Source organism: Triticum urartu, chromosome 1, assembly GCF_003073215.2.
Source record: "Triticum urartu cultivar G1812 chromosome 1, Tu2.1, whole genome shotgun sequence".
NCBI classification, from domain to species: Eukaryota; Viridiplantae; Streptophyta; class Magnoliopsida; order Poales; family Poaceae; genus Triticum; species Triticum urartu.
This window is the reverse complement of record NC_053022.1, coordinates 224,835,199-224,907,287: the sequence shown is the minus strand read 5'-3', so window position 1 is coordinate 224,907,287 and position 72,089 is coordinate 224,835,199.

Here is a 72,089-nt window from a genome sequence, read left to right as displayed (position 1 = left end):
CGATGAGACGCATCTAAATAGTTGCAGAAGCTTGTTCAATATTTTGCACCTCAAAATCGGATTCTAAATAGGTCTTTTTTCCCTCCAAAGTTCACGAACATAGTTTATTCCAGTTTTTCAAGCCAGTTTTAGATTTTTTTGACTCCTCATATCAACTCGGAATTGAGTGATTCCTTTTGTGTTTTAAAGCTTGAGTAAATAACATTATTGAAAAAAATTATCAAAAAATTGGCACAAACTTTTCCAGAGGAAAGTTGGAGACAAAGTTGTTGATATATCCTGCTTGGCTGTTGTTTCACATCATTATCTTTACCGCCGTTGTGATCTTCACTTATATCTTGCTATCCAGAGCTACTTAGCATCCTTCATTGATGCTAGTTGTGCTACGACATAACCTCATTAGTTTTCTAGGCTCGTGTCTCTAGTCCGGTCTAGCTTAGGACCAGCACAGTACCGTCATTGAGCATTTATTCAACATTGCATCTCTGAATTGATTATTGCTAATCTTTTGCTACCATATATAGCCAACCCAGCTCCACATATTTCTATACCGTGTATACATACGTTCCCTGGCAATCGCTTTACACAATCTTCGGAGTTATTTGACACCGCTGGTTGCCTGTCACCACCAACCGCATGGTAAGAACTTGTAAGATATGAATATTTGCTTTACTGTGAGCACTTTACAACCACATCGTAGTAGTTCATAGGAACATTATTCTTGAATTTTGTTTCTTGTTTCTACTAATCATGACCGGTTCCGGAGATAGAAGTTCTTGGACGACGAACACATCTTCACCATCACGAGAGTTGGGATAACACACACAAGCACATGGTCAGGTTATCTCTTTACCGTCATTTGAGGGTAGATTTAATCCTTCTATTTATCTAGCTTGGGAGCTTGAAGTAGAACAAGTGTTTGGTCACCATGACTTTTCTGAACTTGAGCGAATGCGAGCTGCCACTAGAGCACTTACTGGTTTTGCTTATGTTTGGTGGAGTGTGTATTGTAAGAAAAACATTGATAACCAACCCACGACTTGGGAAGATTTGAAATATGTAATGAGATAACAATTTTTCCTCGTGAATTTCTTTGCAAATTTGAACAATTTAAACAAGGCAACAACACTGTTTATGCTTCCTACCAAGAGTTCAAATCTTATATGCATCATTGTGACATAGAAGAATCTGAGGATGATACAATAAATAGATTTTTTTGGTGGTTTGAACCATGATATTCAGGCACGATTTCAGTATATTCCTCGTTGCATTACTGGTATGTATGTTCGTGCTTGTACCTTTGAGAGACAGATACAGGAGGATGCATTGGGTGACTACAACAACTACTATTCCAGTTCGTGCTCACCACCGCCGATTGGTTTCTCCACGTTGCAGCAACTAGAGCAGCCCCACCTCAGATTATGAGCGTGACATCATCTCAAGAGTATGGTACTTTGTCAATGTCCATACCTACATCAGCTCTGTCTTTATGACAAGGTAACAGTAAAAGTATTAATGATATAACTTCACATGAGAATGATGCATGCCTTGTTAACATGAATGAATCATATGTTGAGTTACCTCTTGATTTGAGCACACCACCTATTTTAGAGAATCTTGTTACTATCATGAATGCGTCATGTGATCAAACAACTGAAATACCAACAATTTTGAGTGCACCCATTGAATTAACTGTTGATGGAAAAGAACCAATGTTTAATCATTTTGATATGACCTCTAAGCTTGGCGATGATTCTGTATCAAATGACTAATTGCATGTTTGCTTATTTAAGCATGTTGTAGCATGTAAATTTGATGCAAGTAAGGTTTATTCACCAATGTTGGGATGGTTTAATGATGAACATTGTCAATCCTTTGATATGAATAAGAGCTTCACTTATATGTGCAAACTGAGTTGCAATATTTTCATGTCTTCTACTTCTTGTGATAATATTTCGGCTTCAGATTTTATGAGCTATGAAAGTTACTCATGTATACATGTGTCATTTGTGCAAAAACTAAGGAAAGTAAAAATGGATGACATATACATATACAACACGTACACCTTGTCTCTTTTGTTAGCCACATTTCAGATTAAGCAACGCCGAGGACGGCTTTGTTTTCAAGAAGGGGAGGATGATGAGGACATGACTACCTTGGATACGACCAAAAATATTGCATACATGCATATTTGTCAGGTGATTTCTAGTGCAAACTATTCAATAATCTATTTATGTTATCCAGAACAAAAATACTTCACACACTTTTGTGTTTTGTCTAATTGCAGGTGTATGGGACATTTGTACAATCCACATATGAAGATAAGGGAAAAGGAGAAGTTTAGGTTCTATTCAAAAAGTCCTCTCACGTCACTTTTCGGCCAAGAGAAGATAGATTCCAAGTCTCTCACGTTTTGGATTCCAATTCGGACTGCACAGACATACCTGACTCAAAATGCCAACAATCTTTTCATACGGACTCTGAATTGGGTGCTCTTTCCAAACCAATTGGATTCACCTTCAAATTCGTCCGGATCATTGAGATATCGACGAAACAATCTGACGCTGCAGCAGAATCCAAGCCAAACAACAAGTCCAAAGGTGTTGCATCACCTCCACTTGGGCCCATGAGCCTTGTACGGCCTAGGGTTAGTTTTAGGCTGCCTTGGGACGTCCTTCCACCTCCTTGGCCGCCACCCCTTGCTCCTATATAAGTAGATCCATCTAGTAGCTTTTTCCTTGGGATTTGTTTAGTTAAAAGTTAGCCATTGCAACTTCGTGTACCTCGTTTGTGTCCAACGACTAGACCAAGACCGCTTTCGGATCCCCACCTTTATCAATACTTCATCTATATTCGCAATATTCAGATTGCGTTATCATATTCTTGCTTGTTCTTTGATTGCGTGCAGGAATAGACCTTCGTGGTTAGGCTGATCGTGCTTTCAGCATCTTCAGTAACCTCGGGATATTGGTTTAGCGATTGCTAAGGCGCAACGTCATGCACGTTTGTAGTCGGATAGTCAAAGTCGTCTCCACCAAATCAATAGTTATCATCTCATCGAAAGATTAGGACCCTCGCCTCTCTGAGAAGGTTCCTCCAACTCAATCCCAAATTAATAATCATCAACTCAACAAATTAATTAATAGAGTGATGACATCAAATCAATAATTCAAATACCAGATACTCAAGATGTCCATAACCGAGGACACGGCTAACCATGATTAGTTTATACACTCTGCAAAGGTTTGCGCACTTTTCCCCACAAGACTCGATCTCCTCCATTGAATTTCTCGCACTACATGGTCTTTGAGAAACAGATGACCGAGACACAGTCTTTGAGAAGCATTAACTCTTTACTCTGGGTAGATAGTACCACCTACATCCCCTACATCTGCTAGCCTACCACTGAAAGAGGTCACACAACTTAGTCAACTATGCCAGAGCCCATAATGGCTTGTGGCTACACACGTAAGTTTCCAACATGAATAATCTTATGATCCCTTTGAGCCTGGGTGGCAAACCGTAGGATGATCAGACGGGTACTCCCAGGATAACACTAGATTGCTCCAGGTGCCCAGACAACCACTGGGTGATCCAAGGTGCCTCAACAAATCCACCCAGATGTGTATTAAAGTATCCACCTTAAGTTTAACCATTAATTAAAACTCTCACATCTGTCATGGATCACTCAAACCAAACCACGTCTACGACCATAGCATAGCAATGTAAGCATAACGTATAAGTAACTCCCAGGGTTTGAAAATAAAGGCAATAGGTACTACCTCGTCACTAATTCCCAAATACCCACATGTTATCACATCCTACTCATGCAATGTTTGATGGTGGAAACTAATGCATAAAAACTGGTTATGAAAAATATGATCAAAGTGTGAACTTGCCTTGCTGACGATCCGCAAACCCTAGAGACTCATAGTAGCATGCTTCGCACTCCGGAAATTCTATTGTAAACAAACAATAGCATACATAAGCACTCAAGCATAGATGCAAGGGTAAAAGATAAGAATGTCCAAACTTAAAGTTCAACTGAAGTGCTTTGATTTGCAGAAAGAATCGATCAAATCGGAGCTATGAAACTCAAACTACGATCAAAAGAGGCTCAAATTCAAATTTGCTTGCAACCAAATTTTAATTTGTCAAAACCATGTTCTAGTTGATTAACTTGAAAGAGGGGTTCGAGATGAAGATTTTGGCATTGGTTTCCCTGGATTTGGACGAACGGTTAAAAAGTAATGAGGGTTTGAAAATCAGGGCTAATCTGTGATAAAAATAATTGCGGATAGGTCCTTGGCCGAAAATAAAATAAAAGAAAAAAACTAACGAACGAACACGTTCACAAACAGATGCGTTCGGGCGAACGTTCGCAAATTAGCGAAACCGAAGAAAACCGGGAAAACCCTAAGCCTAAAAATAAAAGCGATCTAAAAACAAAACCGAAAAAAACGGAGGTGGTTTTTACTGGTTCATGAGAAAAACCGGCCGTGGCGCGGCGACGAGATCCGGCGGTGGCGCGGGAAACGGCAAGGCGTCGGGGTGGCGTTGCGGGCGGCGGCGGAGTTGCGGCGGTGGGCAGTGCGGCAGGCGGAGCAGCGGCGTGCGGATGCGTGCAGCGTGAGCGGCAGCGGCGCCGGCGGCTGTGGTGCGGGCTGCGGCGGTTGGGCGATGTGTGGAGAGGCAGCGGGGTATATAAAGGCCTCAAGGGGGCTCGTGCTTGCGCAAGGGGGCGCAGAAGTCGAGGCCGACCCGTACTCCGGCGGGAGTCCGACGCTCGAACGGCGGCGGGAGGCGCTGGCGCGGCGGCTTGGCCGGCTGGGCTTCGGCCCAGTCGGTCCGAAACTTTTTAAAGAAAATTCCACCGAAGAAAAATCCTAATAAAATATAAAAAATAATTCTAAAAAATGCCAAAACAATTTTCACTGTCTAAATAAAATATTTAGAACAGAGTGAATTTTTTTCTCGCCTAATAATGTAATTTTGAAAAATGCATATTTTTCTAATTCAAATAAAATAACAATAAAATTCCAAATAAAATATTTATTTAATTTTAATATTTTCCTCCAATATTCGCCTCTGATTTTGGAGAAGTCATTTTATCTCCTCTCATTTATTTTTAATATTGGAAATATTTCCGAGAGAAAAATTATTAAAATGAAAATAATCATCTTTACAAATTTGAGAAAATTCAAATATGAAAATAATGAAATTTCCAACTCTCTCCTTGGGTCCTTGAGTTGCTTAAGATCTCTAAGATCACAACCAAAATGCAATTAAAAATATGATATGCATATGATGACCTATGTATAACATCCAAATTGAAAATTGGGATGTTACAATATGTGGGTGGACTGGTGCTTAGGTGTTGTTCTTATTTGAACAAACCTCCTACTTATGATTAACCCTCCCTCAAGCATGCGCAGCTACGAGAAAAGTATTAAGAATAAATTCTAACCAGAGCATTAAACTTTTGGATCCAATCGGTCCCTTACGGAATAGCGCATAAACTGGGGTTTAAGCTTCTGTCACTCTCACAACCCATCATCTAATTGCTACTCCACAATTCATTCACTTAGGCCCAAATATGGTGACGTGTCATGCAGTCGATGTTTACATGACACCACTAAGGGAATCACAACATATATACTATCAAAATATCGAACACATATCAAGTTCACATGATTACTTGCAACACGATTTCTCCCGTGACCTCAAGAACAAAAGTAAGTACTCACAAATCATAATCATTCTCAAGATCAGAGGGGTATTAAATAGCATACTGGATCTGAACATATAATCTTCCACCAAATAAACCATATAGTACAACTACAAGATGTAATCAACACTACTAGTCACCCACAAGCACCAATCTATAGTTTCGGTAATAAGATTGAACACAAGAGATGAACTAGGGTTTGAGATGAGATGGTTCTCTTGAAGATGTTGATGGAGATTGACCTCCCCATGATGGGAGAGTTGTTGGTGATGATGATGACGATGATATCCCCCTCCAGAGGGAAGTCCCCCCCAGCGGAATCGCTCCGCCGGAGGGCAAAAGTTCCACCTTGAGACGGCGATGCTCCATCTCGAAAGTCCTCTCCTTATTTTTCCTAGGTCAAAATGACTTATATACCAGAAGATGGGCACCAGAGTTGAGCCTAGGTGAGCACAACCCACCAGGGCGCGCCTGGGCTCCCTAGCGCGCCCAGGTGGGTTGTGCCCACCTGGTGGGCCCCCTCTGGTACTTATTGGCTCCAATATTCCTCATATATTCCATAAAAATTCTCCGTGAAGTTTCAGCTTGTTTGGAGTTGTGCAAAATAGGTAGCCTGACGTAGCTTTTCCAGGTCCAGATTTCCAACTGTCGGAATTCTCCCTCTTTTGTGTATACCTTGCATATTATGAGAGAAAAGGCATTAGAATTACTCCAAAAGGCATTATTATGGATTAAAACATCATAAATAACAGTAAGAAAACATGTTGCAAAATGGACGTATCAAATCTCTTCAACTGATTTAAGAGGAATGACAGTGAGAATGTCCAACTCACATCGACCGCCTCACTGATATCACGAATGAGCTTCGCACACTTGGCGCCACTGAGATCACCAAGCACAAAGACGTGAAGAAGCTATTGAGATAACTTGATAGCTCATTTGACACCCTATCACTGATGATCCAAGAACATCCCGACTTCAAAGATCTCGATCCTTCTGACATACTTGAGAGGCTCAAACATGAGTTCGAGCTATTTGAGAAGAGAGATATCTATGGTCCCAACTATGGCCGATCTCGTGCCTTGAAGGCAAAGGTTGTATCCTCATATAAAGAATCTGACTGCAGTTCAGATGATCCTGAAGACATAAGCAAAGAGCTAGCAATGCTTGTGAGAAAGTTCCAAAAGTTCTCCAAGAAGAATCACTTCATAAAATCTTCAAGATCCATCTCTAAAAATGATAGGCTTCCACTCGTGACTACAAGAAGAAAACATGCCATAAATGCAAGAAGCCAGGCCACCACATATCTAAATGTCCTCAGTGGGACAAGGAAGCAAAAAAAGAAGAAGAGCAAGGAATATGACTCTGACGACATGAAGAAAAATTAATCCTAAAAGTCTTCTTCAAAGTCTTCATCTTACAAGAAGAGCTCATCTGGCAAGGATCGTGCGTTCATTGGCAAGGAAATGGATTCTAAGGAGGAGTCCATTTATGAGGAGGCAGAGGCGGAGTCTGAGGAGGAGTCTGATTCAGGTGTGGAAAGCCTATCTCTAGCTTCGGCATTCGTCCCCGTGTCCATCTTCAACACTAAAAACAATGGTCATGATGCCAACGCTGAAGCCAATGATGCCGACGATTCTACTCCCACCTACTGCTTGATGGTAACAGGTGCTAAGGTAAACTCACGTGATGCTTACTTTCAGACCTCTAGTGAAGATGACTCTGAATGTGAATCCAAACTCAGTTATAAAACTCTTGCTAAAATTGCAACTAACAACAAATAGTCATGGGAAAGATTTAAAATTACTAGACAAAAGCGATGACCTGTTGGACGAGGAAATGAATCGAACTTAGTCCTTAATTGTTGTGGGATGCCAGCGGTCACCTATGGGACCAGGTGGCCCCTTGTTGGTTCGGCAGGGGGGACGGCGCGTTGCACAAAGAGCAGACAAGTGTACGGTCGTGCGGCAGAGAGCACACAAGCGATTTACCAAGGTTCGGGCCGCCACGAGGTGTAAGACCCTACTCCTGCTTTAGTGGATTGATGGTGGAATGAAGGTGGTGATGCGTAGTACACTTGCCCGGCAAGGTTTGCCTCAGTGCCGCAGCGGCTACGCGCGTCTGGTGGCTTGTGGGTATCAACTTTCCAACCTTCTAACCTCTCCTACGAGTGCCATGTGTTGCCTTTTATAGATTAAGGGGTCACCACAGTGGAAAAGTGGTCATTATCCATGGATATAATAGCAAGTAGTGCTATCATACCTAACTCTGCGGGCTAACAGGGTGCGTTAAATGCGCTGCTGAATGTCACATCACTGGTCGCCCGGCAAGGCCTACCGGGCTATCTTGCCAGCTCCGCACCTGTCTCTTGACACGTCGCAGGACGGTTGTCATTTGTAGGTTTCTTCTGTAGGAGATGGCTGGCATGTGGCGAACGGCTGCTAGATCATCTTGCGGCTTGACACCGCACTGATTGACAACGTGAGTCATGCTTGAGTGGTTGGTGGGGTGGTTGTGCCCCCACGAGCCCCGGCAGGCTCTGCCAGGGAGCCTCGGTTGCTTGCTTCTGGTGGTGGCCTCGCCCCTTTCCGGGCTCACCTGATCGACAAGGGAGGCCCTTCTCTTGCCAATGTCTTGCTCTTTAGGCTCGATCTTGGTCCCTCTGAGCTGCATGTTGGTTCTTCAAACCTTTTGGTTCTACAATCTCTGACTTAAGTTGGTGCTTCAATCTTGATCTTGTGCCTGTGCACAGTTAGTCAACAGACCCAGGGTTTGTTGCACCGACAGAAGCCCCCGGGCCTACCCCGAACGCGCTACTGATCATGGTCGGGGTAGGGCCTAATAAGTGCACAGGTAAGGTTGCTAAAGGGGTTGGCCCCTTAAGTCTTCCGTTGCTGCTTCATCAGCCTTGGTTCTGGGCTAGTTTCCGGTTTTCCTGCATGCGGTATAAAGCCAATGGTGGTGGGGCCGCTCCAGTGATGGCCCCTGAATGACTTTAACGCATGGCGTAGAAACTACCAATTTACTATTCCCACAGCGCGCCCTTATCCTTAGCCACGTATGCAGCATGCATCGCGCGGGGTAGGTAACGGAGGCACGTGGCGCGGGAGAGTACCATGGACAGGGCCCGACCATCTTGAATTGTCGGAGGAGGGCGGTGGTCACCCGTGGATGGAATAGCTGCCCTCCCTTGCCCAGCCAATAAAAGGGAGGGACGAAGGAGGGTGGAGCTATCCATCTTTGCTTTCTCCTTCTTCTTCCCTTGTTCTCTGTTTCCGTCGGCAATGCTGAAGAGAAGAGCCTGGGGTCAGCCCCCGGGCTCCTGTTTGGGATCTCTCTTGGATCTGAAAGGAAGGTTCGGGGCAGCATGATGCCGACGCCGGGAGTGCCAACCCCGGCACGCTTCCCTCCGGGTCGCTCGTGGCCTTGACTTCAGTGGGAGGGGACGTGACCAACACCACGTCGCAGCTCGAGATGGGCACGACGCGTGGTAGTCGACCGCCGATTCTTCTTCCCCTAGCAGCATCGGGGAGGAGCCGTAGAAGAGATTTTCCACTACCGGGGGCGAATCTGGCTCCTCCTGGATGCGGTTTTCTTTGTTGGACAGGAAGGCTAATTGCTCTCTCACACGCCTTCAGGACGTGCAGTGACTTCTAACGTCAGGGCTCCCGGGGACGACCATGCTCTCTATGGGAGGGCTTAAAGAGCATGGTGCCCGGCGTGGTGGTCGCGCCAAGGTCTTCGGGTGGTAGTGATGCGGACGGCAGCGGCAACCCACGATGCATCAAGAACGGGGACGACCGTTCCGACGAGTCGTGTTTCCCGGTGACTCCATGCCACCCATCTGGTCCTCCGGTAGCGTCACCATCCATGCCTGCACTATGGGTTTTTCCTCCCTGTCGGGGAGCGGCACCGTCCTGATCCTTGGGAGGCGCCGAATCCCAGCTGTGCGCGCCTCCGGCCCCTTCGACCTCTTCCTGTAGGCGATGGACAGGGGCAAAGGCGTAATGGGGCACTTATGTTTTTTCAATCTTAAACTTGTAGGGAAATGCCAATATTTAAATCAAATAATGTAATCCCTTTCATCCATGTTTGTGTTCTTTAATGCTTGTACTTGTATCTGCATGTCAATGAAGGAGATAAGCCTTGCCGAGAACCCATGCATGTATATGTCCATGCAGAGGTGGAGTGCCTCTTTACTGTAATTAAACGAGTTTTCCCCAGCAGGATATCCTGCCGGCACCCTTTTCGTCTGCCGAAGAACCATGTCTCCGTGGAACAGACTGAGGCGCCAGCCCCCCACCCACTCCCTTTTCAGCAAGGGCCACTACGACCATCCATGCCGAAGCAGCGTTCGAGCCAAGGATGGGAGCACTCTAGTTCCAAGAGAGCGTTGAGGTTTCTCTATGCGCAAGTTATAGCTTACAGAACACTAATGGAGAAGAGGTAAACTTATCTGTTTGGCTTGCCAGGAATCATTGTGCCGTGCAATCTTCTCATCCCTTGTCGGAGTCAAGTTCACGGCAGGAACCTGCAACTCCATGTAGATGAGAATGAATGTAGGATGCAATCCTATCTATATGCATATGCAAATGCTCATGAAATGCTTATGCAGTTATCTGGGTGTGCTCGTGCATGCATGCGATCTCAATTGGGTGCCCCACAACGCTTCTTTATTTTATCTTGCATGGGGTCATCGCCCCGGCTTTGTACAAGGGGTTACATGCAACTGAGGTAAGGCCTGTACAAAAGGGCGGCTGCCGGGCACTGCCCAGCAGCCTCGCAGCTTACGGGTAGTACTTACGGAGATGCTCAATATTCCATGAGTTTTGCAACTGTGTGACATCTCCGGTCTCCGGACGGACTACACCAGGTCTGGTGACTCGTACCACCCAGTAAGGGCCTTCCCACTTTGGAGACAGCTTGCTTGTACCCTTGGCGGACTGAACTCGCCTAAGGACAAGGTCACCTTCCTCAAAACACCGGGCGTGAACCCTATGACCATGATAGCGAAGCATGGCTTGCTAGTAACATGCAGCAGGCGTAGCAGCCCGAAGACGGTTCTCCTCGAGTAGCACATCATCGTCATGCCGGTGCTAATCTTGCGCTACTTCATCGTAGGCAAGCACTCGAGGGGACCCGTAAATGAGTTCTGTGGGGATAATTGCTTCTCCCCCGTAGACCAGGGAGAAGTGACTCTGCCGCGGTAGCTCGGTTAGGTGTCGTTCTGAGGGCCCAGAGAACTACCGGCAGCTCCTCAATCCACCGCCTGCCATGCTTCAGCAGCATATCGAAAGTTCTTGTCTTGAGTCCATGAAGCACTTCAACGTTCGCCCCCCTTAGCTTGTCCATTGCTCCGGGGTTGTGCCACAGAAGTGAATGAGATTTTGCATCCGAGGGTGTGAACATATTGCATGAAGGCGTGGCTCGTGAATTGGGTGCTGTTGTCAGTGATGATCTTTGCTGGAACTCGGAAACGACACACCAATTCTTTCAAGAACTTGATAGCTGACTGAGCAGTCACCTTTCTCACGACAGTCACTTCCAGCGACTTTGTAAACTTGTCGATGGAAACAAACAAGAATTCAAAGCGCTCGATTTCTCGGGGGAAGGGGTCGAGGATATCAAGCCCCCAGACTGAAAATGGCCATGATAGAGGGATTGTTTGAAGGGCTTGGGCAGACAAGTGTGTTCTCTTGGAATGGAACTAATAGGCTTCACATTTCATGACGAGTTCAACTACATCTTGGAGGGCTGTGGGCCAATATCCTTGCCGGAATGCTTTCCCAACTAATGCCCTTGATCCAATGTGTGATCCGCACATTCCTCTATGAATCTCAGCCAGCTGTTCCTTTCCATCCTCCCAGCAAACAAACTTCAATTTCACACCATTTGGCCTCCTTTTTTATAGTGTGTCATCGACAAACTGATACATACTGGCCCACCGGGTTTCTATTTCACCTTCATCCTGATTGCCAGGGATTTCTCTGGTTTGGAGGAAGCGGACAATGTGCCTTGCCCCAGTTGGAGCATGTGGCTTGGCAATGAGGACTAGCGGCACCTCCTCTGCTGCGGGAGCACCAACCTCGTACGCGGGGTCCATAGGCCCAGCTGGAGGGGGCGGTCCAGCAGACTATGAGGAGTTATTTCCAGTAGGGTCTCTACCAGGAGCTGATGGCTCTGCCAGGAGAGGCTTACCGTACTCCAACTTTCTCCTCTTCCGGGCGATTGTGGCTAGTGATACGGAGGGTTGAGAGAGATGGAGAACAAAAGTTCCGGGTTCCATAGGAAGCTTCTGCGTAGCACACTTTGACAGGTGACCAGCTATGCTGTTTTCCGCACGGTGTACATGCTCTGTTTGCAACCCGTCATAGTGCTCCTCCAATCTCCTTACTTCCTCGATGTATGCTTCCATCAATGGGCTTTGGTAATCCTTGTTGACTTGTCTCACCATGAGATGTGAATCTCCTCAAATGATCAGCCTATTAATTCCCAATTCTGCTGCAATCCTGAGCCCGGCAAGGAGCCCTTCATACTCTGATGTATTGTTGGTGGCTTCTTCCCGAGAAAAGTTCATCTGGACGAAGTACTTCAAGTGCTCCCCGGAGGGGGCAACAAGAAGCACGCCAGCCCCTGCACCTTGTAGGGAAAAAGCACCATCAAAATACGTAATCCATTCTTGGGGTGATTCCTTGCCGGGGAGAGTTGTCTCTGTTCTTTCCTCATCAGGGGTTGGCGTCCATTCTGCAATAAACTCTGCCAATGCCGTGCTTTGAATAGTTGAAGTGCTCTCAAAGTTCAAACCAAAGCTGGATAACTCCAAAGCCCATTCCACTATTCTGCCAGCTGCCTCAGCGTTTTGGAGTATCCTTTGCGATGGGAAACGAGTGACAACCATGATCTCATGGGCTTGGAAGTAGTGGCGCAGTTTCCTTGAGGCCATAATAAGACCAAAGATCAACTTTTGCATGCTAGAGTACCTGATTTAGCCCCCTGTAACAAGGAGATGACGAAGTACACTAGGCACTACACCACTTTCTTCCTTGCGACGTCCTTGGGGTTGCTCTCGTTGCCATGCTCACTGCTATCCTGATTCTTTTCTGACTCTTCTGTGATCTGGCCACTTTTCGCCTCACTCACCTCTCGTTGTGCTACCAAGGCCGCACTGACCACTTGGTTGGTTACCGCCAAGTAAATCAATAAAGGCTCTTGGGGTTTGGGTACAACCAAGGTATGCACAGATGATAGGTAGGCTTTCAATTCCTACAAAGTTGCATCTGCTTCCGGGGTCCACTTCATAGGCCCCGCCTTCTTCAAAACCTGGAAGAATGGCAGGGCACACTCGGCAGACTTGGAGATGAAGCTGCTCAGCGCGACAACGCATCCCGTCAAGCGCAACTGTCCTTGGCGCTTGGATCTGCTCAATGGCCTTGATCTTGTCGTGGTTGGCTTCGATCCCCCGATGGGACATGAAGAACCTAAGTAGCTTGCCGGAGGGAACACCAAATACACACTTCTCCGGATTAAGCTTCAGGTTGATCTTGCGTAGATTGGCAAATGTCTCTTCCAAATCCTGGATAAGGGTGGCCTTATCCTTGGTTTTGACCATGATATCATCCATATAGGCTTCTATATTTCCGTGCAACTGTGGCTCAAACCGATCTGGATTGCCCTTGCAAAAGTGGATCCGGCACTCTTCAATCCGAATGGCATCCGGACAAAGCAGTACGTACCACACGGAGTGATGAATGATGTATTCTCTTCATCTTCCTTAGACATGAAGATCTGATGATATCCTGAGTATGTATCCAGAAAGGAGAGCAAATCACATCCCGAAGTAGAATCCATGATCTGGTCGATGCACGGCAAGGAAAATGGGTCCTTCGGGCAAGCCTTGTTGAGGTCTGTGAAATCAATGCAAAGCCTCCACTTCCCGTTAGCCTTCGGGACCACTAATGTATTTTCCAACCATGTAAGATGCAATACTCCTCTGACCAAACTAGTTGCCTCTAATTTCTTGATCTCCTCGGTAATGAACTGCTGCCTCTCCAAGGCCCGCTTTCGTACTTTCTGCTTGACGGGTCGGGCATGTGGGCAGACAACAAGGTGGTGCTCAATGACCTCCCTGGGAACACCAGGGATATCAGATGGTTGCGAAGCAAACACATCGATATTCACCCGCAGGAAGGCAACAAGCACACTTTCCTATTTGTCATTGAGGGTGGCGGTGATAGTGAAAGTACCATCAACGCCAGCCAGCCCTGCTGGGACCTTCTTCACTTGGGGTGCAGTAACCTTGGATCTCTTGTTGTTGGAAGACTCCGGCACGTCGTCAGCAGGTGCCGTGCACTCAGAGGGGGCACACTTCCCGGACTACTTGCAGAGGTCCTACAATCCCTCTTCTTTCCTTTGCTTTCCTTGGCGGGAACTGCTACTGCCGCAGCCTCTGCTGCTGCTGCATCCCGATACATCTTGTCCACACAGATAATTGCAACCTTCTCATCTGACATGATAGTGAGGACTCTGAATGGCCCAGGCATTTTCAGGGTGTTGTAAGCATAGTGGGATGCTGCCATGAACTTGGCCAGGGTTGGTCGTCCAAGAATCCCATTGTACGGTAGGGGAGGTCAACCACATCAAACACAATCTTCTCAGTTCAAAAGTTCAACTCTCCCCAAACGTCACCGGCAACGTAATCTTCCCCTTATGATGACTCCTGCCGGGATTAACTCCTTGAAACATGCCGGTGGCCCCTAGCTCCTCTTCTCCTATCTGAAGCTTGCTAATAACTGTTGGGGAAATCAGATTCAATCCGGTCCCGCCATCCACTAACATCTTTGTGACCTTGAGGTTGCGAATTGTTTGGGAGACCAACAATGGCAAACACCCTATCGAAGTGATGTGATCAGGGTGATCTTCTTCATCAAAGATGATGGGCATGCGGGACCACTTAGTAGCTTCCGGGCCTCTGGCGCTGGTTCCACAGCATCGACCTCTCGTGCCCATCGCTTGAGTCGGCGATGAGAGGAGTGTAAAGATGCACCCCCATCAATGCATACGGCGTCAGTGGCCTTCTGGAGTTCCTGCTCACTAGTTTCCTCCTCATCCCCTCCATCACTTGCATTGTCGGAGTAAATAACCATGGGTGGCCTAGCCGCCCCCCTGGCCCTTCTGAAAAAATTACGAGCCGATTCGGCCCTCAAGAATCCAAGACGCAGGGCCGCCTTCCCCTTGCCGGCTGTCTCCAGGACGGCTATCGAAAGGCGGCCCGACTTCAGCCCTCATGAAGAGAAGCCGCGGGAGGGCCGGCTCCGAGAAGCCGGCCGCGAAAAGGCCGGCTCCAAGAAGCCGGCTCCCATAAAGCGGTCAAGATCGTACCCTCGAAGTCTGCATCCACATAACGGCGATGTGACGGGGCATGGCTACAGTGAAGCCTGCCACCCCCGAATCCCGGAGCACGCCTGGCACAGTGCGCTGTACGGGTGGCCATGACTCGTCCGGCGCAGCACTGTTGCCACGTTGACCCTGATGTCATCCACGACGGGCTACCAGTACGGCCCATGGGCGGTGGGCCCCTTCAGGCAGAGAGACACCCGAAGGCGGCCAGACCTCCCCCAGTCGGCCCAAGATAGAGCCGGCTCCCCACAGTCGGCTTGCCACCTCCCTCGAAGAAGACACCTCATTAAGGAGACAAGACGCGGTGGGGCTACAGTGATCGCCCACCGGGCAGCGGCACTGTAGCCACGCCCACTTCGGCAAAGCCTTCGCCACCAAGATTGAGCAACAGTAACCAGCCGCCGACAAGGCCCTGACAGTGGGGCCTGCCTGTCGACCAAGGAGCCGGCAGCCGGCGGGACCCACTAGCCGGTAGGCCCCAGCAGCCGGCGCAGAAGCCGGAGAGCGTAGACACAGACAGCTGGGCCCCGCGCCCAGCCGGATTACCATTGTACCCCCGGGGGGTAGGCCTATATAAACCCCCCGGGGCATCCATGCAAAGGGAGATTAATCCCTGCTAGTCTCAGACACCACATAGGGAGGAGAAGAGAGCAAGCCGTGCCCTTCTTCCTCCTCTCGCCAACAGCTCAAGGAGCACCGTGTAGCTACTTGTTCATCTAGTGACCATGCGGAGACCCCGCAGAGCAGCAGTAGGGGTGTTATCTCCACGGAGAGCCCCGAAGTTGGGTAAGATTCGCCGGCGTGCATGTCTTCGCCTCATCCAGTTTCCAGGCACCGGCGATGTCTTACTGGCTCCCACAATGATAAGCCACTCGTTGGCATATGTCGCACCTACCACCCAACATTTCGCACCCACCGTGGGGCTAGGTGCACCGTCGTCCGGAGACCTGTTCTGGACAGGAACCCTCTTCCTCCCCCGCGAGGGTAGCCAGCCCGGCACGCCCGATGGCGCTTGCCACGACGTGCTACAAGGCGTCACCAACATCTGTGCGGCGAGCAGCCTCGCCAATCTCCTTGACAAGACTCTCATTTCTGACGAGCTCGCCCCCGACGCGGGCACCGACCACCTCGTCAACCTCCTCGGCCAGCTCCACGTCTCTGGCGAGCCTGCCGTGGACTTGGAGTCGGTTGGCTCCACCGATCCGATGCCTGTCGACTCCGACATGGCCTCGCTCAACACGTTCCCCACAAACGTCACGATCTACAATGACCCGCTTCCCCGGGCCGATGGCTGCGACGCTGTCACCACCGAGGTGATGGTCATCGGCCACAGCGGCGCTTCTGGCGAGAGAGCCCACGACGCCCCACACGCGGCGGTCCACGACTTGTCCATCCCCCTCCCGGCCGATGCCGATGCTGAAGCACTGAAATCTCGCCGCCTCGCCCTCCTCGTAGAGGGCCGGAAGTTGGTTTCCATGAGACGCCTCGCTGAGGCCCACCGACGCGAGGCCCACCGTGCCGCCTTTGGCACGCCGCCCCCAGGTGGGCCTAGCCGGGCCGGCGTGGTCAGACAGCGCGGCGCTGTCGTCGCCGATATGCTAGGAGTCGACCGCCCAGTCTACGCTACTCCACTCGAGAACCTGCGCGCCGCCTAGGCGGCCGTAGATGAGCTAGATGGACTGGGGGCCGAAGAGCTTCCCCACATGACTCAACACATCCAGCAGCTGATCGATGCAGCCGCGCAGCGGCACGAAGCCGACGCCCGCGCGGAAAGCCCTCCCCCACGCCGAGATCACGGCGCGACGTCCCGGACGCCGACTACGGGTAAAACCCGCGCGCGGCGCGAGAAAGAACCGGCTGCCAGCCGAAGCCGAACCCGAATCTCCATCGAGCGAGAAGCAGAAGGCCACCCCCGGGCCATGGAGTGGTGGGGCAACCTGCCTCCGCCCTGGCCCCGTGGAGAGAGATATCCCACCCCGCCGCCTGTTGCGCATCCGACTCTCAGCGGCCAGCTAGGTCGCCGCGAAGGAGTTGGCGAGAACGACGCCCGATATCGGATCGACCGCCTGGCACGATCCCTGGCGCTAGAAGAAGAAGACGATGTCGGCCCGCCTTGCTTCGGCCCCCGCATCCGCGACGAGCCTTTCCCCAAAGGGTTCTCGCTCCCAAGAGACACGCCCAAGTACAACGACTCCGTGAAGCCGGAAGATTGGTTGATCAACTACTCCACGGCGGTTAGCATAGCCAACGGCAACAAGCGCGTTGCCGTGAAGTACGTGCCCCTCATGCTGCAGGGCACGGCACAGACCTGGCTCAATAGCCTCAAGCCATACAGCATCAACAGCTAGCTAGACTTCACAGAAGCCTTCGTCCGCAACTTCACTAGCACCTACAAGCGGGCTCCCAAGCCCAGACAGCTCTCCTTGTGCGTACATGGACCCGCCGAGTCCACTCGCGACTACCTCACGCGTTGGGCCGAGCTCCGCAACTCTTGCGAAGGGGTGCACGAGGTGCAAGCCATAGAATACTTCACTGCCGGGTGCCGAGAAGGCACCCTCCTCAAGCACAAGCTCCTCTACGACGAGCCGACTACCCTCGACGAGCTTCTGATCATAGCGGACAAGTACGCCACCGCCGACTCCTCGATGAAGACCGAACTCCGGGTAGACGCGTCCGGAAAGGTACTCAACCCGACACCCAAGATGCCGGCTGGGGACTCCGACCGACGCCCACACCGGAACGACCACAAGCGCAAGGGCCCGGTGCCGCCCTCCACCAGTCGGCAGGTGGCCACAGTCGAAGACGAGCAGCCCGAAGCGCGGCCCGCACCCAAGAAGCAGAGGGGCGGCAAGCCGGCTTGGCAGCCGGCCTTCTCCTACAAGCAGACTCTCGACGCCCCATGCAAGTTCCACAGCGGCGCGAAGCCGTCCAACCACACGACCCGGAAGTGCCACTGGCTCACCCGAATCTCTAAAGGTGAAGGGCTCGCGCCGCCTCTGCCTGCCGGTCCGTCGCCTCCGGCTCCGCAGCCGCCGGCCGCTCGGCCCGCAGTCGGAGCCGTGCATGATGAGTTCCCCGACGAGCACGCCGCCTATATCATCTTTACAAGTCAGCCCGAAGACCGTCGCAGCAAACGCCGAGAGCACCAAGAAGTCAGCATGGTTGCTGCCAACCCCGCCGAGCACATGCACTAGTCAGAAAAACCTATCAGCTGGAGCCGAACCGACCACCCAGAGGTGATGCCGTCTCCCGGCTCTTATGCGTTGGTTTTGGATGCCACCCTTGCAACGGATAGACGCTGAAAGCACAAGTGCTCCCTAGGTGGTTTTGATAATTGATGACAACATATCTCTTGTTGGACTAACATTTCGATCTAGCATGTTTCAGATAAGTTCAACAATGGAGTGGCATGGACTAAAGGTTGTGGGAACTCCTTCAAGATGCTGAGGACAAAGGATTGGCTAAAGCTTCAAGCTCAAGACTCTTCATTTTATATTTTAGTGATCCAAGATCACATTGAGTCTTTAGGAAAAGCCAATACTATCAAGGAGGGATGAGGTGTTGCTTAATGAGCCTCTTGCTTCATGTGCTTAGTGATATGCTCCAAAACCCTCAACTACTTTCCCACTTCCACATATGACCTAAACCCTAAGCCAAACTCGGTCCTACCGATTCTTCCTATCCGGCGCCACCGAGTTTCACTTGTCATAAGCCACTGCCAAACCCTAGCAATTCGGTTCTACCGATAGGGATCTCGGTCTCACCGAGATGGGATTGCAAACTCTCTGTTACCTATTGCAATATTCTCGGTCCCACCGAGATATGCAATCGGTCCCACCGAGATTGCAATGTAAACTCAGTGTTTCCCCTTTGTAACTTTTCGGTCTCACCGAGTTCCACTCGGTCTCACCGAAAGAGCAAATCGGTCCCACCGAGTTTGCCTGACCAACTCTCTGGTTAGCTAATTACCAAATTCGGTCTCACCAAGTTTGTGTAATCGGTCTCACCGAGATTACGTTATGCCCAAACCCTAACCATATCGGTCCTACCGAGTTGCATGTCAGTCCCACCGAAAATCTCTAACGGTCACTAGGTTTACATTTTCGGTCCGACCGAGTTTATTGATTCGGTCCCACCGAGATTGGAAAACTGTGTAACGGTTGGATTTTGTGTGGAGGCTATATATACCCCTCCACCTCCTTCTCATTCGATGAGAGAGCCATCAGAACACACACACCATTCCAACTCATATGTTCTGAGAGAGAACCACCTACTCATGTGTTGAGACCAAGACATTCCATTCCTACCATATGAATCTTGATCTCTAGCCTTCCCAAGTTGCTTTCCACTCAAACCTTCTTTCCACCAAATCCAAATCCTATGAGAGAGAGTTGAGTGTTGGGGAGACTATCATTTGAAGCACAAGAGCAAGGAGTTCATTACCTACACACCATTTGTTACTTCTTGGAGAGTGGTGTCTCCTAGATTGGCTAGGTGTCACTTGGGAGCCTTCGACAAGATTGTGGAGTTGAACCAAGGAGTTTGTAAGGGCAAGGAGATCGCCTACTTCGTGAAGATCTACCGCTAGTGAGGCAAGTCCTGTGTGGGCGATGGCCATGGTGGGATAGACAAGGTTTCTTCTTCGTGGACCCTTTGTGGGTGGTTGCTTCTTCGTGGACCCTTCGTGGGTGGAGCCCTGTGTGGACTCGTGCACCCGTTACCGTTCGTGGGTTGAAGTCTCCATCAACGTGGATGTAGGATAGCACCACCTATGCAAACCACGGGAAAAACATCCGTGTCTCCACTTGCGTTTGATTTCTCCAAACCCTTCCCTTTACATTCTTGCAAGTTGCATGCTTTACATTCCGCTGCCCATATACTCTTTGCATGCTTGCTTGATATGTATTGTGTGTGTTGAAATTGTGCCTAAACTCCACTTAAACCGAAAAAAGCTTAAAAATTGCAACTCTTGCATTAAGTGTCTAATCACCCCCCTCTAGACACATCTACTTCTAGATCCTTCAAGTGGTATCAGAGCTTTGGTCTCCATTGCCTTGGTTTAATCACCATTGGAGGAAGATGGACGTGTCTACATTAGGGAGTCTTAGACATAGAGAGCCTATTCTTGAGGGAGAGTATTTTCATGAGTGGAAAAATGAGATGCTTGTAATCTTCAATCAATATCATTTGAACAAGTATATTGCTAGCCCTTGTGCACCCCATATTGATCCCTTGCATCCTACCCTAGATGAAGATATTGACATGATTCGCAATCTTAGAACTATTGAGCTCATCATTAGAGGATTGCCCAAAAATTTGATTGCTAGTTTGCCTACTCACAATTGTGCCTATACCATATGGAAATTTCTTGAGGAACGATTTCCCGATCATTCCTTGAAAACTTTGGATGAAATTCTCCATAAATCTATTGCCTTGAGTAAGATGAACTCTAGTGATCCTAGTTTTGGTAAATGTCTTTTTGAACTTGCCAATCTTAAGCATGCTAAAGGAGATGTTGGAATCATTAATGATATCATACTCAAAGCTATAAGAATTAATTGTAGCGACCAGACCTCAAACAGTCTGATCTCTGTGCTCCGGTGTCATCCCTGGATCAGTAATGCTGACACCACACAGTACTCGGAGGATTTATAGCAGAGTAGCAATCACACACTTATTACATCGAGTGTCTCAAAAGAGAACTTATTACAATAAGTATGGCTTAAGGCCATCTAATAACGATAACAACGGAAGGCTTGGAAGATAAGTGAGTCCATCAACTCCAACGACATCACTGAGTATAGAACCACGACCTAAAAACTCCTTAATCGTCGTCTGAAAAGTCTGCAACATTAACGTTGCAGCCCGAAACGGGTCAGCACATGGAATATGCTGGCAAGATAACACATAGAGAGTAATGGAATGCAACAACTATACTATATGCATATTTGGCTGGTGGAAAGCTCTATGGTTACTGTTTTTGCGTAAAGCCAATTTTTCCCTACTTCAAAGGAATAAAATTAATTACTATCATGGTGGTTGTGAAACATTGTGAATGGTTGACAGCATTCTCAATCCCAATTAAGTAACATCATTAAAACCCATCAATATTAACTTAGAGTAACATGTTGAGATTCACATGATAATCCAGGTACTAGATACTCAAGATGTCCATAACCGGGGACACGGCTAACCATGATTAGTTTGTTACACTCTGCAGAGGTTTGCGCACTTTTCCCCACAAGACTCGATCGCCTCCGTTTGGTTTCTCGCACTGCAGGGTGTTTGAAGACGGATGACCGAGACACAGTCTTTCAGAAGCGCTAGCACCTTACGACGGGTAGACCGGTACACCTACTTTCCCCTACATCTGCTAGTCTACCACGGTAAGAGTTCGCACAACTTAGTCAACTATGCCAGAGCCCATATTGGCTTGTGGCTGCACACGGAAGTTGCACACGGAAGTTTCTAGTATGAATAATCTCATGATCCCTTTGAGCCTGGGTGGCGGTCCAAAGAAAAACAGGCAAGTCCTGGTAACCCCAGGTGCCTCAATCCACCCAGATGTGTGTTAGGTTGCCACCTTAGATAAACCCTTAATTATCAATCTCACATCTGTCATGGATATCACTCACCCAATCCACGTCTACTAGCATAGCATGGCATAATAAGCAAACGTAGAAGTAACTCCCAAAGGTTTGATAATAAACAGGTAATAGGTACTACCTCATCTACTTCCCATCCCACAGTTTAATTAGATCCTAATCATGCAATGTGTGAGGATTGATCTAATGCAATAAAACTGGGTTGTAGAAAAGGTATGATCAAAGTGTTACTTGCCTTGCTGATGATCCGCGAAACCTAGAGATTCGAAGTAACAGGCAGGCGCACTCCGGGTATTCTATCGCAGACAAACAACAAGCATACAATAAGTACTCATCTAATGCACAGGTAAAACTCAAATAGAAGATCTAACCAGAAAGTTCAACTTAAGAACCCTGGTTGGCAAAAAGAATCAAATCGAACGAAGCAAAAGAAATCAAACGGTGAAAGAAAACAACTTCGTTCTAGTAATCTGGATCTAGGGCAAATTTTACAGTAGCAAAAACTTGTTTAAGTTGATTATTCGGAAAGAGGGTTTCGAGACGAAACTCCAGGCGCTTGAATCGCCTGATTCCGATAAACGAGCGAAAAGTTATACTAAAACGAAAATCGGATCAGAAATCGCGATCAGAAAATAACCGCGGAAAATCCGACGAAAAAGAAAAACGACGAACAGAATTTTTTATTTTTTAAAAAAAACAGCACGGAAAACGAGGCGGCGGCGAACCTCGAAAGGCGCGCGCTCCGGCCGGCGGCGCGGCGGCTAGCTAGGGTTAGGTCGGGCGCTGGCTCTCTCTCCCGCGGGCCTCGGGCGCCTTATAAAGGCCTCGGCCAGGCGGTTTCCTGGCCGGTTACGGCCCGTAGTCGGTTCGGCGCGTTTTTTTATAATTCCGCTCGGAAGAAAAATAAAAAGAAATACTAAACGGACTCCAAAAATCCGAAATAAATTTTGCCGGGTTTCTAAAATCAAGCCCGATAAAGTGAACATTTATCTGGGCCCAAACTACAACTTTGAAAAACGCGCATTTTTCCTAAATTCAAATAAAAATACCGAAAAACTCCGAAATAAAACTTATTTGATTTTTTTATTAAATCCTCAATATTTCTATATTTTGGGAAAGTCATTTTATTCCCTCTCATATTTTTGTAATAGAAATAATTGATGATAAAATAAATAAAATCAAATGATCCTGTTTACATAATTTGAGAAAACTCAAATATGTAAATAACGAAATCCCCAACTCTCTCCGTGGGTCCTTGAGTTGCTTAGGATTTTCTAGGATCAAAACCAAAAGCAAAATAAAATATGATATGCATGATGACCTAATGTATAACATTCCAAATTGAAAATTTGGGATGTTACATGTTACAAACCTACCCCCCTTAAGATGAATCTCGCCCTCGATATTCGGGTTGGCTAGAAAATAGGTGAGGGTGGTCTTTGAGCAAATCTTCCTCTCGCTCCCAGGTGGCTTCATCCTCCGTGTGGTGGCTCCACTGCACTTTGCAAAACTTGATAACCTTGCTGCGGGTAACTCGACTGGCAAACTCGAGGATCTTGACTGGTTTCTCCTCATAGGTCAAATTGTTATCCAACTGAATTGCTTCTAATGGCACTATGTCTCTCATGGGTATGTCAACCATCTCCGCGTGACACTTCTTCAACTGAGAAACGTGAAACACATCATGCACTCCTGCCAATCCTTCTGGCAATTCCAACTTGTAGGCCACTTCTCCCATACGCTCCAAAACTCGATATGGTCCTACAAATCGTGGCGCTAACTTCCCCTTAACTCCGAAGCGCTTAATCCCTCGAAGTGGGGATACTCGAAGATAAGCTCTGTCTCCAACTTCGTAAACTGTCTCCTTGCGTTTAGAATCTGCGTAGCTCTTCTGCCTGGACTGGGCTACCTTGAGCCTATCGCGAATCAACTTCACTTTCTGTTCAGACTCCTTAATCAAATCTGGTCCAAACAACTGGCGGTCTCCAACTTCGTCCCATGACAATGGTGTTCTGCACCTCCTTCCGTACAAACCCTCGAAAGGGGCCATCTTCAAACTGGTCTGATAGCTATTATTGTAAGAAAACTCTACATACGGCAAATTATCGTCCCAACTAGATCCATAATCTAGCGCACAAGCTCTCAGCATATCTTCCAAAATCTGATTGACTCTCTCAGTCTGTCCATCTGTCTGCGGGTGAAAAGCTGTACTAAATTCTAACCTGGTACCTAAAGTCTCATGCAACTGCTTCCAGAACTTTGAGGTAAACTGGGTTCCTCTATCCGATACGATACTCCTCGGAACTCCATGCAAACATACGATCCTGGTCATGTATATCTTTGCCAACTTAGCACTGGTGTAAGTGGTCATTACTGGGATGAAATGTGCTACCTTCGTCAATCGATCAACTACAACCCAAATCGAGTCATAGCATGAATGAGTCCTTGGTAATCCCGTGATAAAATCCATGCCTAGCTTATCCCACTTCCATTCGGGTATCGGCAATGGTTGCAACAATCCTGCTGGCTTCTGATGCTCTGCCTTTACTCTCTGACATACATCACAAACTGCTACATACTCCGCAATATCCTTTTTCATTCCGGTCCACCAGAAAATATCCTTCAAATCCAAATACATCTTGGTATTTCCTGGGTGAATCGAATACGGTGAGTCATGTGCCTCTTGCAGAATCAACTTTCTGATCTCCGGGTCATTGGGCACGTAAACACGGTCTTCAAACCATAGGGTGTCATGCTCATCCTCACGAAATCCTTTAGCTTTTCCTTTGCTCAGTTTCTCCTTTATAGCGGCAATCTCTTCATCAGTTTTCTGAGCTTCTCTGATTCTATCCATCAAAGTTGACTGAATCTCTAGTGCTGCTACATAGCCTCTCGGAACTATTTCCACACATAGTTCACGAAGATTTTCTGCTAACTCCTTGGGTATTTCTCCCGTCATTAACGTATTGACATGGCTCTTGCGGCTTAATGCATCAGCTACTACATTAGCCTTTCCGGGATGATAATGCAATTTCATATCATAATCCTTGATAAGCTCCAACCATCTCCTTTGTCTGAGGTTCAACTCCTTCTGCATGAAAATGTACTTCAAACTCTTATGATCCGTGTACACCTCACAATGATTTCCAATGAGGAAATGTCTCCATGTCTTCAGTGCATGCACTACGGCTGCTAACTCCAAATCATGCGTAGCATAATTCAATTCGTGGGGCTTCAGTTGTCGTGAAGCATACGAAACAACTCTCCCTTCCTGCATAAGCACTGCTCCAAGCCCTCAACGTGAAGCGTCGCAATACACCTCATAATCCTTGGTTTGATCAGGCAAAATCAACACTGGTGAGGTAACCAAACGTTTCTTCAACTCCTGGAAACTAGCCTCACACGGCTTAGTATCCTTCTTCAGCAACTCCGTCATAGGCTTTGCAATCTTTGAGAAATTCTCAATAAATCTCTGGTAGTATCCTGCGAGTCCAAGAAAACTCCGGATCTCTCCAACTGTTGTTGGTGCTTCCCACTTGGTCACGGTTTCAACTTTAGCGGGATCTACTGCTATACCTTCTCCGGATATAACGTGTCCGAGGAATCCTACTTCCTTCAACCAAAACTCACATTTGCTGAATTTGGCATATAACTGATGTTCTCTGAGCTTTCCAAGTACCAAACGCAAATGCTCCTTATGCTCCTCTTCATTCTTCGAATATACCAGGATATCATCAATGAACACTACGACAAACTTATCCAAAAACTCCATAAACACTTTGTTCATCATGCTCATAAAATAGGCAGGCGCGTTAGTCAGTCCAAATGACATAACGGTATACTCATACAGTCCATATCTTGTGGTGAATGTTGTCTTAGGTATATCCTGTTCTCGAATCTTCAACTGGTGGTATCCTGATCGCAAATCGATCTTGGAAAACACTTTAGCTCCTTGCAATCGATCAAACAGATCATTGATCATTGGTAGTGGGTACTTGTTCTTGATCGTTACTTCGTTCAATCCTCGATAGTCAACAACCATCCTTAACGATCCATCCTTCTTCTCCACTAGAAGTACTGGTGATCCCCAAGGCGAAGTACTTGGGCGAATATATCCCTTATCCAGTAACTCCTTAATCTGCTTCTTAATTTCCACCAAATCTTTTGTGGGCATCCTATATGGTCTCTTCGATATTGGCCCAGTGCCTGGCAAAAGCTCAATCAAAAACTCAATGTCTCTATCCGGTGGCATGCCTGGCAACTCTTCGGGAAATACATCAGGAAAATCCTTTACCACTGGTACTTCCTCCTGCACAACTCCTGATAAGGAATTTACTTGTGTCCTTTTTGGCGCATGTCGGGATACATACTTGATCCTTCTTCCTTCTGGCGTTGTGAGCAAAATTGTGTTACTGGCGCAATCGATGTTTCCTCCGTACATCGACAGCCAATCCATACCAAGAATCACATCCAGACCTTGGGATTCCAAAATAATTAAATCTGTTGGGAAAACATGCCTTCCTATACTTAATGACACTTGAAAACATCCTTGTCTGGCCATGTACTTCGCTCCTGGTGAGCTTACTAGCATAGGTGTTTTAAGAATCCTAGTGGGCAGGCTATACTTTTCCACAAATCCCCTTGATATGTATGAATGCGATGCATCAGTATCAAAAAGAACGAGTGCAGTAAATGACTTAACCAAAAACTTACCTATTACTGCATCAGGCTGAGCTTCAACCTCCTCCACATTAATGTGGTTCACCTGTCCCCTGTTGAAAGGGTTTGGCTTCTTTCCAGAACTTCCATTTCCGTTTTGTCCTTCAGGACAGTCATTTGCATAATGTCCTGACTTCGAACACTTACAGCAAGTGACGTGGCTCAAATCCTTCTTGGCTGGGGTTGATGGGGTGCTGCGGTTCTGTCCATTGCTTCCTCCATTCCCATTACCATTCTTGGTGCCATTGTGATTGTGCGAGCTACCTACTCCATGGGTATGCTGAAAATGTCCTCCTGGTCTAGGGGTAAAACGAGGCTTCTGCTGAGCTCCTGAATTATACTTTCCTTATCCATACTTCCTCTTGCGGTTCTCAATTTGCTGCTGCTTCCCTTCAATCAGAAGAGCACGATCTACCAACTCCTGGTAGTTGTTGAAGGTGGCTACCATCAACTGCATACTCAACTCATCATTCAGTCCTTCCAGGAATTTCTCCTGCTTAGCTGCATCCGTAGCAACGTCATCTGGGGCATAACGTGCTAGCTTACTAAACTCCTCCACATACTGGCCAACTGTCCGTCCTCCTTGGCGCAAGTTACGAAACTCACGCTTCTTCATGGCCATTGCTCCTACTGAAACATGGGCAGTACGAAAAGCTTGCTGAAACTGGTCCCATGTGACAGTGTCGACTGGGAAGGTGGCTGTGAAATTCTCCCACCAAGATTTTGCGGGTCCTTCTAACTGATATGCAGCAAACTTCATCTTCTCCACATCTGTGCATCCTGCGGTGGTCAACTCCCTAGCTATCTTGCTGATCCAATCATCTGCTACTATCGGCTCGGTGCTACTGGAAAACACCGGCGGATTCAGCCTAAGAAAACGGGCTAAGTGGTCAACAGGTGGTGGTGGTGGTGGGTTGTTGTTGTTGTTCCCCTGATTCTGATTCTGAACTAGCAACTGCATCAAGGTGTTCTGCTGCTGGATCAACTGGGTGAGCTCCGGCGGAAAGACAAATCCGGGGTCACGTCTCGGAGGCATCTGAGGGTTTAGAAAAGATGAGATATAAGAATAGAGGGGGTCTAAAGAGAAAACACTACCCATATGCACATGAGGCAAAAGCACACAATTCACTTCAATCAATCAAACAAAGGCATACAATCGGTCTAGCTATCGCAAAAGTGCTCGGACTACTATATTTACATGGTGGACTACTACTGATGAGGTGGTCTACTAGAAATATTCTACGGTTGTAGACTCCATGATATCTGCTCCTGCTTCATCCACATAGTCATCATCGCTACTATCTTGTTCTGAGTCGGTGCCGTCGATGATGATGTAGTCTTCCGGGCTAATCTCCTTGGGTCCTTCGTCTTCATCTATTGGTGTCGGGCCTCCCATAAATATTCCAATCTTCTTAATCAGATCGTCATTCTTCTCCACCAATACTTCAATTTCTTCTTCATAATCTTCGCGTGTAGCCTTGAGTTCTTCCTCCAGTTCCTTGATTCTAGTCTTAGCCTTCTTCAGATCTATCCTGTCGGCGCACATCTGGTTCTCCTGTCGTCGAATGTGCTGGTTTAACTCCTGGATAAAAGCTGCAATTGATCTATCCTTCCTGGTGCTGATCATCTCCCAATGTTCATCTCGGCGCCCAAAAATCTGGTAGATAGTATCCTTGAGATCCTTGTGGTAGACTTCTCCAATGCGTCCCATGGCGATGTGAGCTGCCATACTCTTTCCTAGACTCCAAGTTGGTGCATCAAAAGAAAACTCTATGGGTTCAGTGACTGGCATGAACGTCCTTCCTGGAACTTGAACTTGAATCATCCAGCGCTCTTCTTCAGGTAAGGTGGCATTGTAGGTTCCCGTGAAGCTTGGTATTCCTATGTTTAGGTATCTAGTGACTTCCCTCAAGTGGCGTCCAAAGGGTGTATCTTCATCCGGTTGGGTGAACTTGTTCCTTGCATCCGCCATCCTAAAGAGTAGAAAAGATGAGGAGTCAGAAGAGAAGAGAGTGAGTAGTGATCTAGGTCTTTAGCTTAGTGGTCGTGTCCTACAGTCAGCGTGTGCTCTGATACCATCTCTGTAGCAACCAGACCTCAAATAGTCTGATCTCTGTGCTCCGGTGTCATCCCTGGATCAGTAATGCTGACACCACACAGTACTCGGAGGATTTATAGCAGAGTAGCAATCACACACTTATTACATCGAGTGTCTAAAAAGAGAACTTATTACAATAAGTATGGCTTAAGGCCATCTAATAACGATAACAGCGGAAGGCTTGGAAGATAAGTGAGTCCATCAACTCCAACGGCATCACTGAGTATAGAACCACGACCTAAAAACTCCTTAATCGTCATCTGAAAAGTCTGCAACATTAACATTGCAGCCCGAAACGGGTCAGCACATGGAATATGCTGGCAAGATAACACATAGAGAGTAATGGAATGCAACAACTATACTATATGCATATTTGGCTGGTGGAAAGCTCTATGGTTACTGTTTTTGCGTAAAGCCAATTTTTCCCTACTTCAAAGGAATAAAATTAATTACTATCATGGTGGTTGTGAAACATTGAGAATGGTTGACAGCATTCTCAATCCCAATTAAGTAACATCATTAAAACCCATCAATATTAACTTAGAGTAACATGTTGAGATTCACATGATAATCCAGGTACTAGATACTCAAGATGTCCATAACCGGGGACACGGCTAACCATGATTAGTTTGTTACACTCTGCAGAGGTTTGCGCACTTTTCCCCACAAGACTCGATCGCCTCCGTTTGGTTTCTCGCACTGCAGGGTGTTTGAAGACGGATGACCGAGACACAGTCTTTCAGAAGCGCTAGCACCTTACGACGGGTAGACCGGTACACCTACTTTCCCCTACATCTGCTAGTCTACCACGGTAAGAGTTCGCACAACTTAGTCAACTATGCCAGAGCCCATATTGGCTTGTGGCTGCACACGGAAGTTTCTAGTATGAATAATCTCATGATCCCTTTGAGCCTGGGTGGCGGTCCAAAGAAAAACAGGCAAGTCCTGGTAACCCCAGGTGCCTCAATCCACCCAGATGGGTGTTAGGTTGCCACCTTAAATAAACCCTTAATTATCAATCTCACATCTGTCATGGATATCACTCACCCAATCCACGTCTACTAGCATAGCATGGCCTAATAAGCAAACGTAGAAGTAACTCCCAAAGGTTTGATAAGAAAATAGGTAATAGGTACTACCTCATCTACTTCCCATCCCACAGTTTAATTAGATCCTAACCATGCAATGTGTGAGGATTGATATAATGCAATAAAACTGGGTTGTAGAAAAGGTATGATTAAAGTGTTACTTGCCTTGCTGATGATCCGTGAAACCTAGAGATTCGAAGTAACAGGCGGCGCACTCCGGGTATTTTATCGCAGACAAACAACAAGCATACAATAAGTACTCATCTAATTCACAGGTAAAACTCAAATAGAAGATCTAACCAGAAAGTTCAACTTAAGAACCCTGGTTGGCAAAAAGAATCAAATCGAACGAAGCAAAAGAAATCAAATGGCGAAAGAAAACAACTTCGTTCTAGTAATCTGGATCTAGGGAAAATTTTACAGTAGCAAAAACTTGTTTAAGTTGATTATTCGGAAATAGGGTTTCGAGACGAAACTCCAGGCGCTTGAATCGCCTGATTCCGATAAACGAGCGAAAAGTTATACTAAAACGAAAATCGGATCAGAAATCGCGATCAGAAAATAACCGCGGAAAATCCGAGGAAAAAGAAAAACGACGAACAGAATTTTTTATTTTTTTCAAAAAGAAACAGCACGGAAAACGAGGCGGCGGCGAACCTCGAAAGGCGCGCGCTCCGGCGGCGGCGGCGGCTAGCTAGGGTTAGGTCGGGCGCTGGCTCTCTCTCCCGCGGGCCTCGGGCGCCTTATAAAGGCCTCGGCCAGGCGGTTTCCTGGCCGGTTACGGCCCGTAGTCGGTTCGGCGCGTTTTTTTGTTTTTTTATAATTCCGCTCGGAAGAAAAATAAAAAGAAATACTAAACGGACTCCAAAAATCCTGAAATAAATTTTGCCGGGTTTCTAAAATCAAGCCCGATAAAGTGAACATTTATCTGGGCCCAAACTACAACTTTGAAAAACGCGCATTTTTCCTAAATTCAAATAAAAATACCGAAAAACTCCGAAATAAAACTTATTTGATTTTTTTTATTAAATCTTCAATATTTCTATATTTTGGGAAAGTCATTTTATTCCCGCTCTCATATTTTTGTAATAGAAATAATTGAGGATAAAATAAATAAAAATCAAATGATCCTGTTTACATAATTTGAGAAAACTCAAATATGTAAATAGCGAAATCCCCAACTCTCTCCGTGGGTCCTTGAGTTGCTTAGGATTTTCTAGGATCAAGACCAAAAGCAAAATAAAATATGATATGCATGATGACCTAATGTATAACATTCCAAATTGAAAATTTGGGATGTTACATTCATAAAAGTGACCACTTTGATGATTATTTATCTGATGAATTACCCTCTCTAGGAAATGATGAATCACAAGATCATGATGAACATGAATATTATGATGATGATGATGATAGTGACTTCGATCTTGATGATGCAATGAGACATTTTGATCTTATGGCAAATCTTCGGGGATATGAATCAGGAGGAAAGGAATGGGTTCTTGATTGTGGATGTACTGATCATATGACCGGAGATGAAGAGATGTTTCGTGAGCTTGCTGAAAATGAAGGCCCTCGAAAATATGTCTCCTTTGGTGATAATTCAAAGGGTAAAGTAGTTGGCCTTGGTAAGGTGGCCATCTCACATGATAGTTCCATTCAAAATGTCATGCTCGTTGAATCTCTTGGCTACAACTTACTTTCAGTATCTAGACTTGCCGATTTCGGTTTGAATGTCCTATTTACTGAGGTAGATTGCCAAGTATTTCGTCGAGACAATCATAAAATGGTCTTTACGGGTATGCGTAGAGGTGATCTTTACATTGTCGATTTCTCTAAAAAGGCATAACCTAAAACTTGCTTTGTTGCTAAATCCTCAAAAGGTTGGTTGTGGCATAGACGACTAGGTCACGTTGGGATGAGAAACCTTGACAAGCTTATTAAAGGAAATCGTATCCTTGGAGTTAACGATGTCATATTTGATAAGGATAGACTTTGCAGTGCTTGTCAAGCAGGTAAACAGGTTGGAGGAAGACATCCCGTGAAGAACATCATGACCACAAGGAGGCCACTCGAGCTGCTTCACATGGATCTTTTTGGTCCCAATGCCTACAAGAGTCTCGGTGGAAATTCTTTTGGTCTAGTTATAGTTGATGATTTTTCAAGATTTACGTGGGTGTTCTTTCTTAATGACAAGTCGCAGGTACAGAAGATCTTCAGAAACTTCGCTAGGAAGGCCCAAAATCAGTTTGATGTGAAGATCAAGAAGGTTCGGAGTGACAAAGGAACGGAGTTCAACAACGCAAATGTGGACACCTTTCTTGACGAAGAAGGGATTTCACACGAGTTCTCGGCTACGTACACACCTCAACAAAATGGAGTTGTTGAGAGGAAGAACCGGACGCTCATCGAAATGGCAAGAACGATGCTTGATGAATACAAGACGCCAAAGCACTTTTGGGCAGAAGCGGTTGAGACAGCTTGTCACGCAACAAATCGCTTATATCTTCACAAGCTACTCGGCAAGACGGCATACGAGCTCCTCACCGGTAACAAGCCTCAAGTTGGATACTTTCGAGTATTCGGCTCAAAGTGCTACATTCTTGATAAGCATCGTCGTTCAAAGTTTGCTCCTAAATCTCATGAAGGTTTTCTACTTGGTTATGGCTCAAACTCTCACACTTACCGTGTCTACAACAATTTCACCCGAAAGGTTGAAGAGATGGTAGATGTGAAGTTTGATGAATCTAATGGCTCGCAAGTAGAGCAATTGCCAATTGATGTAGGAGACAAAGATTCTTCAGAAGCAATCCAAGACTTTTCCATTGGCAAAATTCGTCCAACGGAGGTGAAGGAGAGTACTTCATCCGTCCAAGTGGAAGCTTCTACTTCACGACAAGGTGAACCAAGAATCGACACGGAAGCATCCACAAGTGGGACACACCAAGATGAAGAAAACAAGGAAATACGTCAAGACGAACATCAACAACCTCCTTCTCCACCACGAAAAGAGAACGACGACGTCAACAATGAAGAAAGCCAAGAAGAAGAACAAGATGAAGAAGATGTTCAACAAAGACCCAAGCAAAAGCTCTCACGAGTTCGAGCAAGAATTGCCGAAGATCATCCCGTCGAGCAAATCCTCAATGATATACAAACCGGGAGAATCACTCGCTCAAAAACTCGTTTAGCTAACTTTTGTGAAAACTATTCATTCATCTCTAGCATTGAACCTATGAAGGTTGAAGAAGCATTGGAAGATCCAGATTGGATAAACGCTATGCATGAAGAGCTACATAATTTTGAGAGAAACCAAGTTTGGACATTGGTCGAGAAGCCCGACAACAACCACAACATCATTGGTACCAAATGGGTGTTTCGTAACAAGCAAGATGAAGATGGACAAGTGGTTCGCAACAAAGCACGTCTCGTCGCCCAAGGTTACACACAAGTCGAAGGTATGGACTATGGTGAGACATATGCTCCCGTTGCTAGACTTGAGTCCATTCGCATCCTACTTGCCTATGCTAATCACCATAATATCACCTTGTACCAAATGGACATTAAAAGTGCTTTTCTAAATGGTGAAATAGAGGAGGAAGTTTATGTCAAACAACCTCCCGGCTTTGTTAATCCTAAGAAACCAAATCATGTTTACAAACTTCACAAAGCTCTTTATGGTCTTAAACAAGCTCCTAGAGCATGGTATAAATGCTTGACCAAGTTCCTTACTACAAGTGGTTTTGAAATTGGTAAAATTGATTCTACTCTTTTCACTAAAAGGGTTAATGGAGAACTATTTGTATGCCAAATTTACGTTGATGATATCATATTTGGTTCAACTAACCCTCTCTTTAGTGAAAAGTTTGGAAAGCTAATGTCAGAGAAGTTTGAGATGTCTATGATGAGTGAACTCAAATTCTTTCTTGGGTTGCAAATCAAGCAAACTAAGGAAGGTACATTTGTCTCTCAAACAAAGTACACCAAGGACTTATTCAAGAAGTTCAATATGCAAGAATGCAAAGGTATGTCTACACCCATGCCTACTAGTGGACATAATGATTTGACCAAAGATGGTGAACCGGTTGATCAAAAGGTTTATCGCTCTATGATTGGTTCATTGTTATACCTATGTGCTTCACGTCCCGATATATGCTAAGTGTGTGCATGTGTGCACGATATCAAGCTACTCCAGAAGATTGTCATCTTAAGGCTGTGAAAAGGATAGTGAGATACTTAATCCATACACCAAATTTTGGCATTTGGTATCCTAAGAGGTCTTCTTTCGATCTTGTTGGCTATTCCGACTCGGATTATGCCGGAGACAAGGTTGATAGAAAGTCCACTTCGGGTACTTGTCAATTTCTTGGTAGATCTCTTGTGTCTTGGTCTTCCAAGAAACAAAACTCGGTATCCTTATCCACCGCCGAAGCGGAATACATTGCCGCTGGTTCATGTTGCGCTCAATTACTTTGGATGACCCAAACTCTTAAAGATTATGGGATTTATGTGAAACATGTTCCACTGCTTTGTGACAATGAAAGTGCTATCAAAATTGGTCATAATCCTGTACAACATTCTCGAACTAAGCATATTGAAGTTCGTCATCATTTCATTCGAGATCATGTTGCTAAGGGTGACATCAATCTTAAGCATGTTCGCACCGATAAGCAATTAGCGGATATATTCACTAAACCGCTTGATGAGAAAGTGTTTTGCAGGTTGAGAGGAGAATTGAACATCATTGATGCCTCGAACTTGGAGTAGAAAACTCCATTGGATACATGCAAGACATGAGCTTATGACTAATCCATGATGTATCTCTTATGATAACTATCTTATGTCTTGGATATATTTGCACCTTGCATGTTGTCTAACCCATGTAGGTGCTTGGTTGAATCTAATTCCATGAGATTGCGACTCACTCATATCTTGAGCAATCTCTACATCACCAAGACTCTACACAATAGTGGTTGAAGACAAGGAAGCACAAAACCACTCAAACATATCCTTTGACAAATTCTATGTTAAGCTTCATGATTGTCATTTTTGGATACACAAGTGCTCTTCCTTGCAAGAACTAACCCATGTAGGTAGATGAACTCAAACTCCAAGTGGTGCTCCCAACTCTTGATGAACTACATCAACCTTGAGCACCCACACAAGTTCAACTACATGAGCAAGAACCACATCACCACCCAAGGTATGTCATTCCATCTTAGAGAAGCTTTACTCCAAGACATGAGTCAAAGCAACTCAACAAGATGTGAATACATCAAGATGCTTAAACGAAAAATGGTAACCCCATTTTGAGCTTAAACGATGAGTATGACCTATGATCAAGTTTTCTCACTTGACTCCTAAGTCAATATACTCTAACATAGGTGACTATGTCACCGCCCAATTCTAGATGAAGTTCTCTTCTGTTCTTTTCTGAGTTATTGCATTTGTCCCTTGCATATTTGTTTCCTTCTCTTTCAAACAAAAAAAAACTTCATCTAGAAACTTTCACTCTTTTCCTTTTTGTTCTTGTTCTGCATATTTCTGCATCAAATTCATTGCAAATCTTTGTGAGATCCTACATGTCTAGTGAGCTGAGGTGACAAGTGTTTTTCTCTGTGTAAACTTGGTTTCACCGACTTGCAATTTTCGGTCCAACCGAATCTTTTCAGTACCACCGAAATATGCCACTCGGTGCCACCGACTTTGCAATCAGAAAAACAGTTTGCCACTTGTTCTACATTTCTTCTGATCCAGCTCCACTCAATGAATCTTGTCCTCTACAAGCATCACAATTTTGTCCTCTGCCTTGTGCTGAATCTCAAGGACCAAACCTATTCGACGGATTCCAGGAGAACCCTTCTTGGAAATTGATGTCAAAGGGGGAGAGAGAGATCACATCAAAGCTTGTAGGAGAGAGAGATCACATCAAGGGAGAGAAACAGTCTCAAGGACCAAACCTACAAGAGAGAAAATATTAAGGGGGAGAGAGAGACCTCAAGGGGGGGGGAGAGAAACAGTCTCAAGGATCCCAGATGTTGTTAAGGGGAAGAGAGAGAAAATACTCAAGGATCCCAGATGCTTGACGTTCAAGAGGAGAGATGTCACATGTCTTTTTGGGGGAAAGACATGTATTTGCATTAATCTCTATCCATTTGTATCCTTCAGCTCTGATTTTCCCTCTCCTATCTTCTCCCAATATCCCATGTAAGATTCAGGGGGAGCAAGACACCTAAGGGAAAGAAATCAGTCAAATTCATTGCATATCTTTATTCTTGGGGACATGTTGAATCCAATGTGGTACCTAGTACTCACTCTCTACATGTCATCCCAGTCTTGGTATTCTTGTGGTTTCTTTTGTTTGCTCTGGCTAGTGGATGTACCTGTGTTATCTAACTTTGTTTGTGCAGGTTCATTCCATCCTAAGACAACTCAAGACCACAAGGTAAGTATATGCATCAAAATCATGAGTATGAGGAGTTCTTGCTTATGTACATACTGTTTGCAAGAAGGACTCATGAGCATGAAGGTATTTTCCTTGATAATCTTTTGCTCTGATGCATATGGCCAAGATGCATGTAACACATTGCCTACTCTGTCATGATTATGCTCTCACATGTCTCTATATTTCATATTTACATGAGTGCATACATGTAGGGGGAGCCTATGCTTGTTACATGTCCTTCCAAAGCTTTACTTGCTGTTCTTTATATCTTTATCTAAAGCTTTGATGTATGTTGCCATCAATTACCAAAAAGGGGGAGATTGAAAGAACAAGTGCTCCCTAGGTGGTTTTGATAATTGATGACAAGATATCTCTTGTTGGACTAACATTTCGATCTAGCATGTTTCAGATAAGTTCAACAATGGAGTGGCATGGACTAAAGGTTGTGGGAACTCCTTCAAGATGCTGAGGACAAAGGATTGGCTAAAGCTTCAAGCTCAAGACTCTTCATTTTATATTTTAGTGATCCAAGATCACATTGAGTCTTTAGGAAAAGCCAATACTATCAAGGAGGGATGAGGTGTTGCTTAATGAGCCTCTTGCTTCATGTGCTTAGTGATATGCTCCAAAACCCTCAACTACTTTCCCACTTCCACATATAACCTAAACCCTAAGCCAAACTCGGTCCTACCGATTCTTCCTATCCGGCGCCACCGAGTTTCACTTGTCATAAGCCACTGCCAAACCCTAGCAATTCGGTTCTACCGATAGGGATCTCGGTCTCACCGAGATGGGATTGCAAACTCTCTGTTACCTATTGCAATATTCTCGGTCCCACCGAGATATGCAATCGGTCCCACCAAGATTGCAATGTAAACTCAGTGTTTCCCCTTTGTAACTTTTCGGTCTCACCGAGTTCCACTCGGTCTCACCGAAAGAGCAAATCGGTCCCACCGAGTTTGCCTGACCAACTCTCTGGTTAGCTAATTACCAAATTCGGTCTCACCAAGTTTGTGTAATCAATCTCACCGAGATTACGTTATGCCCAAACCCTAACCATATCGGTCCTACCGAGTTGCATGTCAGTCCCACCGAAAATCTCTAACGGTCACTAGGTTTACATTTTCGGTCCGACCGAGTTTATTGATTCGGTCCCACCGAGATTGGAAAACTGTGTAACGGTTGGATTTTGTGTGGAGGCTATATATACCCCTCCACCTCCTTCTCATTCGATGAGAGAGCCATCAGAACACACACACCATTCCAACTCATATGTTCTGAGAGAGAACCACCTACTCATGTATTGAGACCAAGACATTCCATTCCTACCATATGAATCTTGATCTCTAGCCTTCCCAAGTTGCTTTCCACTCAAACCTTCTTTCCACCAAATCCAAATCCTATGAGAGAGAGTTGAGTGTTGGGGAGACTATCATTTGAAGCACAAGAGCAAGGAGTTCATTACCTACACACCATTTGTTACTTCTTGGAGAGTGGTGTCTCCTAGATTGGCTAGGTGTCACTTGGGAGCCTCCGACAAGATTGTGGAGTTGAACCAAGGAGTTTGTAAGGGCAAGGAGATCGCCTACTTCGTGAAGATCTAGCGCTAGTGAGGCAAGTCCTGTGTGGGCGATGGCCATGGTGGGATAGACAAGGTTGCTTCTTCGTGGACCCTTTGTGGGTGGTTGCTTCTTCGTGGACCCTTCGTGGGTGGAGCCCTGTGTGGACTCGCGCAACCGTTACCCTTGGGTGGAGCCCTGTGTGGACTCGCGCAACCGTTACCCTTCGTGGGTTGAAGTCTCCATCAACGTGGATGTAGGATAGTACCACCTATCCGAACCACGGGAAAAACATCCGTGTCTCCAATTGCGTCTGATTTCTCCAAACCCTTCCCTTTACATTCTTGCAAGTTGCATGCTTTACATTCCGCTGCCCATATACTCTTTGCATGCTTGCTTGATATGTATTGTGTGTGTTGAAATTGTGCCTAAACTCCACTTAAACCGAAAAAAGCTTAAAAATTGCAACTCTAGCATTAAGTGTCTAATCACCCCCCTCTAGACACATCTACTTCTAGATCCTTCAGACGCGCTGCCTGATTCTCCCGCGTGCTGATAGACGGCGGGAGCAGCATCAACATCCTATACCATGACACAATGGAGAAGCTGAATGTCAAGACGAAGGAACTCATGCCTACTCGGACTGTGTTCCATGGCATCGTACCCGGCCTGTCCTGCGCCCCCATTGGCAAGATCAAGATTGATGTACTTTTTGGGGACAAGGATCATTTCCGCCGGGAAGCGATCTGGTTTGAAGTGGTGGACCTGGAGAGCCCTTACCATCTATTGCTTGGCCGACCTGCCTTGGCCAAGTTCATGGCAGTTCCCCACTATGCATACCTCAAGATGAAGATACCGAGAACCAAAGGCGTCACCACCATAGCCGGCGATTACAAGAAGTCCTCTGAGTGCGCAGCAGCCAGTAGTCGGCTGGCCGAGTCCCTTGTGATTGCTGAAGAAAAGAAGATGTTGGACCGAGTCATGGCCATGGCCGGCAAGCAGTCGGCCTTGTCCCCTGATCCCAAGGAGCATGATGCTCAAGGATCTTTCCAGCCGGCCAAGGAGACGAAGAAGATACCTCTTGACCCCGAGCACCCAGAGAGGTTTGCCGTCATCGGGGCAAACCTAAATAGCAAATAGGAAGGCGAGCTCGCCGATTTCCTCCGTGAGAATTGGGACATCTTTGCATGGTCCCCCAAGGACATGCCGGGCGTCCCGAAGGAATTCGCCGAGCACAAACTACACGTCCGAGAAGACGCAAAGCTAGTCAAACAACCCCTCCGCCGACTGTCGGAGGAGAAACGCAGGATTGTGGGAGAGGAGATAGCCCGGCTTCTGGCAGCCGGCTTCATTATGGAAGTTTTCTTTCCAGAGTGGCTCGCCAACCCGGTCCTCGTGCTAAAGAAAAACAACAAGTGGCGCATGTGTATAGACTACACGAGCCTCAACAAGGCTTGCCCCAAAGATCCCTTTGCCCTTCCAAGGATTGACCAAGTGATAGACTCCACGGCCGGATGCGAGCTGTTGAGTTTCTTGGATGCTTACTCAGGGTATCACCAGATAAAGTTAAATCTGACAGACCGCCTGAAGACCGCCTTCATCACGCCATTCGGAGCCTTCTGCTACCTGACTATGACATTCGGCTTGAGAAATTCCGGTGCCACTTTTCAGCATTGCATGCAGAAGTGCCTCCTCAAGCAACTCGGCAGAAATGCCCACGTCTACGTAGACGACATTGTAGTGAAGACGGAGAAGCGCGACACCTTGCTGGAAGACCTCAAGGAAACATTTGAGAACCTACGCCGGTTCCAAATCAAGCTTAACCCCGAGAAATGCGTGTTCGGAGTGCCAGCCGGCCAGCTCCTAGGCTTCCTGGTCTCCGAACGCGGCATCGAATGCAACCCAGTAAAGATCAAGGCCATTGAGAGAATGGCGATTCCCACCAAACTTCGAGACGTCCAGAAGTTTACCGGATGCTTAGCCTCCCTGAACCGCTTCATCAGCCGGCTCAGAGAGAAAGCTCTTCCCCTCTACCGCCTCATGAAGAAGATCAACCACTTCGAGTGGAATGACCAAGCTGATCAAGCTTTTCACGAGCTGAAGAAGATGCTGGCCACGCCGCCTGTCCTGGCGGCGTCGACTGAGAAAGAGCCCATGCTCCTCTACATTGCCGCAACCAGCCGGGTGGTCAGCACCGTCATCGTAGTCCAACGCCCAGAAGAAGGCCGAGCCCAGCCGGTCCAGAGGCCGGTGTACTATTTGAGCGAGGTGCTGTCTACCTCGAAGCAGAACTACCCGCACTACCAGAAGATGTGCTACGGCGTGTACTTCGCCGCAAGAAGCTGATGCCCTACTTCCAAGAGCATCCCATCACGGTTGTATGCACCGCCCCGCTGGCCGAGATCATAGGCAGCCGGGATGCATCCGGCCGGGTGGTGAAATGGGCCATCGAGCTGGCCCCCTATACGATCTTCTACCAGCCTCGCAGCGCCATCAAGTCCCAAGCATTGGCCGACTTCCTCGTTGACTGGGCCGAGACCCAGTACCTACCCCCGGCTCCCGACTCCACTCATTGGCGCATGCACTTCGATGGGTCCAAGATGCGCACCGGCTTGGGAGTCGGCGTCATCCTCACCTCTCCCAAAGGCGACAAGCTCAGATACACGCTGCAAATTCACTTTGACGCCTCCAACAACGTGGCCGAGTACGAGGCGCTCATACACGGGCTCCGGCTTGCCAAAGAACTCGGCATTCGCCGGATCCTATGTTATGGCGACTCGGACTTGGTGGTCCAGCAATCATCCGGCGACTAGGATGCCAAGGACGCAAATATGGCAAGCTACCGCTTCCTCGTTCAGCAGATCAGTGGGTATTTTGAAGGATGCGAGTTCCTCCACGTACCACGAGCCAACAACGAGCCAGCTGATGCCCTGGCTCGAATAGGCTCCACTCGGCAAGCAATACCAACCGGTGTCTCTCTACAACGCCTCCTCAAGCCGTCTACTCTTGCTTTAGTGGATTGATGGCGGAATGAATGTGGTGGTGCGTAGTACACTTGCCCAGCAAGGTTTGCCTGAGGGCCGCAACGGCTACGCGCGTCTGGTGGCTGGGGTGTGTCAACTTTCCAACCATCTAACCTCTCCTACCAGTGCCATGGACCACCTTTTAGAGATTAAGGGGTCACCACAGTGGCAAAGTGTTCATTATCCACTTATATAATAGCAAATAGTGCTATCATACCTAACCCTACGGGCTGCCAGGGTGCATTAAATGCGCCGCTGAGTGTCACATCACTGGTCGCCCGGCAGGGCCAGCTCCGTACCTGTTCTCTTGACACGTCACAGGACGGGTGTCATCTGTAGGTTTCTTCTGTAGGATATGGCTTCCATGTGGCGAATGGCTACCACTTAATCGTCTTACGACTTAACACTGCACTGATTGACAATGTGAGACGTGCTTGAGTGGTTGGTGGGGTGGTTCTGCCCCCGCGAGCCCCGACAGGCTCTGCCGGGGAGCGTCGGATGCTTGCTTTTGGTGGTTGCCTCGCCCCTTCCCGGCCTCGCCTGCCCCGCAAGGGAGGCCCTTCTCTTGTCGTTGTCTTGCTCCTTAGGCTTGATCTTGGTCCCTCTGAGTCGCATGTTGGTTCTTCAATCTCTGACTTAAGTTGGTGCTTCAATCTTGATCTTGTGCCTGTGCATAGTTGGTCAACAGACCCAAGGTTTGTTGCACAGACATTAATCAAAGACATCAAAAATCTTCGTGTACAAAGAACTTGAAAATCGTCATGAAGCCCTCTCATCCAGTCATGAGAAGCTTTCCAATGATTATCTTCAAAGGAAGCAAGATCTAGAGAAACTGAGAGTGTCTCATCAAGATCTTCAAAAGGAAAATGATTCACTACTCGCTCAACAGATCAGTTCCGCTCAGGAAGATGTTTTGCCACCTTTCCTAGAATGCCTTTAGCGTGACAATGCTACCTCTATTGCTGAATGTTCTACTACTTCTGAAGTTGAAATATCTAATGTTGATGTGGTAACTAACCCCTCTTCTGAGGATGCCACTACTATTGCTGATCAGAATGCCAGGTTGAAGACATTGCTTGAAACAGGCATGTACAAGAGCCTCAAAGTGCATCAGAAACTATGTGATGTCCTCAAGAAACAGAATCTAAACCAAAACCCTAGGAAAGAGGGTGTTGGTTTCGAGAAAAAAAATGAATGTTGATGGCTCATACTAGAAGCCTGAGCAGTACCCCAAAACCACATAGGTTGCTGCAAAGGGCCCTTCAGTGGATCCATCCACCTTATCTGGTTTCACTTGAGCTAATCCTATTATCATCAATGAGTCATTTGACTCCAACTATAAACTGTTCAAGAATCAGAATGGTGAAGTGTTTGCTAGGTTTCTTGGAACTAACTGCAGGAACAGGTCACCTAGGAAGAAGATATAGGTTCCTAAAAGTAGTCTTGAGAAGCTTCCCGTGAATGTCATCATGACACCACCAAGGAAGAAGACAAACCCCAGATCTGAAGCTTCATACAGATAGAGGACCACAGAAGGTCGCCCTAACATCAATGTTTTGCAGGAAAACTATCATCAGAATCATGAATATGAGTGTGTTTCTTCAAACCGCTATGTTCACAAATTAAAGAACTTTCCTGCAAATTCTTTTGAGTACTACTCACCTACTGCAAAACTATTTGCTAGAGCTTCAAAGCCGAAATTCTCAAATGCTACTCTTAGACTCATTGCTTCTAAGCAACCCCTTCAGATGTGGGTGGTTAAGAAGAATTAACTTCTGTTGCAGGGTCGGGTCTCCAGCTGAAAATCATTGACTTTTGAAGACAATTCTGGGGACCGAAAACATCTTGTTGGATGCAAGATAAAATGCCAAAATGGTCTTACCATTAATTTCGTCCATGGTTTTCTTGATGAGCATCCTATCTTACCATCCAAGAATCTTACATTTCATAATATCATTGTTCATCAAATTTTTCTCCCTCACAATACTATTTGTGAAGCCTATCCTACTAACTGCATTGTAGGGTACCACTCCAAAAGCTACTGAATGGATCATGGACAATGGATGCACTAACCACATGACTGGTGATCGAAGTCTTCTCATGGATTCTACTCTTTGATCATCGACTAAAAGCCCTATTGTCAGATTTCGGGTTCAAGCAGACCCTTGAGGTTCGAACACTGGGGTGCGCGTGGAGATTTCGCCCCCTACCTACCTGCACCCCTCTGCCATGCTAGGATCTAAACTAAGGAAAGAACAACACAAGAGACACAGGGTTTATACTGGTTCGGGCCACCGTTGTGGTGTAATACCCTACTCCAGTGTGTGGTGTGGTGGATTGCCTCTTGGGCTAATGATGATGAACAATACAAGGGAGAACAGCCTCGCGAGGGTCTGTTCTTGGCTGGGGCGATGAACTGCTCGGAGGAGTTCAGTCACCTTTCTCTCTCTCTCTCTCTCTCTCTCTCTCTCTCTGCTTTCCTCTAACTGACAGACCCTGATTTCGACCCCAGCTTGTTTCTAGGTTGGCTGATTCTCGATCCTCCCTACCCTGGGGGTGGCTAGTCCTATTTATAGAGGCCCTGGTCCTCTCCCCAAATATTGAGCGGGAAGGGAGCCAACAATGGCTGGATAATTTGAAGGGGAACAGCAAGTATCAGCTATCCTGACAAAAGCAGTCTTCGCCTGTGCAAAGCTCTGGTGATGACGCCGTCTTGGGCTCCACGGTGACCTCCTTCTCGTAGTCCTCCTGGTCTTGGTCTCGTTGCACCGAAATGGCAACCTTTGCCTGATGCCTCGGTACTCCGCGGCTGCGCTTGCCCCCTTTGCACCAAAGAGGGAAGGAGGACGCTGCGCGAGCTGGGACCCGCCTGGCGCCCTGAGTCGTCATGGCTTGCGTCACGGGCACCTCGTGAGGTACCCCGCCTCGATCTCTCTGCCTCCTTGTGAGCCAGCTTGACGAGGCCGTGCCTGAGGAAGCTCCGCATCGTCCGCCCCGCGAGGCTTGGCCCCTCGCGAGGGTCTTGGGTTTGTGTTGGTGAAGACAGGTCGTGCTGGGCCCTCCTTTGAGCCACGCCGCAGGCCGCAGGCAGGCAAGTCTGGGGACCCCCGTTCCCAGAACACCGACAGTAGCCCCCGGGCCCAAGGCGCGCCCGGACTTGGCCGTGCAGGGAGGCGGAAGGGCAAGAGCGAAGCGCCGCGGGCCGTAACAGCCTGCGGCCTTGGGCGCCGCGTGGCGGTTGACTGGACGTGGGCGCCTCCACTTCCCCATGATGCCTCGGCAACTGCACGGATGGGACAAGTCCCTGCATGCAAAAACGGGTCATGATTACCTGCGATCATGGAGGCCGGCGGTTTGCCTTCGCCGTCCATAAGTACGGAACAGCGCGCGCCCTTCCAGTCCACCCCTCCTTGCTTCTCCTTCTTCCCGATCCTTGCTCCATCTTGTCGCGATGGCTCCGATCCGCCGGTTCTCGATGGCAGAGAAGGGAAAGGCTCCCCGAGAGGGGCCAGACCCTCTCCTGCCGAAGAAACGGCTCATCCCCCGTGGCCCGGACGAAGGGGCCCTTCAAGTGTTGTCGAGGCCTTGGGGTGAGCGAGCACCGCCGGGGTTCCTGCTTCCTTTGTACGCCCACATCGAGGGCCCCGAAGGAGTTGATGCTGACCGCCACGGGCGGCGTCGGCGTCGGCGCCGCCGGGTCACTAAGGTGTGGGTCGTCCCCCCTGGGGTCCACACCGAGGGCTCCTTCCAAGAGTTCGTGCTCCATGTCGCCATTCCTCTTCAGTCTTGGATCTGCCTTCCTCCCTTCTTCGCCTCCATCATCCCGCAGAGGGAGCCCCTGGAGCTCTGGCTGTAGCACGCCGGCTGCAGCACCCTCGCGACCGAGGCAGAGGTCGCGGTTGTCGCCCCGAGCGAGGTCTACATGACCCAGGGCTGGAGGGAGATCGCCCGGGTTTGCAGGACAAGGGGAGTCTTCGCAATCCACTTGGACTACGACGGTGCTTCGGTGATGCTCTTCAAGGTCTTTGATGCGAGCCGGCGCCGGCTGGAGTGCTGCCCCGGGGAAGGTGGCCAGGGCCCTACTGTGACGAGGACTGGGCACGCCACCCACTCCCTTGGAGGCTCCTCAGGCGGTGGAGGCGTCGGAGGTTCCAGCGACTCCGGCGAGCTCTTCGCGACTCCGGAGACGAGCGACGACAGCTACAAGCCCCCGAGCCGGCGCCGCTCCTAGAGCAGGGCGGGCTCGTCAGGCCGCCGCCGACTCTGATCTGGATGGGGTTGGCGTCGGTGCTTGACGGCCCACTATTGATGATGGCGTTTTTTGCAGGGACCCGCGTAGTTTGTGTCCCTTTAGGATCCGTTCCCTGCGAGGAATCAAAAACGCGTCCCGTAGGGGCTTGTAAGGTGCCTGTGATCCTGTCTTGTATATATAACCCTTGTCGTAGAATTGCGTGAGTTGCTCATTCCATCTTAGCTCAGTCCTCCCTTTCGAACCTCACGAGGGCTTGGTGCTCTGCGCCGATAGGTCCCAGTCCCAAGGCTGCTTCAGCCGTCGCTGGTATGCCAGGTCGCGATGCCATGGTCAAGGCCAGGAGGTGAGCTACCCGGAGTCCGGTAAGAGCCCCTGAGTCGCGATGCTCAGAAGGTCCCCTTTGGCATCCAAGCAGCTGTCGTTCGGTGAGAAAGGAGAGCGGCGTCGCTAACATGGGATAGCATTAGGTGCGGGGATGGTGCCACGGTAGCTGGCGCTTCCGGGCGATGACTTATCTCGAGGATTAGGGGCCGCTCCCTGGTGTGTCGCCGGGTCCGTGCATCGGCAGGCGCGAGGTGGCTTGGCAAGGTCCTCATGTATCTCTCCCCTCTCGCTTTTTCTCCCCTTTATGCTCTACATCCTCGGGTCCCGGCCCTCGAGCGAGTCTCAGCCGTCGCTGGTATGCCAGGTCGCGATGCCGTGGTCAAGGCCAGAGGGTGAGGGCTGGAGAGCCAGTAGGAGCCCTGAGTCGCGATGCTCAGGCACCCCCCCCTTTAATGTGCAAGCGGTTCGCGCGGACGAGAGCGAAGGAGACACCGCAAGGGCCTCGCCTGACGCAGCTCCTTCAGAAGGTCCTGCAGGTCCATCATAGAAAAATCAAAGGGTTGCCATGACAATTGACGGTCAGCCGTGGGTTGCTTCCGAAGGGTAGTGAGGCGCTGAAGGCTTGACGAGGTGACACTATGCGGGGCTGCCGCGGCCAGAGCTCAGCCATCTAGGTTTGTCGGTGTTGCAGGGACGGACCCATGCGCAAGCGTCGTGCTGTTTGGGAGCAGCTTCGTTAGTTGGCGTCAGCTGAGCAGGCAACTGGGTAAAACACATTAGCCGCGAAGGAGTGGATTCGTTCAAAGAGATGTTGGGAATGCGGACATCACTGGGTCAGGCCCGAGCGACTTGGGGGGGTTATGCAGCCCGAGGGGCGCCCCCAACAAGGTAAGCTAACAACATGGAATAAAGGGATACACGCCGCAGGGACGGACCCACGCGGCCTGGGAATAATGCAGCCCTGGGGGCGCTCCCAGCTGGAAGTAAAACTCGGAAGATGTCACCTGATGATGTTGAGGACGAAGGGGTGTTGGTGTAGCAGGCTCGGTGGGCTGCGGGAGCCGATCCTCACAAGCCCCCAGGCCCAGGGGCCTCGGGAGGCTCCGGAGGCGCTGGCGGCTCCTCGCGGGCCATCTCCATCTCTGCCAGGGCTGCGGAATGCCTGGCCTCTCGTGCCTCCGTGATGCCCCTCATGAGGCGCTGGTACGTGTCAGCCGCGTTCGGCAAGCCATAAGGCATGCGAACGTAGCTGTGGGGTGGACCTCCGCAGCGCCCCACTCGCGAGGGCCAGAGGTGCTCCAGAGAGGCGACTCGGTTGAGCCCTGGTATGTTGATGCAGACGCGCAGCCCACCATCCTCGCCTGGATGGGGGGCCACTGCTGGCAAGCGGCGGCCGCCTTTCATGACTCTTGACTCCTGTAGCTCCTGAATGGCCTTGCTGACGAACTCCTGAGGATCTGGATCTCCTTGCCTTGCTCCTTCTCGAGGGAAACGTGCTTCAAAACACGCCTCCATGTGGTGCCCAGGCACCTCCCTTGCGACCCTAGCTAGGTCGGTGGCCCTCCAGGGGAGAGCCCCCGAGCCCTGCTTGAGGAGGGCGTCGGGCGCGCTTTCCTATGCGATGGAGGGAGGCTCCCCCTGGGAAGGCGCGGGCACAGAGGGGCCTGCCTCCTGAGTGGTCGGGCCGGACGATGTGTTCTTCTTCTTGGGGGTGGTCTCAGGAGGCCTCCTGCTTCCACGATCCGGGTCTTCCAGTGACGCGGCCTGAAAGGCTCGTTCCAGGGAACACATCGCGTCCTTCTCTTCATAGGGCACCGTGATGACTCTGCCGCTTCCTGGCATCTTGAGGACGTTGTAGCCGTGGTGAGTTACGGCCATGAACTTGGCCAGCGCTGGGTACCCAAGGATGGCGTTGTACGACAGGCGAATGTGAGCGACGTCGAAGTCGATGAGCTCGGTGCGGTAGTTGTCGCGTGCCCCGAAGGTGACAGGGAGGCGGACCTGCCCAATCGGGACCGTGGAGCCGTCGGTGATACCGGAGAAGGGCTTGGTTGGCTGAAGCTAGCTGTAGGGCACTTGGAGGTTGTTGAACGTCTCCACGGGCAGGACGTTGAGCCCTGCCCCTCCATCGATGAGGGTCTTGGTGACCACCACGTTGCTGATGGTTGGGGAACAAAGCATCGGGAGGACTCCGGCTGTAGCCACACACTTGAGCTGATCTGCTGAGCTGAACGTGATGGCGCACGCCGACCACCTGAGGGGGCGCGTGGCTTCGAGCCTGGGGAGGACTGCATTCACCTCGCGGGCGAACTGCTTGAAGATGCGCTGAGAGGCTGGGGCTTGTGCTCCGCCCAAGATGCAGGCGATCGCGCGCGGCTCCTGGAAGCCCCCAACCTCCTCATCCTGGTGGCGGTCCTCGTTTCTCCTTGGTTGCGGCGGCAGCGGTGGGAGGCCTGCGTTGCCTTGCGGGCGATCCTCGCGTGGCTGATCCCTCCAGTCTCCCTCGCGAGGCTGATCCCTCCATCCTCTCTCGCGAGGCGGGTCTTGCCAGCGATCCTTACGAGGTTGGTCGCGCCACCCTTGGCGTGGCCCACGGTCTTCCCAGCGTCCTGCGTTTCTTCCTCCTCCTCGTCCGTAGCCCCGGTCACTGCGGTCGGGGCGACGGTCGATCCTTCCTTCTCGCACGGCTCGGAGTTCTTGTCATTCGTTGGTGTTGTGCGTGTGGAGGTCGTGGTACACACAGTACTGGCTGCCCTTGGAGGGTTCGGGCTGATCTCTGCCCCGCTTGGTGTCTGGTTCTGCCGCGAGCACGGCAGCCCCCTTGCGCTTCACGTCCTTGGCCTTGGGCTTCTTCTCTTCTGGGTCCGCGGCAGGCAGCTCGAGGAGGGAGAGACGCCCTTCCTCAGCCCTGGCGCACTTGTTTGCCAAGTTGAACAGCTCCAAGGAAGTGCACAGGTCTTCATGCATCGCCAGATCCTCCTTCATCTTGACATCGCGCACGCCGTCGGAGAAGGATGAGATGATGGCCTCCTCGGTCACCTTGGGAATCTTGAGGCGTGCGTTGTTGAAGCGCTGGATGTACTTTTGCAGGGTCTCTCCGGGTTGTTGCTTGATGCGGCGCATGTCGCTCGCGGCGGGTGGCCAGTCGCGAGTACCTTGGAAGTTGGCGATGAAGCGGGTGCGCATCTCGTCCCAGGAGGAGATCGTGCCTGTAGCCAGGTTCAGGAGCCAGGTGCGGGCCCCATCCTTGAGCGCCATGGGAAACCAGTTTGCCATGACCTTCTCGTGTCCGTTGGTAGCTTCGATGCCCGGCTCATAGAGCTGGAGGAACTCCGCAGGGTCGGCCGTGCCGTCGTAACGAGGAGGCAGGTCTGGCTTGAACTTGCCGGGCCACGCGACGCTGCGTAGCTTGGTGGTGAAGGCACGGCAGCCTGCTGTGGCCACCGGAGGCCTTGGGTGATGGAGAGCTTGGTCTTGCATGTCCCCACGCGCTGTAGCTGGGAGCAGCGCGGGGTCTTGACGTGCGGGAGCAGGAACATGGTCACGACGTGCTGGAGCAGGGAGCGCCCGGGCAGCTTCTCGCGGGCGAGGGACTTCTTGGCAGCTCTGCTCTTGCCGCGCTGGCGCCTGACGGAGCGGGTTCCGCCCAGGGGCCACGCGCCTTGGGGCCATGGTGTCTTCTTGAGGAGGAGGCGGCCGGGGCGCCGCCGGAGCCTCATCGCCCGCGCGGGGCGGGGTGCGGTGCAGTGGAACGGACGGCGCAGGAGAGCCCCCTGCGGCGCGGACGAGCTCGGCGACGCGGTCGAGCCATTCTTCGTAGACGTCGTCGATGGGACGGTAGCGCAGGAGCTCGTTTGCCGCGATGAGTGCAGCTCGAGCCTCCATGGGCGCGCGGAGCGCGCGGGACGAAGAACCGGCTGGGGTGAGCGAGGGAGTTGCGGTGCGGCCGTCTTGCCGCACGGACGGATGCTGGGACGATGCTTGCTGCCCATCCCACGCCGGGCCGGTGGCGGCGTTGACGGCACGTGACGGGGAACGGTGTGGATGCCCGCCGATAGGGGCCGTCTGGGAGACGCGGGAAGCGAGTGCGGCCCGGCGCTCGGCGCGGGCCCGACAAGCGTCAGACATGGGCGTGACGGTCGGAGGAGAACGGGGCGGTGGAAGACGAATTCCGGCGCACCCCTACCTGGCGCGCCAAATATCAGATTTCAGGTTCCGGCAGACCCTTGAGGTTCGAACACTGGGGTGCGCGCGGAGATTTTGCCCCCTACCTACCTGCACCCCTCCGCCATGCTAGGATCTAAACTAAGGAAAGAACAACACAAGAGACACAGGGTTTATACTGGTTTGGGCCACCATTGTGGTGTAATACCCTACTCCAGTTTGTGGTGTGGTGGATTGCCTCTTGGGCTGATGATGATGAACAATACAAGGGAGAACAGCCTCGCGAGGGTCTATTCTTGGCTGGGGCGATGAACTGCTCGGAGGAGTTCAGTCACCTTTTTCTCTCTCTCTCTGTGCTTTCCTCCAACTGACCGACCCTGATTTCGACCCCAGCTTGTTTCTGGGTTGGCTGATTCTCGATCCTCCCTACCCTGGGGTGGCTAGTCCTATTTATAGAGGCCCTGGTCCTCTCCCCAAATATTGAGCGGGAAGGGAGCCAACAATGGCGGGCTAATTTGAAGGGGGACAGCAAGTATCAGCTATCCTGACAAAAGCAGTCTTCGCCTGTGCAAAGCTCTGGTGATGATGCCGTCTTGGGCTCCACAGTGACCTCCGTCTCGTAGTCCTCCTTGTCTTGGTCTCGTTGCACCGAAATGGCAACCTTTGCCTAATGCCTCGGTACTCCGCGGCTGCGCTTGTCCCCTTTGCACCAAAGAGGGAAGGAGGACGCTGCGCGAGCTGGCACCCGCCTGGCGCCCTGAGTCGTCATGGCTTGCGTCACGGGCACCTCATGAGGTACCCCGCCTCGATCTCTCCGCCTCCTCGTTAGCCAGCTTGATGAGGCCGTGCCTGAGGAAGCTCCGCGTCGTCCACCCCGCGAGGCTTGGCCCCTCGCAAGGGTCTTGGGTTTGTCTTGGTGAAGACGGGCCATGCTGGGCCCTCCTTTGAGCCACGCCGCAGGCCGCAGGCAGGCAAGTCTGGGGACCCTCGTTCCCAGAACGCCGGCACCTATCACATTTGCTGACACTAGTAAAAGCAAGGTATTGGGCCTAGGTAGAGTTGTTATCTCAAAGGAGCAACACATGGATAAAGTGATGCTTGTTGAATCCCTACACTACAAAAAAAAACACATCCATGACATTTTGGGCCAAATGATTTTTTCTGTCATGCTTTTGACACTTCTAGGATGATAATTGTGACAAAACCCAGTATCATCATCGATGTGGTGGGCTCCTACTTCTATGACAAAAAATCATGACAGAAAATGGGTTTTTCATCCGGGGCAGGCTGGAGACGCACCTGCATGACATTCTTTGGGCCGTCCATGACGGAAAAAATCTTGGTAGAAGCGAGGGCGAGAAAAATAGCAGAGTTCCTGGTTACGGTGGGTGGTCGGTGCAGAGCGAAGCATGGAGGTTTTTGCGTTTCTCTCGTACACATACATGCGTGTGTGTGTGAGGCTTTGGGCTCTAACTGAACCCGAGTGAGGCGTTCACTTACTGAACCCGAGCGATTGCACTCGCTACATTACTGAACCTGAGCGATTGATCCATTGGCTCTTAATTGAACTCAAGCGATTCCTTCGCTACAACTGCTAACTGAACCCGAGCGATCGATCGCTGCTACTACTGCTTACTGAAGCCGATCGGACCATCTGCCTCTTGATGAATGGTGAACATGGGGGTTGGTTGAAAGAGTCGAGACGTACGTGGTTGGGGTTGGATGAACAGTTCCTGGTGGGGGTTGGATGAATAGGACCCCGTGGAAGTACATAGGTCGTTCCTATGGATGAACAAGACCCCAAGAGGAGGCCGCCACAGCCGAGCTAGTTGGGGGTGGATGAACAGGACCCCGTGGAGGGCTGTTTCAGATTTCGGGTTCCGTAGACCCTTGAGAGGTTCGAACTCTGGAGTGCACGCAAAGAACTTGTCCTCCCCAGTATGCCTGCTCGCTAATCTCATAGCCTAGCTCGACAAACCGAATGGACAAGAGACACAACAGTTTACCCAGGTCTGGGACACCATGCGGTATAAAACCCTACTCCTGCTTTGTGGTCGATTGGCCTCGAGGGGCTGAGGATGAACTATTACAGTGGAGAACGACCTCAGGAGGAGAGCTATTCTTGTGCTCGATGAGCTGGTGGATGTGAGGATGATCTGAGTGACCCGTCCCCTCTATGGTGGTGGCTAGGCCCTATTTATAGTGTCATCGGTCCTCTTCCCAAATGAACGCAAGAATGGATCCCACAATGGCCAAATTTGAAGGGAGCCAACTAGTACACGCTATCCTGACAAAAGTAGTCTTCGCCTGCAAAAGTCTCTGGTGGTCATGCCGCGGTGCGCTCGGTGATGACATCCATCCTGCCGTCCTAGCGGTCTTGGTCTTGTTGCACCAGAATGGAAACCTTTTCTTGATTCCTCGGGACTCCGCGCCTACGCTTGCCTCCTTAGCACCAAAGAGGAAACTAGTACACTGCGCCCGTTGGCGCCCGCCTGGCCTTGGTCATGATGGCTTACGCCATCCGAACTTCGCGAGGTGAACCTTGCATAGATATCTCCACTCCTCGGGAGCCAGCCTAGGGAGGCCGCCCCATGTGGAGGTCTTGGTGTCGTCCGCCTCGTGAGGCTTGGCCCCTTGCGAGGGTCTTGAATTGTTGATGTTGAAGCTGAGCTATACCAGGCCATCAATGGAGCCACGCCGTGGGCTGCAGGCAGGCAAGTCTTGGTACCCCCGTTCCTAGAACGCCGATAGTAGCCTGTAGACCTAAGGCACGCTTGAACTTGGCTTCGAGGCGAAGCCAAAGGGCAAGTGCGGAGCGCCACAGGTCCTATCCGCCTGGGGTCTTGGTGGGCGCATGGCGATTGATGGGACGTGGGCGTCTCCGCTTCCCCATGCTGCCTCCATAATTGTTTGACTTGACGAGACTCCGCTGCATGCAGAGAAAAACCATCATTGTGTGGGATCGTGGAGGCCGATGGTTGGCCTCCCCGGGGCTATAAATGAGGAGAGGGGTGGAGCCCACCTTGCTCATCTCCATCTTCTCGCCACCCATACCTTCTTCTTCCTCACTGCCTTGCCATCTTGTTGTAGTTCTCATGGCACCAACAAGGAACTTCTCCGCCGCCGAGAAGGGGAAGGCCCCCAAGGAGGGACCCGGCTTGCCGCCGCCTAAGAGAGGGCGAGGCTGCCCCCGCAAGCACGCTGCGACCGCTGTGGTGGGTCCACGGGGGCGCGGGCGCACTCCTTCTGGGGCCGGCGTTGCCTTGGGTGGCCGTGGCGGTGCTTCTTCTCACGGTGCAAGCTGCCAAGGACGAGGCAGCCCCTGTGTCGAGGGGAGGCGCGCCATGGTTGCTCGGCCTCCTCGGCCGCGTTTCCACTCGGCGGAGGTGTTCCCGGAGTTCGTCATGTGGTCGGACAGGCCGACCGGCACCTGGCTCCCGCTCCCTCGCTTCTTCGCGGGTGAGCTGCCGGCTGCGGGGCTTGACAGCCTCTGGCTGCAGGCCGACGGCTGCTGCAGCAATGCTTCGTGGATTGGGGTCGAAGTTACCGCCCCCAGTAACGTATCCTTGGCCCGTGGCAGGCAGGCATTTGCACGCACGCGCGACCTGAGCGGGAGGTGCACCCTCCACTTAAAGTACGATGGCCTCGCGACCCTCTATGTGAGGGTGTTCAGGGTGGACGACCATCGCGCGAGGTGCTGCCCCGGGGATGACAGCAGCGACGATGAGCTTGGCCTTGACGACAGCCGCGACGTTGACGAGGGAGAGTTCGCCCTTGGTGACGGCGACACCTCTCCTAGTGGTGGCGGCTCCTCCTCTGACGAGAGCATGAGCAGCGGCGGCTACGACCAGCCACCATGTCGCCGGGCTCGCATTTGGGAAGGTGGCCTGTCGTCTCGTTGCAACACTCCAGTGAAGCGGGAGGAAGGCTCGGGCTGATCCCAGGGGCCACTAGGGCCAGGCCTCGGGAGCCGCTGCAGTCGTGCGGGCCGCTTTTATTTAACCTCTCCGTTCTCCTGCATTTTGAAAAAAGTAGAGGGCCCTGCTGGGGCATGTAATGAACCATGGTACTTATGCCACTATGCTATGCTTATTGTTCTGATGTTATGCTGTGATATCCTTGTTCCGAGTAGGTGCGGTAGGATAACTTAGCTTGATACACTCGTGGTAGTTTAGTTTCCCATCTCGTGAGGATGCACCCTTTGGCATCTGGTGTAGCTCCCTTCCCGACGACTCAGGAGCCATCGGCCTCAGGACACGTTGTATAGCTGCAGAGATGTTAGAAAATCTGATGGGGTGCCTTGTTCTTCCTTGCGCGAGCCCCCAGGCGTGAGTTTGTTGCGGCTTAGTGCACCATGTCGCGCTGCCTGAGGGGCACAGACTAGTGTGCGCATGCCCACGAGCTCATTCGAGAGCGCCTCGCGAGGCTCAAGGAACACGAAGCTCTGGAAGACGAGGCTCTAGGGCAACAGGGCATCGGCGAAGTGTATTTGCAACGTGGGCGAACCCAATGCGTGCACACACCAGCCCAGCCCAGCCTCCGCGCGCGAGACACACGAAAAGGAGCGACCGACAACTGCCACTCCCCTGAGCCAAGACTAAAGGGTGCAAGAAATAAAAGGGGAGAATTCAACTTGTCAATCGAGAAAAACGCGAGAACTCCAAATTCCATTAAGAAGTTGCAAACCAGTTACAGAAAGCAAGCAAATGAACAATCGCGTCCGGCACCTAGTCTAGTCTTCTCACCAGTGTGGAGCTAAGTGCTGCCACTAGGACGTGGGAGCGAGCCCCCGAGGCCTGAGGGTGGCACTCCGGAGACTCTGGGGCGTGTACAACCCCACTCATTATTACGTGAGAGTGTCATGAGCGGAGACCTTCAGAGGCATGGGGCCTTGCTTCATGGGTAGAACTTCCGGAGGTGCTGCATATTCCAGCCCTTCTAGATGGGGATCCCGTCCTGCGTCTCCAGGCGCGCAGCGCTAGGCCTGGAGACACGAGCAATCCTGAATGGGCCCTCCCACATGGGTGAAGCTTATGCAGCCCCTCCCTGGAGAGCACCTGCCTCAGGATGAGATCATCCACCTCGAGTGTCCTGGAGCAGATGATGTGGCAGTGGTACCATCACACTGCCTGCTGGTACCTTGCTCCTCGAAGCGCGGCTTGACGGCAACATTCCTGCCCCAGCACGAGGTCCATCCCCCACGAGGCGTCCTAGCGTGCCTCGTCAAACGGCAAGACCCATGCGGAGCGATGCCTGACCATGTGAGGGATAACCACTTCGGCTCTGTAGACGAGGAAGAATGGGGTCTCGCCTGTTGGCTTGGTCGCGATGGTGCGGATGGACCATAGCACGGACTGGAGCTCGTTCAGGCAGCACCTGCTGCAGGCCTCGACCTTCTTCTGGAAGGTTCTTGCCTTGAGGCCTCTTAGGACCTCTGCATTGGCGCGTTCGGCCTGGCCATTGCTCCTGGGGTGTGCCACTAAGATGTAGCATATCTGCGTTCCAAGGTTGGCACAATATGTTTTGAAAAGGTTGCTAGTGAACTGCGAGCCGTTGTTGGTGATGATGCGATTAGGGACCCCGAACCGGCTCACGAGGCCCTTGATGAACTTGACTGCCGAGCCGGCTGGGATAGTGCGGACAGCCTCCACCTCCGACCACTTGGCGAATTTATCGATGGCGACGTAGAGGTAGCGGTAGCCCCCAGGCGCCCGAGGGAACGGCCCCAAGATGTCCATCCCCCAGACCGTGAACGGCCATGAGAGCGGGATGGTCTGGAGACTCTGTGCGTTCTAGTGGATCTGCTTCACATGAAATTGGCATGCTTCACAAGATCTCACCAGCTCAGTGGCATCATTGAGCGCCATGGGCCAGTAGAACCCACTGCGGAATGCTTTGCCCACTAGGGTGCGCGATGAGGAGTGATGCCCACAGTCCCCGCCGTGTATGTCAGCCAACAGCTCATGTCCCTGCTCCCTAAAGATGCATCGCAGAGAAACATCATTTGGTCATTTCCTATAGAGCTCATCGTCTTGGATTCAGAAGGGAGTAGCCTGTCGAGCCACATGCTCCGCGTCCTCCTTCTCCGGCAGGGTCCCGTGAAGCAGGTACGCCTTAAACTCTTTGGTCCAGCACCCCTCCTAAGGCTCGAGCGCGAGAAGTATACGCGCTCCCAAGAGGGGTGCGAGTGGGATCTCCTCCTGAGGCGACGTTGGTTCCGCAGCAGGAGGGGCTGCTGAAGGTTTGAAGAGCCGCTCCTCGAAGATGCCAAGCTCCTGGGGCAAGTGCCGGGAAGCCCTCTTGGTGATGTCGTCAGCTTCCTTGTTCATTCTGCACAGCACATGCTGCAGTTCCAAGCCCAAGAATTATTTCTCAATTTTTCATACCTCCGCAAGGTATGCCTCCGTGTGCTTGTCCTTCGTCTCGTATACTTTGTTGGAGAAGTTGACAAGGAGCTGGGAGTCGCCCTTGATGGTGAGGCATTTCACTCCCAAGGCTGCTCTAGCCTTGAGGCTGATGATCAGGCCTTCGTACTCCACGATGTTGTTGGAGACCTTCTCGCCTTGCTGGAAGCAGAGCTGCATGGCGTAGTAGAGCTTGTCATGAGTGGGCGAGATGAGTACGGCGCCAGCCCCCGCGCCCTGACGCGTGAAGGCACCGTTGAAGTACTTGACCCAGCCGTCTGGTGCCTCGCTCCATGGTGAGAGGGATCGGTCCTCTCCTGCTTTGGGGCTAGGGACGTCGGTCCATTCCGCCATGAAGTCAGCGAGTGCGGCGCCCTTGATGACTCTGGTGTTGCTGAACTCCAACTGGAATGCCTACAATCCGATGTTCCATTTTGCCACCCATCCTGCCGCATTGGGGCTCCTGAGCACCCTCTCCAGCGGGTAGGCTGAGACAACCTTGATGGGGTGGCCTTGAAAGTAGTGGCACAACTTGCATGAGGCGACGAGAAGCGCGAGCAAGAGCTTTTGCGGCATGGGGTAGCGTGCTGCTACCTCTTGAGCACTGCATTGGTTTTCCCTTGAAGAGGAAAGGGTGATGCAGTAAAGTAGCGTAAGTATTCCCCTCAGTTTTTGAGAACCAAGGTATCAATCCAGTGGGAGATCACGCTCAAGTCCCACGCACCTACACAAACAAATAAGAACCACGCGACCAACGTGATAAAGGGGTTGTCAATCCCTTCACGGTCACTTACGAGAGTGAGATCTGATAGATATGATAAAATAAGATTTTTGGTATTTTTATGGTAAAGATAAATAAAGATGCAAAGTAAAATAAATGGCAATATAAATAACTAAGTATTGCAAGATTAGTATGATAGAAGATAGACCCAGGGGCCATAGGTTTCACTAGTGGCTTCTCTCAAGAGCATAAGTATTACGGTTGGTAAACGAATTACTGTTGAGCAATTATTAGAATTGTGCATAGTTATGAGAATATATAGGTATGATCATTTATATAGGCATCACGTCCGAGACAAGTAGACCAAAACGATTCTGCATCTACTACTATTACTCCACACATCGACCGCTATCCAGCATGCATCTAGAGTATTAAGTTCATAAGAACAGAGTAATGCTTTAAGTAAGATGACATGATGTAGAGGGATAAACTCATGCAATATGATATAAACCCCATCTTTTTGTCACTAGGATCGAGCACCGCAAGATTGAACTCAAAGCTAAGAATTTCTCCCATTGCAAGAAAGATCAATCTAGTAGGCCAAACCAAACTAATAATTCGAAGAGACTTGAAAAGATAAACCAATCATACATAAAAGAATTCAGAGGAGAATCAAATATTGTTCATAGATAATCTGGTCATAAACCCACAATTCATTGAATCTCGACAAACACACCGCAAAAGAAGATTACATCGAATAGATCTCCAAGAAGATCAAGGAGAACTTTGTATTGAGATCCAAAGAGAGAGAAGAAGCCATCTAGCTAATAACTATGGACCCGAAGGTCTGAAGTAAACTAATCACACATCACCGGAGAGGCCATGGACTTGATGTAGAGGCCCTCTGTGATAGATGCCCCCTCCGGCGGAGCTCCAGAAAAGGCCCCAAGATGGGATCTCTCGGGAACATGTGGTTGCGTCGGTGGAATTAGGTTTTTGTCGTGCTCCTAGATGTTTGGGGGGTACGTGGATATATATAGGTGGAATAAGTACGTCGGTGGAGCAAAGGGCCCACGAGGGTGGAGCGCGCGCCTAGGAGGTAGGCGCGCCCCCTGCCTCGTGGCTTCCTCCGTTGTTTCTTAACGCCCACACCAAGTCTCCTGGATCACGTTCGTTGAGAGAATCACGTTCCTGAAGGTTTCATTCCGTTTGGACTCTGTTTGATATTCCTTTTCTTCGAAACCCTAAAATAGGCAAAAAAACAGCAATTTGGGCTGGGCCCCCGATTAGTAGGTTAGTCCCAAAAATGATATAAAAGTGTAAAATAGAGCCCATTGACATCCAAAATAGATAATATAATAGCATGGAGCAATCAAAAATTATAGATACATTGGAGATGTATCAAGCATCCCCAAGCTTAATTCCTGCTCATCCTAGAGTAGGTGAATGATAAAAGAAGAATTTTTCATGTGGAATGCTTTCTAACATATTTCTCAATGTAATTTTTCTTTATTGTGGCATGAATGTTCAGATCCATAAGATTCAAGACAAAAGTTTAATATTGACATAAAAATAATAATACTTCAAGCATACTAACTAAGCAATCATGTCTTCTCAAAATAACATGGTCAAAGAAAGTTATCCCTACAAAATCATATAGTCTGGCTATGCTCTATCTTCACCACAAAAAATATTTAAATCATGCACAACCCCGATGACAACCCCGATGACAAGTCTGGCTATGCTCAATCTTCACGCAATATATGAGCGTGAGCCATGGATATAGCACTATATGGTGGAATAGAATGGTGGTTGTGGAGAAGACAAAAAAGGAGAAGATAGTCTCACATCAACTAGGCGTATCAACGGGCTATGGAGATGCCCATCAATAGATATCGATGTGAGTGATTAGGGATTGCCATGCAACGGATGCACTAGAGCTATAAGTATATGAAAGCTCAACAAAAGAAACTAAGTGGGTGTGCATCCAACTTGCTTGCTCATGAAGACCTAGGGCAATTTGAGCAAGCCCATCATTGGAATATACAAGCCAAGTTCTATAATGAAAAATTCCCACTAGTATATGAGAGTGATATCATAGGAGACTCTCTATCATGAAGATCATGGTGCTACTTTGAAGCACAAGTGTGGAAAAAGGATAGTAGCATTTCACCTTCTCTCTTTTTCTCTCTTTTCTTTCTTTCTTTGGGACTTCTTTTTTTTGCCTCTTTCTTTTGTCTGGAGTCTCATACCGACTTGTGGGGGAATCATAGTCTCCATCATCCTTTCCTCACTGGGACAATGCTCTAGTAATGATGATCATCACACTTTATTTACTTACAACTCAAAAATTACAACTCGATACTTAGAATAAGATATGACTCTACGTGAATGCCTCCAGCGGTGTACCGGGATGTGCAATGATGCATGAGTGACATGTATGAAAATTATGAACGGTGGCTTTGCCACAAATATGATGTCAACTACATGATTATGCAAGCAATATGACGATGATGAAGCATGTCATAATAACGGAATGATGGAAAGTTGCATGGCAATATATCTCGGAATGGCTATGGAAATGCCATAATAGGTAGGTATGGTGGCTGTTTTGAGGAAGGTATATGGTGGGTTTATGGTACCGGTGAAAGTTTCTCGATACTAGACAGGCTAGTAATGGTGGAAGGGTGAGAGTGCGTATAATCCATGGACTCAACATTAGTCATAAAGAACTCACATACTTATTGCAAAAATCTATTAGTTATCGAAACAATGCATTACGCTCATGCTCCTAGGGGGATAGATTGGTAGGAAAAGACCATCGCTCGACCCCAACCGCCACTCATAAGGAAGACAATCAATAAATATATCATGCTCTGACTTCATCACATAATGGTTCACCATACATGCATGCTACGGGACTCACAAACATTAACACAAGTATTTCTCAAATTCATAACTACTCAACTAGCATGACTCTAATATCACCATCTCCATATCTCAAAACAATTATCAAGTATCAAACTTCTCATAGTATTCAATGCACATGTATGAAAGTTTTTATTATTGCCATGTTGTTCTAAAGGACTCTCAAGATAATATAAGTGAAGCATGAGAGATCATTTATTTCTATAAAATAAAACCACCATCGTGCTCTAAAAGATAAAAGTGAAGCACTAGTGCAAAAACTATATAGCTCAAAAGATATAAGTGAAGCACATAGAGTATTCTAATAAATTCCCAATCATGTGAGTCTCTCTCAAAAGGTGTGTACAGAAAGAATGGTTTTGGTAAACTAAAAATAAAAGACTCAAATCATAAAAGACGCTCCAAGCAAAAAACATATCATGTGGTGAATAAAAATATAGCTCCAAGTAAAGTTACCGATAGACGAAGACGAAAGAGGGGATGCCTTCCGGGGCATCCCCAAGCTTAGGCTTTTTGGTTTCCTTGAATTTTACCTTGGGCGCCATGGGCATCCCCAAGCTTAGGATCTTGCCACTCCTTGTTCCATAATCTATCAAATCTTTACCCAAAACTTGAAAACTTCACAACACAAAACTTAAATAGAAAATCTCGTGAGCTCCGTTAGCGAAAGAAAACAGAACACCACTTCTAGGTACTGTAATGAACTCATTCTTGATTTATATTGGTGTTAAACCTACTGTATTCCAACTTCTCTATGGTTTATAAACTCTTTTACTAGCCATAGATTCATCAAAATAAGCAAATAACACACGAAAAACAGAATCTGTCAAAAACAGAACAGTCTGTAGTAATCTGTAGCTAACACAAACTTCTGGAACCCCAAAAATTCTAAAATAAATTGCTGGACGTGAGGAATTTATCTATTAATCATCTGCAAAATGAATTAACTAAATATCAGTTTCCAAATAAAAATGGCAGCAATTCTCGTGAGCGCTAAAGTTTCTGTTTCTTGCAGCAAGATCAAAAAGACTTTCCCCAAGTCTTCCCAATGGTTCTACTTGGCACAAACACTAATTAAACACAAAAAACAAAACCAAAACAGAGGCTTGATAAATTATTTATTGAATAACAGCAAGGAAAAATATGGGGTTGTCTCCCAACAAGCGCTTTTCTTTAAAGCCTTATAGCTAGGCATAAGATTTCAACGATGCTCACATGAAAGAGAAGAATTCAAGCACAAAGAGAGCATCATAAAACACGTGACAAACACATCTAAGTCTAACATACTTCCTATGCATATTTTTCCAAAGTAGTGGGATTAACATTAACTAAAATCCTTCTTCCTACCTCTTGAGCACTGCGTTGGTTTCCCTTGAAGAGGAAAGGGTGATGCAGTAAAGTAGCGTAAGTATTTCCCTCAGTTTTTGAGAACCAAGGTATTAATCCAGTAGGAGATCAGGCTCATGTCCCACGCACCTACACAAACAAATAAGAACCTCGCAACCAATGCGATAAAGGGGTTGTCAATCCCTTCACGGTCACTTACGAGAGTGAGATCTGATAGATATGATAAGATAATATTTTTGGTATTTTTCTGATAAAGATAAATAAAGATGCAAAGTAAAATAAACGACAATAGAAATAACTATGTATTGGAAGACTAATATGATAGAAGATAGACCCGGGGGCCATAGGTTTCACTAGTGGCTTCTCCCAAGAGCATAAGTATTACGGTCGGTAAACGAGTTATGGTCGAGCAGTTGATAGAATTGAGCATAGTTATGAGAATATCTAGGTATGATCATGTATATATGAATCACGTCTGAGACAAGTAGACCGAAACGATTCTGCATCTACTACTATTACACCACACATCGACTGCTATCCAACATGCATCTAGAGTATTAAGTTCATAAGAACAGAGTAATGCTTTAAGTAAGATGACATGATGTAGAGGGATAAACTCATGCAATATTATACAAACCCCATCTTTTTATCCTCGATGACAACAATACAATACGTGTCGAATCCCTTTCTGTCACTGGGATCGATCACCGCAAGATTGAACCCAAAGCTAAGCGCTTCTCCCATTGCAAGAAAGATCAATATAGTAGGCCAAACCAAGCTAATAATTTTAAGAGACTTGCAAAGATAAACAAATCATACATAAAAGAATTAAGAGGAGAATCAAATATTGTTCATACATAATCTGGATCATAGACCCACAATTCATCATATCTCGACAAACACACCGCAAAAGAAGATTACATCGAATCGATCTCCAAGAAGATCGAGGAGAACTTTGTATTGAGATCCAGAGAGAGAGAAGAAGCCATCTATCTAATAACTATGGACCCAAAGGTCTGAAGTAAACTACTCACACATCACCGGAGAGCCCATGGAGTTGATGTAGAGGCCCTCCGTGATCGATGCCCCCTCCGGCGGAGCTCCGGAAATGGCCCCAAGATGGGATCTCTCGGGTACCGAAGGTTGCGGTGGTGGAATTAAGTTTCCATTGTGCTCCTGGATGTTTGGGGGTACGTGGATATATATAGCAGGAAGAAGTAAGTCGGTGGAGCAACAGAGGGCCCACGAGGGTGGAGGGCGTGCCCAGGGGGGTAGGCACGCCCCCTGCCTCGTGGCTTCCTCCGTTGTTTCTTGACGCCCACTCCAAGTCTCCTGGAACATGTTCATTGAGAAAATCACATTCCTGAAGGTTTCATTCTGTTTGGACTCCCTTTGATATTCCTTTTCTTCGAAACCCTAAAATAGGCAAAAAAACAACAATTTGGGCTGGTTCTCCGATTAGTAGGTTAGTCCCAAAAATGATATAAAAGTGTAAAATAAATCCCATTGACATCCAAAATAGATAATATAATAGCATGGAGCAATAAAAAATTATAGATACATTGAAGATGTATCACGTTCCTGCACATCGCGCAGCACCATGCAGACGAAGTACACCGGGTGCTCGACGAGGGCGGAAGTGTGGGTAACACCTTGAGCATCCTGAGGCCCGACGGCCTCGGGAGGCTGAAAGTGCTAGTGATCGACTAGAGGGAGGGTGAATAGGCAATTTTTATGAAAGTCTTCAAAACATGGAAGTTTCAAAGACAAACGATAGAAATAAACCTATTACCATGCAGCGGAAGGTAGACTACACTAAGAAAGCCATAGTCAAGTATTCAATGAAGTGAAAGCACAATGACTAATAGCAGCTAGGCAGTATAGATTAGGTAGGAAGATAGTGTGAAGCCAATCAGAACAATCAGTTACTCAGTGAAGACAAAAGATAATGCAATGACTTCACCAGGGCCAACGGTAAGTAAAGGAATGGGAAGGATGAAACCAGTGACTCGTTGAAGACAATGATTTATTGGACCAATTCCAGTTGCTATGACAACTGTACGTCTGGTTAGGGAGGCTGAGATTCAACTCAGAAGACCGCATCTTCACCTTATTCCCCTTGAGCTAAGGACACCCAGTCCTCGCCCAATCACTCTGGTAAGTCTTCAAGGTAGACTCCCAAACCTTCACAGACTTCATTCACCGGCGATCCACAATGACTCTTGGATGCTCAGAACGCGACGCCTAACCGGCTGGAGGATTCACAGTCCTCAAGTGTAATAAGTCTTCAGATCACAAAGACAGGAAGACTTCAGTGATGCCTAGCACTCTTTGGCTCTGGGTGGTTAGGGCTTTATCCTCGCAAGGAATTCTCTCTCAAAGGCTTCGAGGTGGGTTGCTCTCAAACGACAAAAGCCATACACCAACTCTGAGCAGCCAACCGTTTATGGTTGTAGGGGGTGGGCTATTTATAGCCACTAGGCAACCCGACCTGATTTTTCCGAAATGGCCCTGGGTCACTAAGGAACTGACACGTGTTCCAACGGTCAGATTTCAAACACACTCGGCAACTTTACTTGGGCTACAAGAAAAGCTGACTCATCCAGCTCTGGATAAGATTTGCTCTCATTGTCTTCCCTCGAAGACATAGGATTTTGGTTGAGCATCACTTCAGTCACTCTGACTTTGTTCACTTGGACCCCACTTAACAGTACGGTGGTTCCTATGACTCAACAAAGAAGAAAAGGAGACAATGAAACAACTAAGTCTTCGCGCCCCATAGTCTTCACGCAATGTCTTCTCTTGTCATAGTCTTCAATCACATACCACCATTGTCTTCAATGTCTTCATACATTTTTAGGGGTCATCTCCGGTAGATAAAACGAATCAATGAGGGACTACTACCTGTATTATCCTGCAATTCTCACAAACACATTAGTCCCTCAACCAGGTTTGTCGTCAATACTCCAAAACCAACTAGGGGTGGCACTAGATGCACTTACAATCTCCCCCTTTATGGTGATTGATGACAAACTGGTTGAAGTTTTCAACGAGGATAAAAGTATGTGAAATGTAAAGGATTTAGGTATTGTCTTCATAAGTGGCAAAGGCTCCCCCTGAAGATGTGCATATAAGTAATTTGCTTTTGGAATGCAAATGCACATGGCAGGTTGTACTTGTGGAGATCCTCTTCAACTTATGACAACAATTCATCATGCATGAAAAGTATGTGAAGATAATGACATGCATAATGAAAAATGGACGTCTGCAGAATGACCTAAGTGCAGAAGTTATCATCGCACATGGGGAATTTATCATCGCATCACAGAATAGCAAATAAGTAGCAGCCGACCATCGAGTTTAAGTGTTACAACTCAAAGAACCAAATGTATCAAAAAGCAATAGTTGTAAACACTAGGCAAAATATAAAACCACCGCCCATATCGACCCGCTTGAGGACTATCAAACTCATATGCTTCTCCCCCTTTTGTCAGTAAGGACCAAAAAGGTTTGAAGACATAGAGCACCTACTCGTTCCCATGAGGAGTTGGTGAAGCAGCAGGGTCGTCGGTGTTAGTTGGTGGTGCAGACGAACTTGGTACAGTGTTGATTCGCGCTGAAGGTGGTGAAGTAGCATCGTCTTCATCATCGATGACATGTGCATTCACTGTTGCAGCAGAGGAGGAGAACTCAGAGTATTCAAGAGACGGAGTACGCCGCAGCACAGTCCTTCTCGGAGGTGTTGAGTCAAACTTGAAGCATTCAGAGAAGCCATCATCTTGAAGATCATCTTCAGAACACATAAGCGTCAGCCCTTTCCATGTACACCGACAAGTTTCATGGGCGACAAAGGCATTCTTGGTGGCAAGGTTGCGAATCCTGTTTACGTCAACCAAGAGGCTTTTCATTTGGAGCTTCAGCCAGTCATGATGCTTATCATGTTTCTGATGAAGGGCAACCAGAAGCTCTCGGTCATTGAGAACACGAGATCACTTCTTAGGACGTTGTGCAATGGTGCTTTCAGTGGCTTCAGTGAGGGCACGATGAGGTGCACGGGTAGTACCAGCCAGAGGATAAACACGAGTGACTGCTTGGACTCCTTCAATGTGTTGTGAGAAGCTTTGATTATCAGCATTTTGAATACTAAGGGGCTCCTTGGCAGGCTCTGGATAGATGGCTTCAACTGACATATCGACGTCAGGCAGAAAAATTAGATGATTGCGAGCAGAGGGCTGATAGATGACAGCTGAGTGTAGTTTGATCTGACGCATAATCCATGGAGCGTAAAACTTCAAGCCAAAGAGATCAGATCCTGATGCAGCAAGTTGGCGGATGAAGAAGTCTTGTGCATTAAAGCTTTTGCCGTGAAGAATATGGAAGACCAAAGTCTTCATTGCACCTTCAAGCTTTGCATGTGGAGAATGTCCTTTGATGGGCCAGAGAGTTCGCCTTATAATGTGATAGATAGTACGTGGAAGATACTCAAGGTCTTCAACAAAGAACTCCTTAGGATATTTAGCATCGGGAGGCAAAGGCTTCATCATGCTAAGCATCTGACTCATGTTGGGTTCAGGCTTGTGAAAAATGCTTTCCATAGCAGCACCGTGAAGCTGACAACTAGGTTCATAAAGATCACCTGGAGTGGGTAGGCCAGTGAGCTTAATGACATCAAAGGCTTTGGCTTCATGATGAACATTGCCTGTCATACACTCAAGGACCCAAGTCTTCGGATCCCTGTTGTAGCCACGAATATGAAGAGTGGCATAGAATTGGAGCAGCAATTCTTCGTTCCAGTGCTCCTTGTCAGTGACGAACTGCAACAAGCCAGACTCTCTGAAGCAATCCAATGCTTCTTCCAAACAGGGCAGACCAGTTATGGCTTCAGTGTCAAGACGCATATGTGGGAAAATGCGACCTTGATTGTATAAGATGCATGAGTAATAACTGCGCTGCTGATAGCTCCAGAACCGATCAGAAGATATTCTTGCCTTAGAGTAGGGGTTCTTGGCGCTATCAAAGAAGGTGTTGTGTGCTTTGAAGCCATTGATATTGAATGATCCGGGTGCAGATGCAGTGCCTGGAAACCTAGGCAGCCTTGGCATTGGCTTCTGAACCTGAGGCCTGCGCTCGACGTGATAGTCAAATTGGGGACCAGCAGCAGGTGGAGGAACAGGAAGAGGCCATTTTGACAGTGATAAGCTGGCCATAGTTGTATGCTTGCTCGATAGTATGTGGCCTTGGTGGCGGAACAGGAGCAGTGGTACCAACAAAGGCGTCAGGCTGCACATCTGTTGCAGGTGCATCATTGGCTTCATTGGCTTCTGGCACAGTGTTTGGTGCAGGCTCCACATTGTCTTCAGCTATGACCATGTCATTAGCTTCAGTGGTGTTAGTGGTGGCAGCCTCAGGATTCTCAACCTCCACTTGAGGAGCTGGAGGGTCGGGCACCGACACGTTCACTTCAGGAACAGCTTCTTCAGTGATGGGGGAGTAGGGACACGTTCTTCTGCTTGTTTTTCTTTGGCTGATGCAGCCGGATTGTCTTCAGAAACTTTAGCTTCACACTCAGAGACATTCACAGTAGGAGTGCTTCTGGGAACACCTGACATGCAACAGATTGGTGGTGCACTTCTCCTTCTGGAACACCCGAAAGAGGGACTTGGGGCCTTGGTCCTTTGCGAAGCCTGCGTAACGCTGGCGACGCCTGTGGAGATGGAGTTGGCTGGGCCTCAAAGTCATCTTCTTCTTCTTGCACTGGTGGGGTGACTTGTTGTTGGGGAGTACTCGGGGTGTCTTGTTGTTGTGGGTGATCATCCCATGATGCATCCTGAGCAATTGGCGTCAGAGGACGACCAATGCTGATGAGTTCGCTGTTCGTGAGAATAGGCGATGATACCAAGTTGTGCTCGATCTGAGGAAGAACTACATCATCTTCAACATTGTCATGGTGACCAATGTCTTCAGCAGCGGTGGGGTCAACTGCTGGAATGTCTTCAGCTTTAGGAGCCTCTATGGAAGTAGGCTCATGAACTACCATCCGTCGTTCTTGATGCGAAGAGTCAGGGCGAGCAACTGAGATGGGCTCGACTACAAGGGGCTCTATGGGAGCAGCTCAATCTTTCTTCGTTTTGCGCTTCTTCTTGGAGGGAGCAACATCAGAAGCTTCAGTATTTTTCCCCTTTCTGGCTTCAGCCTCGGCATCCCTTGTCTTCTTCAGTTCTGAAGCAGTTGACTTGACCTTTGGCTTCGAGCCGGACATGCTGCTTGGGAAGACAATGCGAGGTTCTTCCCGCCTTGAAGGTGCAGATTTGTCAGTCGATGGCTTCTTCTTCTTTGCAGCCATTCTAGGGTCGATGCCAGGATGCCCAAGAGCCTTATGCTTCTCAGCTTCATTGTAGGCTTGCATGCACTTGTCAGCCAGACTCTTCATGTGCTCACGAGAACCTTTAGCTTCTTCTTGTTTCTTGAGAAAAGCTTCCTTGAGCTCGTGCAGCATAACCTTGAAGTTTTTGACATCTTGCACGCTGAGCTTTGCCATGTGCTTCTTGAATTGAGCTTTCTCATAGTCGATCTTGTGCTTCAGTTCAACGCTGCGCTGAGCTAGAGCTTGCTCAGAAGCAATGGCGCCATTGAAAGAGACGCTGATGCCAATTGGAAGTTGCAGATCCTCAAAGCTGAGATTGGGGGTTTCAAACCACTCATCAATGAAGTTGTGGATGATTGCCACGTCAAAGAGAGGCAAATCATTGAAGATTTCTGCTTCTTCCTTGCTCTTAATCAGTTGCTCAAGAGCGTCATCTGCAAGATCTTCATCACTGGACAGATCAATGTGTTCGTCTCGCAGAATGGCAGCAGGGGTCAATGCCTGATCAGTATTCTTTTTCATCTCCGTCTTCTTGGAGATACGTGATAGATCTTCAGACTGCACACTGTCTTCAGGAGGTGCAGTAGCCAGCGGCTTCGCACGTGAAGCTTTTGGAGGAGCAGCTGACTTTGAAGCTTTAGCCTTCTTTTGCTTCTACGGCTTTGGAGTAGGAGCTGGGGCTTCATCAGTGTCGGCATCATAATCAGAATGATCCACTTTGGCACCTTGAACAGAAATGTGAGTGATAAGGCCATCAAGGTTGTAGAAAGGTCCGATGATATTGGTTTCAGCATCACGTGTGCCGTCAGCCTGGGGAGCAGAAGGACCAGGGTTGAAGTCTAGTGCCAATGACTTCTTGTTTTCCTTGGCCGATGCCTTTGCGTGCTGGAAGTTGCGCTTGAAGAGATTATCGTCATGACACCAGAACAGTGATGATGGGTCGGCATTTTTAGGCTGTGGTCCACGGACCATACAAGGATAGAAACCCTGAGCAATAGCTTCAGCTCTGGTCTTGGGTGGAAGGCTTTGGAAGAGAATGTCACCCCAAGGACTCTTGATGGCATTCTTCTCAGCATACTCCTGGGTCACAAACTTGTATTTAAACCATTGTTCAGCCCAATATCTTCGAATCCATTGGATTCATGTCTTGCGTTGATTGTAATCCTCTTCGGGATCTGTCTTGTACAGCTCTGAGAGGTCATCAGGTAGATCTCTTGATGTTCCCCCCTCGACGCTGTCTGCCACCCTTCCTTACTGATTTCTCTGTAGCCATGAACTTCAAACTGAATGGCTTCAACACGTTCAAAGGCTTCAAAGGCTTCTGCTTGCTGGTCAAACAGGAACTGGCTTTGGGAGAGTTAATGTGATGCTGTAAGAATTCTGCAAATGAATGCAGACTTTGAGAACCAAGGGATTCTCCCACGGACATGTACCTGTGACAGCATTAGAGATGCGAGGGAAGGGGAGAGGTCATATGCATTCTCAGAAGATTTTGAAGATAAATCAGTTTGAAGACATTGACCTCATGGTGCGAAGACATTCACTTATGTGTTTGAAGTTGGTTCCAGATTTGTACGAATCCAGGAATAGGTACAAGTGAGGAATCTAACTCGTTATGAAGCTTAAGTGAATATACTAGGCATTATATGAGATGCAGACAGGATAGATCTAACATTGAGTAGGCAGAAACCACTTTCGGTAAACAGGATGAATCTTTTAGGATCAAAAAGATGGTAAAAAGAGAGTTTTATTTACCACACAATGAACTGCTAGATGGGAAGAGTAGGAGACCGAGTAATTCAATCCACCGTGCCCTAACTTGGTGACGGAGGACACCTACGGCGGCGGCAGAGAGGACGATGACCGCGGCTGGCGTGAGGACGGCGTCGGTGAAGTCACGGCAGCTAAGCGCTTCGTCGCCGGCGTCGTCGAGGGCTAGCGGTGGCGCTAGGGTTTTGACGAGGTGGAGAGGTGGAAGAAGGTTTTCTTGACCGCAGGGGACACGTATTTATAAGGAAGTATGCGGCACAGCGTAATTATGTAGGTGCCCCTGGCGGTTCACATCTGAGGGACACGTGGCAAGCATGCAACATAGTCGGAGTTGTCCCACGTTCCCACGCCCTCCCAAACTGTCAGATGGTCGTTCCGGCTTCTCCAGATTTCAGGCAATAAGGATAGAGCATTTAAAACAGACTTAATGTTTGCCTCTGTATCTTCTGCTGACAAGGACGCAAAGAAGACATTCGATAGTTTCAATAGAATGCATATGATTTGGACAGATAGAGTTTGAGATAGAAAGCATAGAGAGATTAGGGTCCGATCACATTCACTTAGTTCAAAAGATTCAATAAGGAAGACGTAGCTATAAGTGAATGATGTAGAGGACAGAACACTAATATGTATATATCAGAAGACAATCAAATCAACATAGTGAAGATAATCATGAAGACAAGTTGAAATTGAAGACAAACCAAATGTGAAGACATAGCAAATGTAACACCATGAGTAAAACACTTTAAACAGAAGAATTTGGTGGTGGCGTTACCCACCGTATAGGAAGTATTAGACCCAGACACGGCGCACAATTATCGTGGCGCTCCGAAGTCAAATTCCACGTTAATGTATTCACACTCAGAATGTAAGTCTTCATTGATTGAAGATATACTTTACTTCGTGTGTTGCACATCTATGTCATCAACATGCTTAAGTGTTAGGATGTGTGCCTGATCACAGGACATTTGAGGATTCCAAGATATTTAGCTCACACCGTACTTGCAAAACCTCTTCTCATCCAAGGGCTTGGTGAAGATATCTGCCAATTGCTCTTCAGTGTTGATGTGTATGATATCAATATCTTCCTTCATAACATGATCTCTGAGAAAGTGATGACGAATTTCAATGTGCTTTGTCTTCGAGTGTTGAACTGGGTTGTTGGCAATCTTGATGGCGCTTTCATTGTCGCAGTAGAGTGGCACTTGCTTTAGATGAATTTCATAGTCTTTGAGTGTTTGCTTCATCCATAGAAGCTGAGCGCAGCAAGATCCAGCAACAATGTATTCAGATTCAGCAGTGGAGAGAGATACACGGTTCTGCTTCTTTCAAGACCAACATACAAGTGATTGTCCCAGAAAATGACATGTTCCTGATGTAGACTTGCGATCCACCTTGTCACCAGCATAGTCAACATCCGACAATCCAACTAGATCAAACTCTGAGCCCTTTGGATACCATAATCCTAGTGTTGGGGTGTGAGCCAAATATCTGAGAATTCGCTTCACAGCTAAGTGATGTGATTCCTTTGGTGCCGCTTGGAACCGGGCACACATGCAAACACTAAGCATGATATCTGGCCTAGATGCACATAAATAAAGCGAGGAACCAATCATGGAGCGGTATACTGTTTGATCGAACTCTTTACCATTGTCGTCGGGACCCAGATGATGTTTGGCTGGCATTGGCGTCATGAAGCCTTTGCAATCTTGCATCCCAAATTTATTCAGGCAATCTTTGAGGTATTTCTCTTGAGATATAAAGATGTCGTTGCGTTGCTGACGTATTTGAAGACCAAGGAAGAACTTCAGCTCACCCATCATGGACATCTGATATTGTTCTAGCATCATATATCCAAACTCTTCACTGTATTTCTGATTGGTGCAGCCGAAGATAATGTCATCGACATATATTTGGCACACAAACAGTTCACCATCATATGTCTTCGTGAAGAGAGTGGGGTCGAGGGAACCAGGTTTGAAGCCTTTGCTCTTCAGGAAGTCTTTGAGTGTGTCATACCAAGCCCGAGGGGCTTGTTTGAGGCCATACAGTGCCTTGTTGAGCTTGTACACCATGTCAGGATGTTTGGGATCTTCAAAGCCAGGCGGTTGTGCAACATACACTTCTTCTTCAATCTTGCCATTGAGAAAAGCACTCTTCACATCCATTTGATACAGAAGAATGTTATGATGATTTGCATAGGCCAGCAGTATGCATATGGCTTCAAGCCTAGCCACAGGAGCAAATGTTTCATCGAAGTCAATCCCTTCAACTTGAGTGTATCCTTGAGCAATGAGACGAGCTTTGTTTCTGACAACTTGACCATGCTCATCTTGCTTGTTGCGATATATCTATTTAGTGCCTATTATATTGTGCTTACGAGGATCAGGACGCTTAACCAGTTCCCATACATTATTCAGCTCAAGTTGTTGAAGCTCTTCTTGCATAGCTTGAATCCATTCAGGTTCCAAGAAGGCTTCATCAACTTTCTTGGGTTCAGATATTGAGACGAATGCGAAGCGCCCACAGAAATTTGCTAGCTGTGTTGCCCTTGAACGAGTGAGTGGACCTGGTGCATTGATGCTATCAATTATTCTCTCAATATGTACTTCATTTGCAACACGAGCATGTACAGGACGAAGATTTTACTCTTGCTCATCATTGTCATCGTTAGAAGGATTGTCTTCAGGCTGAGCATTGTCTTCAGGTTGATCAGGTGCGGAGATGATAAGTTCCTCTTCAGGCTGAGCTTCAGATGGTATGATTTCTCTAGTTCCCATAAGTTTGATTGATTCACTGGATGGAACTTCATCTAGCACATTTGGCAGGTTCTCTCTTTGCGAGCCGTTAGTCTCATCGAACCGCACATCCACAGTTTCAACCACTTTATAGTGAAAAAGATTGAAGACTCTGTAGGAGTGCAAATCCTTTCCATATCCAAGCATGAAACCTTCATGTGCTTTCGGTGCAAATTTTGAAGTGTGATGTGGATCCTTGATCCATCACCTGGCACCAAATACTCTGAAGTAACTGACATTTGGCTTCTTGCCAGTAAGGAGCTCATAGGATGTCTTGTTGAGAAGCTTGTGAAGATAAACACGGTTGATGATATGGCATGCAGTATCAATGGCTTCAGGCCAGAATTTTCTTGGAG